General features: G+C 39.8%; 1 protein-coding gene across 2 annotated transcripts; it reads right to left on the reverse strand.

The window, feature by feature from the left end:
• Window positions 1-2285: 2285 nt before the first annotated feature.
• Window positions 2286-57777, reverse strand: LOC129711690 (guanine nucleotide-binding protein G(I)/G(S)/G(T) subunit beta-1). 2 transcript variants are annotated; one of them, XM_055659543.1, is made up of 11 exons: window positions 57479-57777; window positions 20892-20990; window positions 20190-20228; window positions 18653-18759; window positions 12973-13036; window positions 9780-9942; window positions 8946-9012; window positions 7256-7457; window positions 6086-6302; window positions 5649-5763; window positions 2286-3754 (listed from the first exon to the last, which is right to left on the reverse strand). In XM_055659543.1, exons 2-10 carry the CDS (start codon window positions 20946-20948, stop codon window positions 5657-5659), a joined length of 1023 nt encoding a protein of 340 aa, XP_055515518.1. In that variant the 5' UTR covers window positions 20949-20990; window positions 57479-57777; the 3' UTR covers window positions 2286-3754; window positions 5649-5656. The 2 variants fall into 2 exon arrangements, with proteins under 2 accessions (XP_055515518.1, XP_055515517.1); XM_055659542.1 differs by having other exon boundaries at window positions 5653-5763; window positions 57479-57776.
• Window positions 57778-72089: the final 14312 nt, after the last annotated feature.

Genomic DNA, 72089 nt, shown 5'->3' on the forward strand with positions numbered 1-72089 from the left:
CTATCTAGATTAATCTTTCTGCCATCATAAGGTGAGAAGCAAAGATGCTCAATTCCATTACAACTTCTCAGAGCACGAAACTGCCCTTGCCTGCAAGCAGCAAGATGACAGCATGCATGGATATGTTGGAGCCAATAATCAAACCTGGTAAGTGCCACACAATGACAAGATGAATCTGAACAATCCTTGGTGCTCCACCTTACCACCAAGTCTCACAAGGTGAATGGCAATGTTGGCATTGACCAGAAAAGTACTTGGATCAACCAGATTGTGATTACAGAGCAAGTCTGAGATTGGATGTCCACTGGCATCTCTCATTTGATGACTAGCCAAATCCTTTCCATTATCTACATGGCACAATGCAAGGAATATTGTCCATTTTCCTCCATGAGTGTAGAACACAGCAGCCCACTTGACTAGCACTCTATCCCTCCTCCACCAGGACAGTGCCACTGCACTGCACGCAACTACAACGGATTCATAAAAACATCAAGGCAACTTCATAGTACATAGAAAATAGGTGCAGGAGTAGGCCATTCGGCCCTGCACCTGCCATTCAATATGATCATGGCTGATCATCCAACTCAGTATCCCGTACCTGCCTTCTCTCCATGCCCTCTGATCCCCTTAGCCACATCTAACTCCCTCTTAAATATAGCCAATGAACTGGCCTCGACTACCCTCTGTGGCAGAGAGTTCCAGAGATTCACCACTCTGTGTGAAAAAAGTTCTTCTCATCTCAGTTTTAAAGGATTTCCCCCTTATCCTTAAGCTGTGACCCCTTGTCCTGGACTTCCCCAACATCGGGAGCAATCTACCTGCATCTAGCCTGTCCAACCCCTTAAGAATTTTGTAAATTTCTATAAGATCCCCTCTCAATCTCTTAAATTCTAGAGAGTATAAACCAAGTCTATCCAGTCTTTCATAAGACAGTCCTGACATCCCAGGAATCAGTCTGGTGAACCTACTCTGCACTCCCTCTATGGCAATAATGTCCTCCTTCAGATTTGGAGACCACAACTTTACGCAATACTCCAGGTGTGGTCTCACCAAGACCCTGTACAACTGCAATAGATGTAAATTATACCTTCCAACCCCACCACCTTCACAAGGAAAACAGGTGCAGGGGAACACTATCACCAGTATATATCCCTCCAAATCACACCCCGACGTAGAAATATAACAAAGTTTCATCAGTGCTGAATCTAATTCCTGCAATAAACTACCCAACAGCACAGCGGGACCATCTTCACCTTCGACTGCAGAGGAATAAGGTGACACTCATCATTTTCTTGCGGAGAAAATGAAAATAAATGCTAAATGCTCATCCCCCCCCCCCCCCCCCCCCCAAATCAATCTGAATGAAGGGTCCCAACCTGAAACATCCTCTGTCCATTCCCACCACTGACCTGCCTAGTTCCTCCAGCACTTTGCCTTATGTGCAATAAATGTTGATCCTGTCAGTGATGTGCTCATTCCATAAATACAACTTTGATTTTTAAACAAAAGGACAGATTGCACACATGTCATTAGATTCATTCCTATTCCTAGATCTAGTAAATTAATTGTACGGAAGGATGTTTTAGGATATATCAAAAGTGTTTTGGGTCAGATCTTCAGCTTACCCCATGATCATTCTGCAAAAGATCATGGGTCAACTGCTCACAAGATTACCTTTCTTGTAGTGCACTGACTTTAAAATTAACCTGATAATTTACATCTATTGCAGAGAAATGACTTAGAGTAGAGTGCCATATATCAACTGGCAACAGCTGCCCCAAGAGCAGAGAAAATAAAATGACAGCATAAACAAGCAGTTGAGAAAAATGACAGCAGGTTGTCTGACACTGGTAACGATGTTAGTATCCGATTTGTTTTATTAATCCAATTTTTGTGGCTAGAAATCATACATTACATTCATAGCATGCAACATACAAGGTACAGTGTACATGATATTGTGCACTAGTGAGAAAGCTTTGCAAAGGTGAATGAAGACAACACTGGAGAGAAATCTTCCGGAGTTAGTGTTTATGCTGCGATTGCTAAGTATCTAGTTCGTTTTAGTTATTCAGTCAATTCCGTTACTAAGTGGTCAGATACATCATGCCCTCCCATGCGGTACTGAAACTATGCATGAAGCATTGCAGATGCTCCATCTCATAACTGGAAGCAGGGTAGGAATGGCCATTAGTTATTATAAATTTCTTTAAATTTAGTTTTTGGAAATTTCTAATTAATAAGACAATTCTAAGGAAATACATTAAAGGAACCAGCCAAGACATCACTCGTGTCAAACTGCTTTATTACATCTTAAATAACAGTACATTTTAATATAGTATCTATCTTGCATCCAGCTTTCTTGTAGTACACCGACTTTAAAATTAAATACAAAAGGCAAAAGGAAAGTATGAGGAAAGACCTACAGAATTAATGGAGAGTTGCCTATTTAGGCCTACGCACAATTACAGCACATCTGTACAAGTTTGCAGGGATAGAATGGAAAAGCTACTAAATGCTAGTAAAGAGCACTTCTGTTTACAGTAAAGTATGGCTGCAGAAACTTCTGCCATCAATTATTCAGAAAGCCAGAAACCTGTCCCGTACAAAATGATTCTAACATTAAGCTTTCTACAAATTTTTATTTTTATTGGATAAACAGGATGGTTTGTTTGAGAATCATTTGTGAAGATCGTTTAAACGGGTCAAGTTTGTTGTGACGGCGCTACTCGAAAAAGTGCATAGCCTTTTATTCTTCATTATGCACAGAGTAGCCATGATTACAATGGTTACAATTTAACAGGTGTGTCATAAAAGAATATCTATTGACTTAATTCCACTGTTTGCAATTCTACAGCATGCTTCTATAAGAGTAAACCCATGGTAAAAGGAAAAACAAAAAAACTCCCAAAAAAAATTAACGTAGAAATTTCAAGATTATTTTCAACATTGAACTTACATCATTTGATACACACATTGACCAAATTCAAGCACAGGACATCTGCAGCTGCTAAAAGCAGGAATCTCTAGTAAGCACAGGCTGAATGGGCCCTGAGCAACTTTACCAAGAAACCAGCCAGCTTAAAATTTATTGGGGAGTTTTCATTTTTCTATGTTACCCACTAAAGTGTAGAGGGGTGAAAAAAATTACATTTTAAAAACAAGCATTCATTACTATGACTGTGTGTCTTAGTTAGTTTAGTTTCAACATATTTCATTCGCAATATTTGTGCAACGAAAGGTCCATGACAGGACATGACCAAAAAAGAGCTTGATACTAATTTACAGTCATTAACAAACCAGAATGATGCTGCTCAAGGACTCCCTTGTTTTCCAGAAAATTTCATACTTAAATTCCTTAGCTAAAAACAACTTAAAAATTGAGATGCGTGTTAAAACATAGTTTTTAAACCTTTAACTGCAGCAAACCCGCATGGTGCTAAAACTTTAAATTACTGAGAAAATTAGCGATTTATTCATGATTACCAAGTTTTCTTTTAAAGTTGTATTTTGCAGGATAATAGTGTTTTCAAGACAAAACAAAATAATGGTCCCAAAATGAATGCGCAATCTCATATTTATACCACAGAATCTTCCATTTAAAGTTGTCTAACTTTGTGCTCTTCATTATAGCAAAGGTTAAAAGTACATTTTGCCCTTTGAAGTTGGGGGTGTCCAAGTCAGTATCAGTGGATCGGATATGCAACGTAATTGAATGTGGAATGATCTTCCAGTCACCTCGGAGTTCGTCTGCAATCTAGAAAGAAAACAATTAATAATGACTCCTGTACTGTACCTCCTCGTTTATAGTGAAATTGGAAAAATACATACAATTTAACTTTCTATGTCATGGCACTTGTTATTGTTATCTATGATGCTTTATTAAATGATTACATCACCAAGACTCCCATATGATGCCTGAGGGGTAATGTTTTGGAACTATATGGAAATTATGCCTAATCCTCAACTAACGCTAATGCACCAGATAACACAATCGGGCAAGTTCTTCACCTGAATGAATCTTGCTTGCGGCTTGCACTGGAGGAATGTTGATAATGCTTCACAAGTTAAGTTAATTTATCAATATTGCTAATAAACGTGCAAGCAACTGAAAAAGTTGCATTTGAAAACATCTTTGTCGTGGAACCATGTACAGATTTAGTTTGCAGAGACAATGTGGGACAAGGTCCTTATTTTACGAAAACAATGGCAGCTGCCGATTCCCAAAATATCTAGTTGAACAAGAGGGTTGATAAAGCTAGAATGGAGGATGTATTACTCTTGACGTTAAAAGTTGTACACTGAGGATTTGGTTGCCAAGTGGAAAATGCTAACTTTCAATTTACATTGATTTAAATTGTATTAGAAATGTGCACTTTTAAAAAGAAACTTTGACAGGGCATTCGATTTATTCAACATGGCAGCTTCCACCCTTGAAAAGAGAGATTTTTACCTTGCTAACACTGCAATTAAGCTCACACATTCAAATATCCCTTACCTCAAGCCAAGTGCCAATAAAACAAGCACCCAGTTCATCTCTAACATTGTAAATATCTTTTTTTCAGCAACTTGATCAGCTTGCTTTATGAGCATCGGATTTGGAGTATATCTAGCCACTCAATATGGCCCAGCCTAACACTGAACTAAACATTTGAAATGTCAGGCATTTATCCCTGAAACTGCAGGAAAGCTTTCATGTTAATTTGTTCCTTTCTCTCCACATTCCCAGAGTCACCCTGCAAAATGCAGATTTTCAGAGACCTGCAATAATACTGGAAGATTATTTATTATTCCACATTTTAAACATACATATATAAAAAACATACAATATTCTTAAGAGACTGGACAGGGTAGATGCAGGAAATTTTTTCCCGATGTTGGGGGAGTCCAGAACCAGGGGTCACAGTGTAAGAATAAGGGGTAGGCCATTTAGGACTGAGATGAGGAAAAACATTTTCACCCAGAGAGTTGTGAATCTGTAGAATTCTCTGCCACAGAAGGCAGTGGAGGCCAATTCACTGGATGTTTTCAGGAGAGTGTTAAATATAGCTCTTAGGGCAAACGGAATCAAGGGATATGGGGAGAAAGCAGGATTTTGGATGATCAGCCATGATGATATTGAACAGCTCGAAGGGTCGAATGGCCTACTCCTGCACCTATTTTCTATGTTTCTATGTCTATTTGTGCCACCTGGCTTTAACAAGTTTTTCTTCTTGCAAAACTATTATCACAAAATAACCAAGGACATCCAGTACATTTTTCAAGATTGTTACAAAATGAATTCCAAGAAATGGAGGCTAACATAAAAGATTTCACCGACAAATGGGGATACTTTCCCTTGAACACCATAGATGACCAACTGAGCGACCAGTTACTTGTAAAAGAAATGCCGTCAACATATAAATTGTTAAAACAGTGTGTGGACTAGGCATATATTCAACATAACTCTGAACCTAGTGCAGGATAAAACCAAATTTTCAATGTGAGATGCAAAGACACTCATTTGATTTTCGTGCATTAAATTCACAAGCTGGATTGAAAGCAATGATTTGCTTTTATAGTAGATTTTCACTAAAGCAAGCACAGCAAAAGAAACAAGTCTGAAAAATAATGACAAAAATGCTAGTTAAAAGTACAACAGGACTACAAACCTACAGGTTTAGTTCCAGATCTTCAGAAAACTATCCCACGATCCTGTTGCCACTGCCATGCCATCATCAGTCACACCCAGGCAGCTCACACGGTTATCATGGCCCGCCAGAACTCCTGAAACACAAGGCCTAAAGTTGTAACACAACTACAGCATGTACATGATGAACGAGAGGGAACCAACAGTAAATGGAATACGGAAAATTATTCTCTTCAAATGAATAAAGTATTATGAAGTTTAAATTTATCTTTGATACTGAATAAAACCATGTGGTTGCAATCATGTTGAATACTTATTGCTAACATTTAAATACTATTTGGAGAAACGATGTAAATAATCTCTCCAGGGAATAAACGAGTATCACATTCAGAACTACTAGCAAAGAGAATATTTTCATAATCGAAGGATATAATGACAAAATTTGTATGAAACAAATACCTGCACGGTCAGCTTTCAGAGTATCCCAGACATTGCAATTGAAGTCATCATAGCCAGCGAGCAGGAGACGACCACTCTTAGAGAACGCCACAGATGTAATGCCACAAATGATATTGTCATGCGAATACACCATCAACTCCTGATCAGCACGCAGGTCAAACAGCCTGCAGGTGGCATCGTCCGAGCCAGTCGCAAATGCATTTCCATTGGGGAAGAACTGGAATGAGGAAGAGACTTGCATTTATATCATATCACTTACAAGCTTATCCTACATATTTTAAATCAATAAAGTCTTTCTGAACTGTAGTCATGAATGAAATGCAAATTTATAGCAACCTTCTCAAAGCAGTCTAATAACTGAATGATACTGACAATAATAAATCCTCTGCTTCATAGGTTTGTGTATATCCTGCGGTTTAACATTCAAAAGACTGACATTAAGCTGGCAAATGGCCAGACATTGAAAAACTACTCAGTTTTCCATTAGTATCCATCTGATTCTCTTGCATTTTCAGACTCCTATTTTCTCCAAACTGCTCCATTGATGCTATTTAGAGGAAGGACCTTATGATTGCCTTAGAAAAATCAAACTACTTAAATGGAGCAAATTTGGGGATTTAGCCAACGACTGGCCCACAAACTGCTGAATTAAGAAACTTCTCAAGGAATGTGTCTGAAGATAGAGCAAATTTTGAATGTTGGGGCGAAGATTGAGGGGAAAATTTATTCTGCTTTTCAGGCACCACGTGCAATTAAATCTAAAAGCTATATTTAAGCAGCCTGAAAGAGCATGAATCTTCTGGTAATCGCGACACAATTTTAAACTTTGATGGCAATGCAGCACAAGAAAAAACTTCCAAGATCTGTCCCAATTCAGTCTGAACCACACATTTCTTTTGCAGAGTTAGATTTCTATGCAAAACAAATAGTTAATTGCAATTACTGCCTATTTCAGTGAGAAATTTTGCAATCATACCTCATCAAAAAATGTGTTTATTTTAACAAAGAAAACCCAGCCAGGACAGTCTTGTGGCAACTATATTTTAAAAAATCTTATTTTATGCCATTTTTAAATGAAAATTGATATTTTACAAAACTAATTGTCTCATGGTGAAAGGTGAACAGTATCTCAACTACTCATATATGCACTAAAGAAAAAGCTAAACTTACGCAAATGGCATTTATATCAGACTCGTGTCCAGTGAAGGTCTGTCGGCACATGCCTTCTCGAATGTCCCAAAGTTTGCCTGAGGCATCACAAGCACCGGAGACAAAAAGCCTTGTATCAGGGGCAAGAGAAAGGCTCATGACATCACCAGTGTGGCCAGTAAATGTGGTTGTTTGCTGCCCAGTTTCAATATCCCAAAGAGCACTGGTGATAGTTGGGAGGAAAGACTTCAGATTAATTGACAAAAGTATAACATGAGCAATTGATGAGTATATTAACAACCTCACTTTTCATAAATATACACACATATATATACACATATACATATACACACACACACACATATATACACACACATATATATACATATATACATATATGTGTATATATATACACATACACGCATATACACACACACACACACATATACACACACACATATATATATATATATACACACACACATATATATATATACACATATATACACACACACTATATATATATATACACACACACACACAAATTAAAATAATATTTCAACAATGACAATTTCCTATATATTTAATTTGAGAAATCAGAACATCAAGGCGTGCTTAAATCTGCACAAATTTGAGATTCCAGTATTGCTTTTAGATAATCAGATTATGAAGGTTGTCACACTCTAATTTGAATTAGGCAACATGATTAAAAGAACAGTCAATTGGAGTGGAGGTGGTCACGCAGGCTAAGGAAATAAAGGAGATGATAATGATGTCTTGGAACATATCGATATTAGAAAAGGAAGATCTGGTAGTATTAAGGCATATTAAGGTTGACAAATCCCTTGGGTCCGACCCAGTGTACTCTATGACATTGTGAAAAACCAAGAAGAAAATTGCAGCGGTTATGGCAGAGATATTTGACTAATTTGTTGTTGATGAGACCACATTGTTTTGGTTGCCCAGCTATAGGAAGGATGTTGTTAATCTGGAAAGGGTGCAGAAGAGATTCAGGAGGATGTCGTGACTGAAGGGCTTGAGTTACAAGGAGAGATTGAATAGTCTTGGATTCATCCCAGGAGTAGTAGAAGTTTGAGGGGTGCCCTTAGAGGTAAATAAAATCATGAGCAAGTGAATAAGGTAGCTGGTCTCAGTCTTTTTCAGAACAGAGGAGTCTAAAACGAGAGGGTTCAGATTTAAAGCCAGAGGGAAAGAATTAAATGGGACCCAAGGTGCACATTTTTCACAGGGGGCGGTAGACATATGGAACAAGCAGCCAAATAAAGTGGCGGAGGCAGATACAATTACAACATTTAAAAATCAGTTGAACAGAATGGAAAGAAAAGGTTGCGAGATTTGAGCCAATCCCAGGCAAATGGCACTAGCTCAGGAAGACAACTTTATTTGAAAACATGTTTATGTGCAGTGTAGCTATAACTATTTAGTGGGCATTTAGTCCCTTGAGCTAAAGAGTCACTCACTAAAATTGCAGTGGAACTGTTTCTTCAGGAATTGTTTTCTCTCATCTTTTTTGCTTTTTAAGAACACTTTTCAGTGACCTTTGAAAGCAGACAAAATACACATGGCATTGGATATGCTTAAACTTTCAAATGTTGCTGCGCAACTCTGAATAGGAAAGTAAGGCATCCATTTGACAAGGTAAACATAAAAGATGGATCAGCAGGATTATCAATGTAGTTTCAATACTAACCAGGTGGTATCTCCTGAACTGGTTATAATTTGGTTATCATCCAGGAAACGGCAACAGGACAGGTAACCTGTAAGTAGCAACAGTTAAAGTGGTTATTAATATAATGAAAAGGATGTACAAAAATGCAAAAGTTAGTATATATCTTTAATAATCTTGCTCCTGTAGACTTAACTCAAGGTTACAGTAATTTGGCAATATGCATATACATTTTCAATGAACCTCTCAAGCTATCAACTTTTCCAGCTGTCATTTGGAGTGGATGGAGAGAGAAATATTTCAAGAGAATGGGGACAAAACCAGCCAACAAATTTGCTTAAAACCAGCCTTTAAATTTCCTTGCACTCTTTATTACCACCCTTTCTTTCAGTCTTCCTGTAGAATCCTGGTTCCACACTATATTTGTGTCCGCTTTACAATTTAGGTCGGCTAATTCAGCCGTTCTAGTAAGATATTTTACTTTCCCACTATTGCAACACACGATTATTCTATAGAACAGAAAATTGTAAATGACAACAGCAAATAGACAAAGAAAACACGAGGCACATAGACCATGGAAAGATAAGACTTTTGTGTGTAGTCTGGAGCACATCAAATAGGACTGTCTTTTTTTTAAATTCTGATGGACTTGCCTTTCATAGATTTGCTGAATATTGAAGAGTAACAAGATGATGGCATAAAAACCCATTCCAAAAGGAATAAGGTGCTTTGTTTTGGAATAGCTTCAGAACTTTAATTACAGGAAATAACAGAATTACAAACAGAACATTGCCACGCTGGTCCCAACCTGACGTTAGAAACAAACAAAGGCAAAGTAGTTTTAATGGGAATGCTTACCTGTATGGCCAGCCAGCTCACGGCTGACACGGACATTTCCTTCACGGGTTTTCAGGTTGTAGATAGAACAGATGTTATCCAAACCACCACAAGCAACATAGTTACCGGAAGGTGCATATGCACATGTCATGACCCAGGAAGATCGCAGAGGTATGGCATGGACCTATTTCACAAACAGAAGAGTCAGCTTGAACTAAGGCACACTATTAAAGAGACATTGCTTTTTGAAGGCTCAGTCTTAATGGGGTTGCATTAAAGAGAAAGCAAAAAGAGATTTGAGCTTCCAGAACAGTAACTGCTACACTACTCCAACAGAAAATATGAATGTATTTTTCAGGATTTGCACTACATAAGAAAACTGAGATACAAAATAGACCAGAAAAGTTATCAAAAGGCAAAGATGCTGAAAATTTCAAGTTATAAATGAAAAATGGAGACAGAAATTGTAGATCAAGCAGCACCTGCAGCGGGAGAAACACAACATTTTAAATTAGTGACCTCTCTCATCCAGTTTCTATCACCACAAGTGCTACCTGATCTTGTTTTATTTTAAGTCCGATAAGTTAGTTTTGATTAAAAGCTGGGAAGACCAATAACATAACTCATAGGACTAGTTTTATATTGAACTTTAACAAGTTTTTTTTCTAGAATTTTATAGGTTAAACGATAACATTTCCACAAGGACCAAGGACTTATATCAACAACTATTAAAATCAATTGAAGTGCCTCATTGAAGACATTGTGTGAACACCAAGTATGTCAACCAACTTGAGAAGCATGCCTAGTGTACCCATTTTGATTAATGGATAGTTTCTCATTTGGGACACATACTTAAAAAGAAACAGCAGTCAACAAAGCCATCTACATAACACCTTTAAGGAAAACACCCTGGTTTATATTGATACATTTATGGATTAAAACTATTTATCCGTTAGCGTGACCACAAATTTGGAGAAAAATTGGAGAATGGAGAAAAATGAGGGGAAAAGTTGGAATTATGTAGGGAACAAATCCTACAATGTGGAACTACAGGCATGATTGTGTAAACATCAATAAGCAAAAGAAAAAGGCATTAAACAGGATAGGATGGAACTCTCTTGAAGGGCTGGGGTGACGTATGGGAGGAGAGTGAGGGCAGGTTGGAGAATATCTGACAGATGTTGTTAAAGTGGAATTTAGAAAGTTAGAACCAAGTCCACAAGGAAATGTAACCAAGGACAATAAAGTTGAATTACAATGCTGGGGAACTCATGGAAGTACATGCCAATATACACCAACAATGGATCAATGCATGACTCAATGCAGGCTAAAAATCAGGATGAATTTACTTTTAAATAACGCAAAGGACAGAAAAAATAATCAGGTGAGCCCTACAGCAGGCAAATTCAGGGTGACAACAGCATAGCGGGTTGCGCAAGGTCTGAGGAAGGGTTTCTGCCCGAAACGTTGCCTATCTCCTTCGCTCCATAGATGCTGCTGCACCTGCTGAGTTTCTCCAGCATTTTTGTGTACCTTCGATTTTCCAGCATCTGGAGTTCCTTCTTAAACACAGCATAGCGGTAAACGGGAAAGTGACAGAGGACGGAGAAGAAGCCACATTATTAAAGGCGCAGAATGTGGGCACTTTAATGAATAGGTGATCAGCTCGGATGAATGATAAAAGCACCAAGGCCATAATCAATATGAATTAATTGAACTCATGGAAATGTATTCATGTGCAGTTATATTCAGTTGAGAGAAAAGAATGCCTTCAGACTTCCACTTTTTTGTTAGTTGGAAGCCCTGATTGGATAAGGCAAGGTGGAACCAAGGAAGATGGATTACACTCAGTTAACAACCCTGGGGCACTGAAAAGGAAAGGGCAATTGTGTCAAAGTCCATACAGAGAATGAAGAATGGGGAAAAAACAATACTAGAAGAGTTGCAAGAATGATGAGTACAGATTTGGAAAGTGACAATACTCTTAGACTGGTAGTTCAGAGTTTGAAGTGTTATACAGGCATGATATTCACCTCCAGAACAAAGGTAGGAAGCATTGGCTGGTGGTCCAGGAGGCCAGTTAGCACCCCCTCCCACCCCCCTAGTCCTGGATTTTCAATACATTGAAAGTGATTCCCAAGCTTTCTGTTGGTAGTTTACATAACAGAAGCTTAGAATTTTTCTAACACATAACCAGTAAAATAACCCACAAAAGATAAATATTTCACGAAATAAATGACTTAATACGCCAAAAAAAACTTTACAAAACATGTTACCTGTGCCTAGCACAGAAAAACTGATTTTGGCTACAGCCATCTTCTGCTTCAGTAATGGATGCTGGTCGGTGATTGGCCGCCGAGTGACCGGTGCATTATGTGATTGGACACAACGGCCTTGGAGACAGCGGCTGATTGGACAGGAGAACAATTTGTTGATTTACGGGAATTTTAGGGGAAGCTGACCGGTGATTGGACGCACCTCCCTTAGAGACAGCGGTTGATTGGCCGCCAAATAATCGGGCACAAAAAACGGACAAATAGGAAAAAATAAATAAAAACCGGGATTCAGATTTAAATCGTAAGAATATCATGCCTGGTTATAGGTAATTACAGCTTTAAAAAAAAAGGGGGGGGGAAAGACTATATAAAAAATGAACAAAACGTCTCATTATAGAATAAGAGGCGATACGGGGAAGAGGTGATAACCTGGCCTGATCTCATTAATCAGAATCGTAATTAATTTATTAGCCAAGTATGTTTTGCTACATACAAAGAATTTGATTTTGCCATAGACATACCAAAAAAAGCAACAAGACACACAACTACATAAAAATGTAGTGTCAATTTGTTTGCTGATAAAGATCAAATCTAATGTTTAAGAGGGAACTGCAGATGCTGGAGAATCGAAGGTTACACAAAAAAGCTGGAGAAACTCAGCGGGTGCAGCAGCATCTATGGAGCGAAGGAAATAGGCAACGTTTCGGGCCAAAACCCTTCTTCAGACTGATCGGGGGCGGGGATCAAGATCAAATCTAATGTTTTGTTTTTATGACTTACTTATACCAGGGCGATTCTTTTTCCATCCGACAGTCACCCGAGATAACTTTAAATTGTTTAATAATTCAAAGACATTTTGAAAACTTATATATAAAATCAAAAGTGTAGCCTTGGAAACTTTAAAGCAAATTCAATTTGAAATTTCAGATTGAACTAACCTTGTTTGTGGTGTAGCTATCCCAAATGATCAATTTCCCATCCTGGGAGGCACTGACAAGCAGTCTACAGGGGAAAAAAACAACAGCTGATGCCACTTGCAGAATTGTTTAATCATGTTTTAAAATTATTTTTTTACACTTCATGGATATCCTATCATTCAATTAATAAGGCAACTCACATGGATCATATCTGGTGTTACTTTATTTAGGTTAGAACGTTACAACACAAATTGACCCAAATGATTTTTCTTCACCACCAACCGCAAAAAAAATGCTCAAAATGGAATCTGTTGAATAATTCAATTAAAAACATTTTCCTTTAGCATTGCAAATTTATCTTTAGAATTGCAGATTCAGTGAATGAGGATCCATGCGATTCAACACTAAAGGATTTCAATACACTCTTGGAATTACATTTTAAAAGACTTGTTTAAAAAAAATCTTATTATATAATAGGTCAATGGTTTGAACACTAAACACTAAATATTGCTGGAAACGTATGTTTAATAACGATATACTAGGTGCAATTAGGCAGCTTGAATTTGGTGCATTATTGCACATGGCAGCAGTACAATTTACTAATGTCACTGAATAACACTAATCACATTCTTATTCAAATGTTATCACAATAGAGAAAATTAAGAACTTTCTTAGCAGTAAATAATTCCCACATGTGCAGCTGTTCACCAGAGATCTTCTCTTGTGCGTCATTAATTATCAAGAGTTTAAAAATGTGTTGTAAAAGCAAAGGACTAACGCATAACCAAAACTAATTTCATTCTTTGTAGGCTTTAAAAAAAACTCATTGCTCATTTGCATTTTGTATCGGAAAAACTTGTCCAGTTCTGGAAATTTTAAAGGTTATTTGAAATCAATCTCAAATACATATATGACAGATTATCAAATGTTGCACTCCGGAAGAGGCGGCGCTGCCCTGCAGCTGTGGCTCGCCTGCAGTCCGTTTGTCTTTTCTTTTTTTTTGTTTTCTCTTTGTCCTGTTTCAGTTGATTTTAGTTTATTTTGGTTATGTATGTGTGGAGGGGGTGGGAGAAACATGTTTTTAGTCTCTTCCTTCGGGGGGATGCGACCTTTTCTTATCGTATCCCCCGCCTCCGTCTGCGCTGAGACCTTATGGCGGAGCTGGTGGCCTCCAACTGGGACCGCTCTCGTGGCTCCGGAGGCAGAGCCAGGACTTACCAACGCGAGGCTGGCCGACTTCGGGGCTGTGGTGGCGCTGCGGCAGCAGCGACCCGACTTCGGAGCCTCGGCCACGGGCCCAGTGGACGACAATGTCGGGAGCTCGCAGGTCCCAGGTTGGTGATCTGTTTCCTGGAGCTCCCGCAACAACAGCTTCATCCGCTGGACTGGAGGGCGGCAGTTTCGACCGCCCCGGGCCGCGGAGTTTGAACCGGCCCGTTCGCGGAGCTCGGATTCAGCCGCGGGACTTACCATCACCCGGCAGGGTCGCAACATCGGAAGCCTGGATCGCCTCAACGCAGAGGGAGAACAAGGAGTGAAGAGACAAAGACTTTAAGACTTTTGCCTTCCATCACAGTGAGGAACAAAGTATCTTTGGTGAGGAGGGCCTGGTGGACTCACTGTGGTGAATGTTAAATCTGTGTTTATTGTGTGTTTTGTTATCTTATTCTATGATATGACTGCAAGGCACGAAATTTTGTTCAGACTGAAAAGTCTGAATGACAATAAAGGATACTTTACTTCACTTATTACGTAATTTGGCATCCTGCGTTTCACTACTAGTATGACATGACAAAATTTAAGCTTTAACTGCAATGCGTCCAACGTTTTAAAAAATCATTTCAATTATATAAATTTTGTGTTCATTTAACAATACATTGCATGAGCGTGCATTTCTGTAAGAGATTAAACTGTCAAACACTGTGCCTCAATACGTACAGTGCCCTCCATGATGCTTGGGACAAAGGCCCATCATTTATTAATTTGAATTAATTAGTCTGAAGAAGGGGTTCGGCCCGAAACGTTGCCTATTTCCTTCGCTCCATTGATGCTGCCACTCCCGCTGAGTTTCTCCAGCACTTTTGTCTACCTTCGATTTTCCAGCATCTGCAGTTCCTTCTTAAACATTTATTAGTTTGCCTCTGTACTCCACAATTTGAGATTTGTAATAGAAAAAACCACATGGTTAAAGTGCACATTGTTGGATTTTAATAAAGGCCATTTTTTAATACATTTTGGTTTCACCATGTAGAAATTATAGCTGTGTTTATATATAGTCCCCCCATTTCTGGGCACCATAATGTTTGGGACAGAGCAATGTCATGTCAATGAAAGTAGTCATGTTTAGTATTATGTTGCATATTCTTTTCATGCAATGACTGCTTGAAGTCTGCTATTCATGGACATCACCCATTGCTGGGTGTTTTCTCTGGTGATGCTCTGCCAGGCCTGTAATATCCAGCCATATTTAACTTATGCTTGTTTTGGGAGCTAGTACCCTTCAGTTTTCTCTTCAGCATATAAAAGGCACGCTCAATTGGGTTCAGATCGGGTCACTCAAGAATTTGCCCTTTGTTAGCTTTGAAAAACTCCTTTGTTGCTTTAGCAGTATGTTTGGGATCATAGTCTTGCTGTAGAATGAACCACTGGCCAATGAGTTTTGAGGCATTTGTTTGAACTTGAGCAGATAGGAAGTGTCTATGCACTTCAGAATTCATTCTGCTACTACCATCAGCAGTTGTATCATCAATGAAGATAAGTGAGCCAGTACCTTAAGTAGCCATACATGCCCAGGCCATAACACCCCCACCACTGTTCATAGGTGAGGTGGTATGCTTTGGATCTTGGGCAGTTCCTTTTCTCCTCTATACTTTGCTCTTGCCATCACTCTGATACAAGTTAATCTTCGTCTTATCTGCCCACAAGACCCTTTTCCAGAACTGGTTGCTTTTTAAAGTACTTCTGGGCAAATTGTAAACGGGTCATCCTATTTTTCCCCACTAACCAGTGGTTTGCATCTTGCAGTGTAGCCTCTGTATTTCAGTTCATCAAATCTTCTGCGGACAGTGGTCATTGACAAATCCACACCCGATTCCTGAAGAGTATTTCTAATCTATTGGACAGGTGTTTGGGGATTTTTCTTTATTATAGAGAGAATTCTTCTGTAATCAGCTGTGGAGGTCCTCCTTGGCCTGCCAGTCCCTCTGTGATTAGTAAACTCACCAGTGCTCTCTTTCTTCTCAATGATGTTCCAAACAACTGATTTTGGTACGCCTAAGAATTGGCTGATATCTCTTAACAGTTTTATTCTTGGTTCTCAGTCTCATAATGGTTTCTTTGACTTTTATTGGCACAACTTTGGTCCTCATGTTGATAAAAGTTTCCAAAGGCGACGGAAAGACTAGAGGAAAGACTAGGTGCTGAGAGCTCTCTTATACCTGCATTAAGGAGGCAATTAAACACACCTGAGCAATTACAAACGCATGTGAAGCCATGTGTCCCAAACATTCTGGTGCCTTGAAATGGAGGGACTATGTATAAACACAGCTATAATTTCCACATGGTGAAACCAAAATGTTTAAAAATGGCCTTTAATAAAATTTGACAATATGCACTTTAACCACATGTGATTTTGTCTATTACAAATCTTAAATTGTGGAGTACAGAGGCAAATAAATAAACAATGGGTCTTTGTCCCAAACATTATGGAGGGCACTGTACATACAAAACACCTGATTTACAAAAAGCACTGTGCGTGTCATGTGCTATTTTCACGATACAAAGCCATAAACAACTTGAATTGGTAAACAGCAAATCACCCTAGTGCAAGAGGCCTCTGCTGAGCATGCAAGCAATGGAATGTTTATTAAAATGTATTTTTTTTTTTAAACATCCCTTTTTCTGCAACTGAAAATTAGCAGCCATTGATGGATCTCAGCCAAATTACATCTATTCTGCACAATAAGGGCAAGGCTTATTACTTTGTTTGCTATTTTAAATTTTGCAGAAATGCTGGGTCATAATGGTTATTTACAGATGAATAATCCCATTCCCTGTTGAGTTCTCAGGTGCATGTGCATCTTATCACATGGCAGTTACATTTCCCCAATGGACCAATCTACACCTGCCTCAGTTTAATTAGCTGCCAACTTAGTTTGTGCATTTACAATTTAAATCTGGATGTCTTAACCGTTCTTTATGTGAAAGATAAACTTTCAGTTCTGTGGCATCTTTCATGATATCAGGTCATTGAGATATTTATAGCCAGCGATTCACTACTGAAGCGTGGTTACTGATGTAACATATGAAACAGTGCTTCTATCAGCAGGGCTGGCCACAGGACCTGAATGCAAGGTTTGTACATTCCAAAGATCCTATTTCAAAGCAATGTAAAGCAAGGAAAGCTTGCTTTACATTGATATTCATAAAAAAGATAGAAAAACCATGCTCAAAACTAGCCTGGATGGTCGAGGTATTGAGTAAAAAGACTGGTATTGATAAAAAAGACATAAGGAGTTGCTGCAACTCCAGAGCTTCAGAGCACAATCTGCAAGTCTGTGAATCATGATTTGACCAAGTTACAATCAACAAAAAAGCTCTGCCATCTCTCAATCAAGTTTTCCCTGAAGAGAAGGCAGCTGATGGGCAACCAGATAAATGCAAAATTACGAGATGCACAGATAGGGTGGATGGTCAAAAATCTTTTCCGGCCAGGGTAGGCATAGCAAAACCAAGGTTTACGATGGGAGGGAGTTTTGGGCAATTCTCTTTTGTACAGAGTAATTGATATCTGAAAAGCCACCAGAGATGACAGTGGAATAAGGTATAATCACCACATTTAAGGGTCCACATTTGAAGACACTTCCATAAGGAATGAAAGGATATGGTCCAAATGGGATTAGTGAAGATGGACAATGTTTAGCATGGAAGTGGTGGACTAAAAGGCTCATTTATGTGCTGTACGACTACAACGCAATGTGATGAAGAGATTTTATGTATGACCGCGTATATGACTGTATTAAATAATATGTTAAGAATAAAATCCTTCCAATGTCATAATACGACAAACCATATTAAATTCTAACATGCTATCATGTAGCTTCAGAAGTAAACATGTTATTTAAGCTTTGGCTTCATTTATTTCCTATTTCAGCAAATCCAGTTTGACGGCATGGATTACTACAATAGGTATAAATATGAATGCAACCAAACAAGTTTTGCATGAAAAACAATTAGTGCATTGATCTTATCAACTAGGTTTTCCCATCATTGCTATGCTTGCAATGTATACAGAAAATTTGTGGCATAATCATTTTGAAGTAGTTGTTTCATTCTTGAACAAAGGGACTTAAATGGGTTATACAAAACTATATTTTGTCTCTTCTAAATCAATTATTTCAAACCTTGGTGGCGTTGCATTATGAATTATACGATTAACAATTCATGTGTTTTTGCAACCAAAAAAAAAACACGTAATTGTTGATGTTCTGCACTGGATTCCCTTCAGTCATTAGGTAATGAAGAGAGACCTTTTGGGAATATATTACCTGCAACAAAATTCCATTTAAAATATTGCTGTGCCAATGACTAGACTACTTGCAGACTCCTCCCTAATTGGCTTATTTTATGCAACATTGCTGTTCCACATGGTCAATATTCATTTAAATCTTAACATTTAGAAAACAATGAATGAAATACATACCTGGAGTCAGTACCCCAGTGCATTGCATAAATTTTAGCAAGGTGGCCTCGTAGTGTTCGCCTAGTACGCATCTGAATTCGACCCACAGGATCAATGTTGGCTGTGATCTACAAAGGAACAACAATAACAATTACCTTTGATCAGCCATCCCAATACCCACCAATCCATAAACATCCAGTTTATGAAAGTCTTAGCAGCCAAAAAAGTGTGTATTTTCTTTTCTTTTTTTAAATACAAAATTGACTAATTGAAAGAAGGTTTGCAAATAAAATGCCATATTGTTCCACACATAGGTTCTTATTGAAAGAATGACGTAAATTTGCTGAGATGAACTTTGATCTGATCTTTTTAACCACCATAACTCTTCATATTCAAGCTTTTAAGACTGTACTGCATATCAAACTCAAAATATTTTTCCCTAATCCAATTCTCAAATCTGAAAGTTTAAAAAAATGGCATGAAAGTTACTTGACCTAGTGTACTGAACTTTACACCTTTAAGCACCCAAGGATGACAACAAAGCCAAACCAAAATGAATGAAACCCAGCAAGCTGGGAAAAATTGTGAAACAAGTGGCTGATTGATGCTGAGATTGGCAGTTCAATATTTCTAAATCATTGCTCTTTCTGCAAGTTCATTTCAGTGGCTAAGTGGACTGGACAGGCTACGTTGGCTGAACATTTCCTGTCTTTATTTGGCATTTAAAATCATTCCATAAAAACTTATCCTATATTACTCACTCATAACTTCAGAAATTGATTAGTTGTAACATTATGCACCCTGAAACTTTTAATGGAAAAAAGACCCATCACATTACTAAGTGAAAATTCATTCAATTGAAACTAAATATATTTCTCCACATATTCCTGCTATGATTCAAAGTGCACAAGATTAAATTTAAAAGTGGGATGGTAAGAAAATAGCTCATTGACAATACAGAAAAAAGTTAATATCTCGAGAGCATGAATACATTTAAAAAAAATGTTGCTGATATTGTGCGTTTTCCCAGAAAACCAGGCTTTAAAAGAAAAACAAACAAATATTTCACCAACCGCTAAATATCTGGGTAATTCAGCAGTATGACCTATATAACCCGTTTATAGGACAAGCTGCAAACTACGTTATATTTTTGTTTGGAAATAAAACTGCACCATTTCCCTCTTCATAAACTAATAATTCAATTATTTCAAATTCTAGTCTATGCCTTGAGTGCCACTTTACAGATATTTGTTTTAGCACCATTTTTGCTAATATCCCCAAGAAAAAATCTGATTAATGTCCCATATGACATGGCATTTCTTAACAGCAACTGTCAGAGCCTTAGCTTTCATTATATTCAATTTTAAAATATCTTCTTTATTTCATAAAAATAACTTTTTAGTGCAGTATCTTCATTCCGTTACATTTTGTCATCCCTAATTGGTGTCCAGAATTAACAATAGACAAAAATTTGGACAAGGGCTGGAAAGGCATCAGTATAAGTGTGAAATTAAAAAAAACCGTGGAACAAAATTCTGAGCATCTCTAATCTCATTACCTGGGCCAAAGTAGCATCCGCGCATGCTTTTCTGGCATCCTGAAAGGGAATGACAAGACAGTAAATAAAAATACAACATATTCCAATAAAAGTCCAAACAAAAGCTTTTCACTGTACCTTGGTACACGTGATAATAATACACTAAACAGAAATATCAATATCGCATAGCATTAATCCAACATGATTAACATCCGGGATGATCTGTCCTGGTTAGACACAAATGCTGGAGTAACTCAGCGGGTCAGGCAGCATCTCTGGAGAGAAGGAATGGGTGGCGTTTCGGGTCGATACCCTTCTTCAGACTGATGTCAGGGAGGGTGCGGGACAAAGATAGAATGTAGTCGGAGACAGTATTTTCCGATTACATTCTTTGTATTGTAGGTACTGTACGGAGTTTGCATGTTCTCCCCCCCTGTGACCGTGTGCGTTTTTTCTGTTGCTCAAGTTTCCTCCCACATCCCAAAGACGTGTTGGTTTATAGGTTAATTGGTCTCTAAATTGCCTCAGGTATATAGGGAGTGGATGCAAAAATGGGATAACAGAAGTAGAGTGTGAACAGGTGATCGATGATCGGCGTGAACTTGGTGGGCCGACGGGTCAGTTTCCACACTATATCTCTAAACAACAATCACTTTCTCACTGATTTAATTTGTAAAAATTGAAACTTAACATGACAGCTGACATGCCAGAGATAATACTCACTCTGATCTGATTCTTCAGTTGCTCAGCCTCCTGACGTAACTGCTCCAGCTCACTCATTTTCCTGCACTAAGCTTGCCTCCACTGCAACACTCCCAATATCTTAAAAATAAACAGAAGCAAGTTACTATCTGAAGATAATCAATGATTAGAAAAAAACATTTAAATAATTCATATAATCTTGTCCATTCACTCCACGTTTACATTTTCATTTAACAAAAGTAAAACTGCGGAATCAGGTTAAAAACATGAAACTATAATATGTTTGTAGGAAATAACATTTAATTTTAGTCATCAATAATGCAAACAGAATCCAAGGGTAAAATTACAATCAAAATTTTAAGCTTTGCTAAGTGCAGATTTTATTCCATATTTTCCAGGCAGTTAAAATGTATTACCAATTTTGCAGATAACACGATGAACCACATAACCATTCCAGAATCATACATTACTCTCCTTTAAATGCACAGTAGTCAAGGGCAGAAGAGTGCAATCCAGTGCCAGCACTATATGAATCAGGATTCACTCTACCTCACCAGAGTAAACTTAGTTACATACTTACTATTCTTTTTATGAGTTCTAAATAGCAGTTCACCCCAATGGTTCAACAATTTTGTATAGTCTAGAGCATTCACTAAGTGTGAATGGCAGAGTCTTCTCAACAATAATTAACTCAAGGTTAAGGGCTGTCACTTTCACTGTTAAGCCAAATCGGTTTAAACCAAAACCTGCTGATTATACAAACATGGCAATCCATGACCCAAATCCAGTTATTGCCTTAAATTTATATTTACACTATCTTTATGGCAAAACAAATGAAAGTTGGCATTCAGGTGGAACAATGAGAAGGTTCCTAAATATAACTATTACTGAATATCATTTTTGGACAAACTAACCAAACTTCGGAAAATAATCTAATCAATTTAGAAACGTATGCCATTTTGTTAAACACCGAGAAACCAACAACTCTGCTAGAGTCTCTTTATCTAAATATACATACCATAAAGGACACGTGCAATTCCAAATGGACCAATAGTACACATTTTTTCATTACACGGTACCTATTTTTCAAAATTTTCTCGAATAATCAAACTTCAAAGGTAACCACCCATCTTTAAACTGAAGATAAAACTAAATTTTAGATAAAACAATTTTAGATCTCAAAAATAGGCAAATGTGCTTAAAACAAATGCAATTTACAATATGATGGTTGACCAAGCTATCACCGTCCTACTCACCTAGATGCCAGCGGTATTTGAAGTGAACAACTGAATAGTACTTCACTGAAATTAAGCCTTTGTTACAAACTAGCTTCCATCCTGAACAACTCATTGGCTCATTCCAAACCAAGCTTGTGTTTAGGGCAATGACATCAAATCCTTTAATCTTTTTATAAAACAACATGCCTGGGTTAAAGCTATCCGACCAAAATCTAATCCATAGGGTTGTCAGTACCATTTACTCCACATTGTGGTAAATGACCTCCATCTCATTATAATCGCACTGATTTGCTCAGTTGCAATGGTGCTTTTACTTCCTCAATGATACATCTACACTGCTCTTGCAGAGATTGATGAACAAATTTGGGCCGTGTCTCGTTACTAATGCTATCAACTCCCATTAACCGGACCAATTATACGGTACATTTTGAATCAGATGTTAGGCATGTTTTCCCAATGGTTTAAGACCTGCTTTAAATATTTTGAGCACAAGTATATTTATTTTCAGGATGAGAATCTCAGGAACAGGGTAAAAAATAACAATCCTTTCATAATTTGCACGACAAGCTGCCAAAACATGTTATTAGGAGTATTAATTATCCAATATCAAAATGTCTTGTCAAGTTTAAAACCAACCTGAATAGACATCAATTTTAGCAAAGACTTACTCATCGGCAAAATGTACAGAAACCTGCTGGTATCCAAATGCTTGCCACTTGCCTATATATTGCTTCCAATGTGTCTATTTATCCACACAGTAAAATTAAAAAGGAGTGCAAGGGCATTTATTGCAAATGGATAAAAAGAAAGAATCGCACTAACTATTGGTATTTCCTAGTTTTCCTGCATACAATAGTGAGGCTCTGTGGACATGTATTTTAATTTCCATTTCCTCATATCCATTTTCAATAAATGCTGTCACACCATTTTAATTAATTTTCAAAAATATATCAATCATTGTACAATAACAATTGTACTTTAACACGATCAACTCACTGGGTATAGTTTAAATAATGATATAGCGTGAACGTGTTAATAGTGTATTGCAGTTGCAATGAACAAATGCACAAATGAATTGCCAGTTTAAAATGGCTGCTCTTAAATATTCATGTTAAGTCTCCAAATTGATGTCAGACTATGTTTCCTGATATTACTTACGTTAAGTTTAACAGAAATCAAGGAAAGAGTGATAGCATGAAATAGTATGAATGGGTGATCAATGGTCAGCATGGACTCATTTCCATGCTGCACCTTTAAACTAAAGGACCCATTTCCATGCTGTACCTCTAAACTAAACTAACTGAATAAAGTAGTGGAACTAAAAATAGCAGACGAATCTGGAACCTCGAAAATTTGCTGGATGCAGTTAGGCCACACTGGAGTAAAATTGGTTTTGGTAACTCCAATTGGATGCAAAGCATTTAGGAGCCAATGAATGCCTCAAAATACAGGCACTTTAACAAAGAAATTATGCCAATCTACACAAAAGGCTCCCACGAGGTACAATGTAATACGCAATTAAAAAAATATATATGGCTAATTGATTAAACTCACTACCACTTAAATATACTCACTTAATATACTGTCCCCACTCGCATCTCGAAAAATGAATGCGAAAATGAGTCATTCTGGGCTACTAACATTGCATTCAATGAAATCCAATCAAATTAGTAAACTTGTATTGTACACAATAGCTCATTTAGTAATAGATACGATGACATATACTGAGAAATGGAGAACTGGAATTAGAAACACCTAAACAATTTAAGGTTCTCTGTTCTTAGGATTACTAGTTTATAAACCAAGTAGTTTTTGGTTTCATTTCTAGGATAGGCAAATGATACATATAAAGCTAACAATTTATATTATTCTTTGGAATGCTATTTCACTATCTAATCTGTATGCAATTCAATCCACTGATGAAAAATGTTTATGAATACCACAAAACATATCAGTACTTAAAATGCCACCATGGATATGAATATTTTAGTGAAACATTTTTAATCCATCAATCTTTAACTTCAAGTTTGCTTTTTCTCAGAATTAACCTTTGTTTGTTTATTTTATTACTATGATCCTAGGAGAGTCGTGAAAATCATTGAAATTTACACTGATAATAGCAGGGCTACCTATCAGCAAAGCACTGTGTGCAACAAGCAACAATCCCAATACAAATTTGGACAAAAACACATTGGTCATTCCAAGTGCAATCCAGATGTACATCAGAAACTGCTGCAATCTGATTTCAACTCGGCGCTGTCCTGCGGCTCTTCAATTTACACCATTACTTGCTCATCAACTCTACTTTGATTCTTCTGCCACTTATTTACAGCAAGGATTTTATTTTAAGCGGCAGACTGTTAACCCATCAGCACATTTAAGGAATGTAGGTGAAATTAGAGCACCCAGTGGAAACCGACAAGATCATTGGGAAAACTCTATAGATAACTTCCTACATCATTTAATCTCAATAGCTGCTGCATCACCAATCTACAAGAAATCTTAAGCAATTGAACTATAACTCAATTTTCCACTATTAACAATTTTGATCTGTTCAAATTAATGCTGCTCAAAATACTTTTTTGGAACCCCGCAACACTTATCAGAAACTTATAATGTAATACCTGTTCCTTTTGTCCAATGCTGCTATATTAATGATCAGATAACTCTCTCTCTCGGTAGCTGTGGCTAACTTGGTAATTTTTTTTGTAAGTAGTCCAACTTGCAAGTGTGGTTAACGATGTGCGAAGGACGAGGAAAAATTCTGGAAATAGTGATAATAGATTCTCAGCACAGAAACAGATCCTCTAGTGAATCTAGTCCATATCTGTGCAGCTTATCACATACAAATTCCATTTACCAGTCCTGTCTTCTTCGGTGCCTTGGTGATTCAAGTGCTTGTTCAGATGTTACTTATATTGTTGAGTATCCGCCTCCAACATTAGTATTCCAGAAAGGAAATCTGGGTGATACCAATTCTGCAGACATCCTCTAAATCTCCTTATCCTCACCATAACCCCATGCCATCTTGTCTTAACACGGCTGGCATGGAGGTTTCTTTCCATCTCCGGAGCCTCCTTTCTTACCTTCTCTATCATTGCCGATTAATTTTTCATAACCCTGTCTCTCTCTGAAGATGCCATGCTACCAGCTAAGATTTGCACTGTCATCTTTTTTATGTTTGTGCTATATACACACACATTTAAATCCAGAGGATTGTACACGTTCACATCCCACCATGACTTACAAATCAGTTAAATAACAAGACTTGGAAAACCCAGTGTTTTGTATTGCAGACCTATAGTTATGATTAAACTCCAAGTGATCACTGAAGGGATCTTATAATTCACTCAATACAAAGGAAAATCAACAATAGGAATTTCCAGGGATGCCCAACTCATCAGACAAATATATATAAAACCGTGCAATCAAGTCTAATATGTGCCTTGTATTTGCATAGAATCTTTTGTGTCAACACTTCATATGAGGTTAGCTAATTAAAGATCTTCAAATGATGTGCTTGGCAGCTAATCTATATATAGCAAACAATTTGAATCATATTGGCTAAGGTACCCTATTCCTCAAATGGCACCCGCCGAGATATTATGTGCTCCCGAGTAACAGACTGATTATTTCAAGTCTCGTGGAACTTGAAAATGGATGTAAATAAAGGTCTTCAATTTATTTAGCGTCCTGACGTTAATGAACTACTAATAATACTGTACAAGCCAGGAACTAACAATGCTTCAAGTTATTTACAGGTAGCATGACCTTTCAATGTTCGTTTTAAACTTCAGAACCCTGGTACTCTAGAATACCCAAAAGTTCTCGTTATTCAATTCGCACACAGAAGATACAACTGCGGTACACCAGAGAAATTTTAGTTAAAGTAAAATAAAATGTGAAGTTTTACTCTTGGCTAATAGCAGGAATGCCACAATCTGAGAATATTCCAAATTTTAACATCTTTTTTTCTATACAATATTTTTATTTTACAAAGACGGCTCAGGCATTTTATAACTCTAGCATAGATGTTGACACAAATGTCAAATAAATTTAGATTACAAACTGCATCAAATTTATACAACTTAACATATGAAATTTACCAATGAAATAAGCATAAGACAGCATGGTGAGACAGCATAGATCAGGAATTAACTTTATCATCCATATGAAAAAGTGTGTTTTTATAATGACTGTTAAATAAACTTTAAAAATAGGCACAATAAACCATTAGTAGTAGATAAATGGACATGTCGAGCAATGACTAGTATAACGGAGAAGATTGAGGAAAAATTCTTCTGCTCACGACTTGCAGCGTGTAGTTTATTCTTTCTAATTTGACAGCTCATTTTTTAGATGTAGCAAAATGGAAATTTCAAGTAATATTTTTGGAATATTAGTGACGTAATGCATATCAGGACCAGGGAGCAGTCCTGATATGCATGTACCTCACTGAGACCTTCAAACTATCTTTAATCGGACTTTGCTGGACTTTATCTTGCATTAAACATTCTACCCTTTATCCTGCATTTGTACACTGTGGACATCTTGAATGTAATCATATATAGCCTTTTCACTGAATGGATAGCATGCAACAAAAAAAAAGCTTTCCACTATACCTCGGTACATGTGACAATAATAATAAACTAAATATTGGCCTTTACATCCCAGTCCCACATACCTATCCATGCCCCAAGTTCATCCGCCTTATCCATCAGATCTCTTGCATTGAAATAAATAATTTAATCCAACACTCTTTCCTTGTTCCATGCAGGCAACTGTCTGTCTTATCTACTGAAGCTACCCTTAACTTCTCTATCAATTTTCAGCCTGATCTGCCTCACTATTGCTTTGGATCCCACTCCCCTGCCAATCTAGAGTAAACCCTCCCCAGGAAAAAATCTGTCTGCCAAGATATACACTTAAATGTTAAAACATTTTACTTCTTATACAGGAGCAGATTAGAAAACATTGGAAGCGCTAACACGTTCCAAGTGAACAAATTGTGCTATTTGCTCAAAAAGTTGTACCAGAGATAGTATAAATTTTGAAAAACTAGGGGCATCTAGATTTACCCATTACTCTATCAGGTATTTCAACTCAGCAAATAGCTCAGCTTCCAGTCACATTGCTACCTCAGTTTTGACTTGAAACAAATTTCAAAATACTGTTTCATCAGGTGAAAAGAAAATGGAAACCTAACAGTGACTGTATGTGCTTTGAAATATCAAATGTAGTGCCTTAAATATACTGTCCCCACAATAGGTTGAACCAATTGCATTTGTCTCCCATATAAAGCATTAATGCAATTTTTTCATGAATTAAAGGAAGATGGCTCTATTCTATCAACTATAGCTGAAGCTATTATCCAACACAATTGCAGGATCCCCTCAGGTAATTAGAAAATAATAAGCAGCATGTTGCCAATTACCTTCCTCCACACACACTGTATTCCACCCTCCCCAGCAGCATTCAATTACTTCTGTCAGCAAGCACCAGCTGGTACTGCAGAGTTGATTAATCCCAGTCTCAAACATTCAGCCAGGGTTTGTAACAACTCTAATCTGTTACTGCTACCTAGGATTGCTTCTGGTGAAATCATATGAGCCTGAGAACCAATATCTTTGCTGGTAGATTTTTGGTTGCTGTAATAAGCAAAACACATTTACTGAGCTTAGTTACACAACAGGTCTACCATCTAAAGCTGTTCAACTGCAGAGAAAGTTGCGAATCATTTGATAGCTCATGTGTAACACTGATTTTTATGGCAGTACTACTCATGGCAAAATGCACAGCATACACCGATTCCCAGAAATCCCTGCAAAAAGTTAAATTATGTGCAAATTTAATAATGGGTACAATTTGCACATGGCTATTGTCTGAATAAATATTAATTTTATTTTTTCTTAAATATTACAGAGACATTCTGAACATTGCAAGAACAATCTTGAATATCAAGATGCCACACAGACAGGCCAACTGCAATTTGGCCAGGGTAACTGAAAAATTAATCTAACCATACAAGTCTACCATTCAACAAAAACAGAACTGGAAGAGTCTTCAAGAATAGCGTTTCCCACAATGTTACTGTATTGAACTTGAGGCTCAAATAAGCTTATGTAACTTAGGCAAATATCACCAATTGAATCCAGCACACGATTCTACAATTTTCAGCAGATATACTGCAAGCAGCCATGCATCATACATGATTAGGCACATCTTGATAGCTATACTCAAAATGATGAATGATTTTGATAGGGCTAAATAAACTTCCAATGGGGGATGTGACTGGAAAAAAGATTCCATTATGACCTGAACCACTGGCAGCATGTGTATTATTCCATAGAAAATTGTGGGGATCTTGAATGCCCTACTTGAAAGATTCAAACAATTCAGCAGAACATTGGGCAACAGGCAAGAATATTTCAGGGATTACAGGGAAATATAATGACTGGTACTTATTCTACAACAGTCCAAGCAGAAGCTGAATAGCTTCCCTTGTGATTATGATTCTATGATCATAATCTTATGATTCTATGATCAATCATTGATCTATTTTAAATTGAACATTTGCAGAGATGCCAAGTTTTGTCAGAACATTTCAGTATTCTAGTACCTGAAAATCAGTATTTTGCTGAGGAAATCAGTATTTTTACGCTGTACCATTTTGCTGGAAAAAATGTTATTTTTTATGTGCGGTCATACCCATATAAGAGTATAAGAATGCATAACATTGCTACTAATTGACATGTCTTCTATGCACCTTACTTGACAGTGCATTCATTGCCATCTCTTTGTATACTGCTGTTTGAATGGCTGCTTCCTGCTTTTAGCGCCAGATGTAGAAGCCATTTTGCATTTTTAATCCCTATTCTTTCTAATCTTGTTGCGCCTCATCCCTCGACTCGCAACAGCTTCGCATCCACCACGCCACGTGGTACGTAATGCGCGCGAGCGCCTGTGAAGCCCCGACCAAAGATCAAAGCCATAGTACGCCATGGGTAATTATTCGCGCCATCTTAAGGTGCTCGTGATTACCGTCATGGCGTCCACATTTACAGCTCACTGACTGAATGATACAGACGCCCTGACGGAAAATCACACCATTACGATCAATTATTTTAGGATAAGTCTTTCCAGAGAACATGCTACTTTTTGCTTTGCCCATTATCAAAATGTTTATTCATGGGCGGAAATTGCTTTTAAAACATGGGGGGAGACACAAATTTCCTGGCGGCCCTGTGACAAGTGTGCACGACAACAAACAAATTTATCTCCTCCCACTCCCCCCTCCCTCTCTCCCCCTTGAGCCCACCCCACCGTTCTGTAAAATCAACACCAATCCCAATGTAACTGCAATCCCACTGGTAACCATTCACTACTAGGCTTATACAGAATTCTGCCACTGCCTGAAAAATAATCAAAGGCTCAACTTCCACTGAGAAAGAGAATTCCAAAGACTCATTGTTATACGAGAATTTTCCCGAACTGTCTGTGACCCATAGCGCTATGTGTAAAGCCCATAGCGCTCCAGCCGGTAGCGTTACATTTAGAACCCATAGCACTGCAGCCGAAAGCTTTTTGTTTAAATTCCCACGCGTTAAACTGACAGCGCTCGGTTTAAACCTGGAGCGGGACAGGCAGTGACTCTGTAGAGAAGGAATGGGTGACGTTTCTTGTTGAAACCCTTCTTCAGACTGAACTGAACTCTCGTTGGTGAGAGTACTTGTGATTGTCTGAAGGAGAGGGAGTAAAAGGGAGGGAGGGAGAGCAGAGACACATGAGAGCAGGTTGAAAAAATAAAGATAACGAAAGCTGTTGGAGGCAACAAAAGCTGCCTTGCATAACACCGTACAAATGTCACCCATTCCTTCTCTCCAGTCGCTGCCTGTCCCGCTGAATTACTCCAGCTTTTTGTGTCTATCTTTAATTTCAGAGTTAAATAAAAAACAGAGTGCTGGAGGAACTCAACCCGGTTGGGCGGCATCTGTGGAGGGAATGGATTAGGAGTTGTTTCGGGCCAGGTTCTTCTTCTATAGGAAGGAACTGCAGATGCAGTTGTCTTTGCAAAACGCCAAATGATTCCAGGAATGCCGAGGTGAGAGAGCAAGAGAGAGAGAGATGGGGAGTGGGAAAGAGAGAGCGAAAGACAGAGATACAGCGAGAGAGGGTGGGGAGGGAGAGAGAGAGAGGGGAGAGAGGGTGAGAAAGAATGAGAGATAAAGAGATTCCATCCTCTTAACCCCAAGCTTCGTGGTAGATCAACGCTTACAAAAATAACCATCCAGATCTTGAAATTTAAAATACTTATAAATTTAATTTGCTATAATATTTAGAGGTACAGTATGACTTTTTATATCCTTGCATTTTTAAGCAGTAAGATCTTAAGTCAATTTCACCGGGTTATTACTTTTCCATTGAAGTTGAGTCAATCTCGGTTGTTCCCACCTGCCCGCTGCACCTCGGTTGACTCGTTGTTATGATTATCTATGGCTGAATTTTTTTTTAAATCCGTATTAAACCACGCAAAATCGTACATCAGTATTCTTATCGCATTATCGTACAAAATACGGAAAATCTGTACTACTTGGCAGCTCTGCATTTGGGAATGTTGTATTTCTGGGGCAAAAATATTTGGATGGAAGTGCTTTTCACTACGGTCACTTCTAGTGCCCATAGAACAATAGCATCACATTGCTCAAGCTTCACTACAAAGATCTAAGCATTAAACAGGCTCATATTTAAGTACAGCCTGAGATACCATTGCAACAGTTTGATTGGTGTCAAATGTTAAAATAACTCTCTCAGTACTAAGAAATAGATCCAATTTTACACAACCCCTTAAGGACACACAATATTATTGTAACACTATAGGAAGAGACCAGGAACCTTGCCTAATGGTGTCAGAACAACCACCTAGCCCGAATAGCAGCAAGTCAAAAGAGTTAGTTGTTGACCTAAGGAAATGGGGGCAATCATAATAAATCTAACCTGGTGCCTTGTACAGTGATGAAGAGATCAAGAAAGTGCAGTGTAGTTAGTTTCTTAGGTGGCTGAGAAAATCTGGGACTCACAAGGAACCTTGAGCTTCTACAGCTGCGCTATAGAAAGTATTCTGACCAGATGCACCTCAGTCTGGTATGGCAACTGCTGTGCCCTTGACCGCCTGAACCTAGAGTGGTGAACACAGCCGAGTCCATCACAGGGTTAACACTACCTTCCATCCAGTCCATCTTCATGGTGCATTGAGTCAGGAAGGCTGCAAGTATTTTCAAGTAGGTCTGCCACCATTCTGAGAGAATGTACAGGAGCTTGAAAGATAGGACAGTCAGACTTAAGAGTAGCTTCTTTCCCACTGCCATCAGACTCCTGAACATCTTTTATAGCACCTCATTAATGGTCCTGCCACATACTCTTAACTCTACCTCATTCAGTTATTCCATTATTGCAGTTATCTTTCTTGCATTACTTCAGATTGCACCATAATTTGAATTGCATTTATATTCTGCTGTTTTGCATCTGTTGTATCAGTCATTATCATGTATACTTATGCTCTGAATTTCATGCGACAAGGCATTTCATTGCATTCTGATGAACACAACAATAATCAGAATCTGCACACCTTTCCAAGCAACTAAACAACCAAAAAACAATCTACAGTGCACAAATTCCCATATCACACATTGCATGATCTTTTGGTCTATAAAATATCCAACAAAGTATTGGATGAGTGAAATTTCCTTGCAAAAACCAGGAAAAGTCAAATGCATCTTCAGAATCTGTAGCAAATCTCTCTTTACACGACTTAATTCCGTCTCTGGCAACTATCTGAAATTGAACAAGCATGCTAGCAACTATGGTGCCTTAATGTCAAAATCTTCAGCTTTGTGCCATCACCAACTCATCCCATTTCCACTTTCATAAAGTTAGTACACTCAATTCCACATCCTTCAATCTGCCCTCCACACATTACAACTATTCAAAATTCCAATGCTCAAGATCTAACTGCAAACATATTCAGATTTGCCTGTAATATTATGCTGGCTGAACTATAATGGTTCCTGGTTAAATACAAAGTCATTCTTTCTACCATCCATTTTTATTTTGATGATGTTCATGTGATTCTTGTGAAACATCTTGGAAAGATCTGCTGCAGTAACTATATTACAAAATACAAGTATTGGTTAACAACTAAATTTCACATTACAAATGCACGGGAGTCCCCACAAAATCTAAACTTCAGTATTTCTCAAAATTTACTAAAAGCTGACTTCTACCACAATTTCCTTTAGGTTCAACACAATCTTGGGGTAGGTGATAAATGAGACCTGCCAGTACTGCTACACTCCAGCATCAAATAAAATTTAAAATAATATCAAATAATTGAATTAAATAATTTTAGTTATATTTAACAGACATGGTAATGCATGTAGATTATGGAGAATGACAGGTAATAAAAGCCCAAATACAATAAAAAAAATTAAGAAATGTTATCAGGGGTTAGAAAACTCACATATTCCTGCACCATCCGCAGGGAAATAAAGTTAAATATCATAGTTTACTGATTATAGTAATCCCTCATTATAATGGACCAGGGGGGTGGGGATAGTGTTTGTTTCATCTGATTGTCTGCTATAGTTAGGTAGGCAAATAAGACCAGTTTAGATGGGCATCTTGTGCAGCATGGGCATGGATGAGATGGTCTGAGTGACCTCTTTCAATTGATTCTCTGACCCAGCAAACACACAGAATTAATTTTGCTTATAGAATGTTGTATGTGACTTTCAAAATGTGCATATTACTGAACAATCACATCCATGCAGGAAGTGATGGTAGGAACATTTAGAGTAAAGTAGCATGGCTGAAACAGATTAAAAAAACATGTTTGAAAGAAACTGCTAATTTTGCCAAAGTTATTAATTCAGAGATTTCCCTCCAGATGCTATGACACAGACATTTTGTGACCAGCTTTATTTCCCATGCAATCTTGAAAGCAAAACGAGTGTGATCATTGCAAGCAGCAGGATTAAGGTTAGTGCTTTTTATTGTCTTTAACAAGATGTTAGGATGAAGTTCCATTGTCTAGGATATATAGTATTACCCGTTACAATCTCAGAAGATGACCATTCAAGATAGAAGGTCATCTGAGAAGATGACCATTCAGGATAGAAGGGAAGAAATTTATTCGCTCAGAAAATTATGAATCTTTGGAATTCTCTTCCCGAGTGGGTTGCAAAGGTGCAAATTCTATATTCAAGAATGACGCCAATGGATCTTAAGGTATTAAGATAATCAAGGGATATGGGATTAGTTCAAGCAAAGCAGCTACGATCTTACTGAATGGCACAGCAGGCAAGGGATTGGGCTACTCCTGCATCTATTAAATTGCCTAGTGAGCAAAGCTTTTCTCTCTCCAGACAAATTCACCCTTTGGCTCAAAATTCAGAACAGATATGACTGTTAGATAGAGTGCAAAGATGACAAACAGTAATTAAAAATCCTTGAAGAATTTAAAACGGGGAAAAAATTATTATTTGGGTAAATTTGACATTTATTTTCTCGCTTTCAGCAGTCATTAAACTATTTCAAAATCACATTATTCAAAAATACAAGTATATGGTTGTCCATTAGAGCTCTTGCAGTAATCTCAAAACAGATTACATTTTTTTAATCGTCAGAGATATTAACCCCAATGTCATGCCATCCTTCGCTAAAAATAAAGCCATTGTCATTTGGAAAGTGCTATTTGGAAACTATCAAATTATATCTCAACACTGGGAGATCAATCAGAAAAGACAAATATATTTGGTATAAAAAAAACATCTTGTAAGGGTTACTGAATCAAAAATTCACAGGCAAATGTTTTCTTTTGTAATACAATTAAAAGGGCATTAATAACTGCAATAGGAAATGGGGTCTGAAGAAGGGGCTCGACCCAAAACGTCACCTATTCCTTCTCTCCAGTTACTCCAGTTTTTTTGTGTCAATCTACAGAAAATAGGAACTGCATAAAGTAAATCTCAAAATGTACAATCATGGAATTAGTAGAAACAGTTGCATGTTTGCCAAAAAAAAAATCTAATTTTGTAGACTAAAATATGCAATGCAATATAAAACTTCAGTGATGAAACAGTGCAAATTACTCCTCAAAGATAACTTCCCAGCCCTGAACTATTATGAGGATTTGTGCTTTAATATACCACCCTAATACCTTGTGATATCCTTGGGCACTTTGTAATGTAGGAGCTACTTTGGACAATTCATTTCTGTAGACAATTTTGCAGCCAAATTGGATACATAAACCCCCCCCCCAGAAATTTTGAATAAGAACAGGAATTAGAAATAATGAACCAATATCAAACAGGATCAGTTAGTTTTATTTTGGTAACATTGGTCAAGGGAGAAATGCTTGCCTGAATAATAAAAAATATTTTCTGCATTACTATTAATACCCCTACTTACATTTATATACATTTAAAATGATAACCCAGTGACACCCATCAAATGAAAACATGGACCCCTATCAAAGAACTAAACAAAAAGCGCCTTCACGTATCTATGATTCTCAAAGTGGTCTACGGTAATTAAGTTGCAATTAGTTTTTAAAAAGTCAGTGGCTGAAGGAACTTCTAAACCAGTAAGATGTGTAGGTACAGAGAATAAAAGCAATGGGGTGCCAATAGCAGGTAGGTTTAGCATCCCAGAGAATGTAAAACATAGCAAGGGATCTTGCCAATGGTAATCAGGAAAACAAGAGTTCATCATACCAAAAAAGCAGCAAGCCACACAACTACATAAAAATCAACATAAACATCCACCATAGCACACTGTGATGGAAGGCAATAAAGTCTTATCTTCTTCCCTCCTTTTCTCCCGCGGACGGAGCAGTCGAACCATCCGCAGTCGGGGCGATCGAAGCTCCCGCATTGGGACGGTCGAAGCTCCTGCGGCTTGGAGCTCCCGAAGTCGGTCCCTAACCAAGGGACCGCGAGATCCACGATGTTATGTCCGCAGGCTCCTGCGGTTGGAGCTCCCGAAGTCGATCCCCAGCAAGAGGCCGCCAGCTCCACGATGTTAAGCCGCAGTACGAACAGAGATACGATACGGAAAAAGTCACATCTCCGTCAAGGAAAGAGATAAAAAAAAGTTTCCCCCACCACCCCACATAATACAAGATTAAAGATGCACTAAAACATACATTTAACAACAAACTAAAAACAAAAGAAGAAAAGGACGAGACAGTCTGTTAACGATGCTGCCATCGTGCAGCACCACACGGTTAAAGATAATATGTTAGCATATAAGATTAGTTAACTAAATAGTAGAGATAAATTGGTAATTTGAGGCGTGAACCTGCTATTCATGAGATCTCAGATACTGGTGTTTAAAAATAAATTATCCTTACTTCAGTTAATGGCGAGTGGAAGATGGCAACTCAGTACCCGAGCAGCAAAACCGCAGCCCGATGATGAACCAAGATTTCTGATCCAATAGGCTGAGATAGATCTTATTACTGAGGAGAGTATGATTAAAAGTTAAAGATAGTAAACTCTTCAGTATTGATTAGGATGCTCCAATAATAGCAGTGTGATTCAATCTATGACATAGGAAATTAATGGAGTTAATGACAAGAGTTTGAGAGGCTAAATTATAATCTTCCAAACAGTTACTGTAGAAATTTTAGCTCATACAACACAAAATACACAGACTGATAGGGCAGGAGCACTGCAAAGGTCCACAGAGATAAAAAACGTGCATCAGAATGCACATGAAGATGAGTTGGATCTTTATATAAAGAGGATATGGATGAAGGAGGATGCAGTGGGTTGAAGAGACATTTGAGGGAAGCCAGGAGAAACAAAGGACAAGCAGCTAAACTATTATCAGAAAAAGCTTCTGATAAAGTGTACATAGAAAAACATGAAAAAGGAAAAGTTGGTCACTCAGCCCCTTGTGCTTGCACCATTTTAAATTGTGGATCCGAATGTGGTCTGTATTCCTATATACTCGTATTAATCTTTAGAGGTGCTTTAAATGTCAGAAAATTCTTGATAGCCAGCTATTTTGAGCTTTGCAAGCTTTGCTTTCCACACAACTTTATTTGTCCATTAAACTAAAAAAAAATTCTATACATTTCAAAAATTCCTGCACTGTAATTAAATAAACAGATGAAATAATGAGTGTACTTGACTAATAAAAGTTTACCATGAACACAAACACCATGCTCCTTTTCAGCTGCAACATACTACAAGTGATTCTGCGGTTCCAAAGGCATGCTTCAGCAAAAAACACTTCCCATTTTCCCCTAAAAAACTAAGCCATTTTGCTTCATCAGTCAGCACGAAAAAACTATTTTCCCATGCAACTGTAGAAGGTGCAACATTTGCCCCAACACCACCATCATCTAGAGACCTAAACAGTCCTTTTACAGTGCATTCAGAAAGTATTCAGACCCCTTCCCTTTTTCCACATTTTGTTACGTTACAGCCTTATTCTAAAATTGATTAATTTTTTTTATCATCAATCTACACAATACCCCATAATAAAAAAGTGAAAACAGGTGTTTAGAATTTTTTGCAAAGTAATAAAAAAGAAATAACTGAAATATCATATTTACAGAAGTATTCAGACCCGTTACTCAGTAATTCGTTGAGGCACCTCTGGCAGCGATTACAGCCTCAAGTCTACTTGGGTATGACGCCACAAGCTTGTCACACCTGTATTTGGGTAATTTCTCCCATTCTTCTCTGCAGATCCTCTCAAGCTCTGTCAGGTTGGATGGGGAGCATCGATGCACTGCTATTTTCAGGTTCCTCAAGAGATGTTCTATCGGTTTCAAGTCTGGGCTCTGGCTGGGCCACTCAAGGACATTCACAGACTTGTCACAAAGCCACTCCTGCGTCATCCTGGCTGTGTGCTTAGGGTCGTTGTCCTGTTGAAAGGTGAACCTCCGCCCCAGTCTGAGGTCCAGAATGCTCTTGAACAGGTTTTCATCAAGGATCTCTCTGTACTTTGCTCTGTTCACCTTTCCCTCGATCCTGACTAGTCTCCCAGTTTCTGCCGCTGAAAAAACATCCCAACAGCATGACGCTTCCACCACCATGCTGCACCATAAGTCTGGTATTGGCCAGGTGATGAGCGGTACCTGGTTTCCTCCCGACGTGATGCTTGGCATTCAGGCCAAAGTGTTCAATCGGTTTCATCAGACCAGAGAATCTTGTTTCTCATGGTCTGAGAGTCCTTTAGGTGCCTTTTGGCAAACTCCATGTGCCATGTGCCTTTTACTGAGGAGTGGCTTCCGTCTGTCACTCTACCATAAAGGCCTGATTAGTGGAGTGCTGCAGATATAATTGTCCTTCTGGAAGGTTCTCCCATCTTCACAGAGGAACTCTGGAGCTCTGTCAGAATGACCACTGGGTTCTTGGTCATCACCCTGACTAAGACCTTTCTCCCTCAATTGCTCAGTTTGGCTGGGTGGCCAGCTCTTTGAAGCGTCCTTGTGGTTCAAAGGTCCTTCCATTTAAGAATTACGGAGGCCACTGTTCTCTTCGAAATTGTTTTATACCTTTCCCCAGATCTGTGTCTTAACATAATCCTATGTTGGAGGTCTACAGACAATTCCTTCGTCTTCATGGCTTGGTTTTTGCACTGACATGCACTGTCAACTGTGCGACCTTATATAGACAGGTGTGTGTCTTTCCAAATCATGTCCAATCACTTTAATTTACCACTGGTGAACTCCAATCAGGTTGTAGAAACAACTCAAGGATAATCAATGGCAACAGGATGAACCTAAGCTAAATTTTAAGTGTCATAGCAAAGGGTCTGAATACTTATGTAAATGTGATATTTCAGTTATTTCTTATTAATTACTTTGCAAAAATTTCTGAACACCCGTTTTCACTTCTTCATTCTGGGGTATTGTGTGTAGATTGATGATAAAAAAAAAGTATTTAATCAATTTTAAAATAAAGCTGTAACATAACAAAATGTGGAAAAAGTGAAGGGGTCTGAATAATTTCTGAATGCACTGTAGCTGAGGCAGTGATTCACATGGATCTAACCTTCATGCCCTCCAACCTCGTCTCCTGTACTCAGTTCCTTCAAATTGGATCCCTCTACATTGGCAAAATCAAAGGCCCAGACTAGGAGTCTGTTTTGCAGAGCAAAGGCAGTGTGCAGTGACCATCTTGTTGTATATCATTTCAACTCACCTTCGCATATTAGCCTGCCTTCAGTCTTCTTCACTACCACAGAAAAGCTAAATGCAAACTAGAACAGCACATCAATGGTACTAACGTAACATTTTCCAGGTTTAGGTACACATATCTAGTGTTCATTGCCCATTCCTATCAGTCGATTGCCCATTATCTAGCTTTGTTATCTTTCTCCAAGCTGGTTCCATTTGATCATCACACGCATACCCGTCCATATCTGTTCATACTCCTACCCTCCCCATCTGTCCATCATTCCTCACTTAACTGGTTCCAAATCATCTTCCCATCTCCGACTCCACCTTCCCGCCCCCACCTGCAAAAAACTATTCCATCTGCCCATTTTTTCCTCTTGCCTGTTTCCACCTGTCAGTCAGTCTCAAAACGACTCCCCCCCCCCATTGACATCTGTCATTATTCCCTACCTTACCTGGTTACACCCATTATCTACCAGCTCACCCTCTTAACACTGTCTCACCCCACTCTTAATACTGATTGTACTGAAATTCCTACAGCAATTTATTTTTTTGCTGCAGATTCCAGCATCTGCAGTTTCTTGTTTTCCAATAAGACTGCATATTTTGAAAGCTTCTGTTTTTATTAGCACTGGAAGGAATTTCAAACTCAAGGATTTGAGGCAAGATTTAATTTCAACCATCCATAACATTAAATTGAGATCTTGAATGCCTTCAGGTGGATGCAAAAAGAGCAAATTTGTAATTTATGAACTGATCAATATTTACCCACTAACTCGACTAGAACAGATAATTAGGCAAGACATTATCGTGCTACCATACGAATGTGTGATCTACATTAACTAACCGCCACAACATTGAACCATATTCCAAAAGCCTTTTCCTGCTTGCACTTCTTCCTCTCTACAATCAATGTGAAGGGTCCCGACGCAAAACATCACCTATCTATTTTCTCCAGAGATGACCCGCTGAGCTACTCCAGCATTGTGTCTATCTTTCGAAATGTACAAGCTGCAGTCTGCTTTGTGATGTCCTGAAGGGGGAGTAAACGATGCTATATAAATATGTCTCTCTTTCGATATGCAGGTTCCTATGTATCCTTTATTTCTAAACTTGGCAATTTAGTCTTTGAAATAAGAAAATTATTGTAATTTTTGCATCAACATTCAGTTAGGAGCAAACAATGGCTGAATAACGGCAATTTATTTTGTAGCTTGAACTGACATTTCAGTGTGCATGAATTCATGGTGTCATCTCATAGAAACAAAGGTCCTTTACAACAGCAACAGTGAGGGTGTATACTGTTGGTTACACAACATCTGTATGGAGTTGCCACCTGCAAAAATCTGCATTTAAAATGTTAAGATTATTTTCCAACTAATTGTTTAAGATTTTAACGTATCTGATTGAAAATATTTTTTTTGAAAAGGGATCACTGTGCTGTCAAATGAACCATTTTCAGATGAGATATGAAAGCAAGGTCCTGTATACTCTATCAAGAGAAATAAATGGGAATAGGCCACTCAGGCCTGCTCATCCACTGCAAAGAGATCATGGTTGATCCTCCACACTATCCCTGAATGCATTGATTCATCTAGTATCCAGAAATCAATCTCCATTTTGAGTCTAACCAACAATAGCTTACCGCAACTTATAGTGATCAACTTATAGCTTAACAAATGGAATGATTCGCCAACTTCTGAAGAATTTCTCAACATTTCAGTCTTCATTCTTCCAAAACCAGAGCGACCATATCTGTACACATGCTCCAAATGTGGCCATACCAGTCACCTGTACAGCTGGACACAATATCCCTATAACTCAATACCCTAGCCGAAGGCAATCATGTTTAACCCTATCACCACTTTCAAACTATGTAACTGCACCACCAGGTCTCTTTTCTATATAACTGCTAGAGCGCTACCATTTACAGTGCAAGTCCTACCCTAGATTGACTTCCTAAAATGCAACACCTCGCATTTGTCTGAATTAAACTCCATCTGCCATTCCTCAGCCCACTGGTCAAGTTGATGAAAAAATCAATTGCAATTGTCTTTATGGAATGCATAATAGAGGGGAAAATAAGTTACGTCCAGTAAGGGAACATTGTTGAAATGGCAAAAATCCAGAGATAATCCACGGAGGATGGTGTGTTAAAAGCTAATCACAAGTGAATTCCTGACATTTACTTCAACACTGACTGCACTTAAAATCATTTTCACTGGTTGCAAAGATACTATATAAAAACAAGATACATTCTCAACTGACCTAGATTATGGGGATGTGACAAATGTTTCAGTACCATTTTTTAAAAATTGCATCACGGCCACAGCTAACATTTATAGTACATCACCAATAGCCAGCCCCTGTAGAGAATTACTTGCTAAGTAATGTCAGGTGGCATTTAGGAGTCAACCACATTGCTGCAGCTCTATATAGGCTAGAACAGAAAGATAGATATCTTCTCCTTCACAATACTGGTGAAGCAGATGGAGCTTTACAACCATCCCAGTAATTTTGTCGTTGTTACTTAGGGCTGGTTATGTTCTAAAAGTTGCAGGTTAACTGAATTTAAATTTCACATGTTACGGTAGAATCTGAATATGATTCCATGGATTACTTTTAATTTAACAACTATGACTATTAAATTAAACAATTAGACAGCTGCATGAAATTGAACAGGAAGTCAAAAAAAAAATTCCAACTTCGAAGAGGCTCAAATTATATTTTTGGACATTGATTATACAATGCCACATTTAAATGGGATGCTTAAGTTCAGTTCGATTTTATTAGTATGGGCATTTGGACAAGAAAATATAGTTGGAATGAAGTAGATATGTAGTTGAGAATGAAAGAGCCATGTTTTACATCAACCAATCTGCATGTTAGATAGATCCACTGGGGCATGGTAATTGCAGGTTAAAAGATATAAGCACGTGTACACCTTGATTCTAATCTTATAAACATTATTGACCAAGAAAGATGCGTTACAGACAAAGATGTAACAGCAGGATACTTTATGGTTAATTATGAGATTACTTGATGTTTGGTATTGTATACACAACAGCAGTGGTAGTATTTAAGTAACAGATCTTTGTTTTTTTTGCTCCAGATTCCTTCATCTGCAGTCTCTTCAGATCTCAAGAAGTGCTTACTTTGAAAAGGGGAAGACAAGGATGGATAAAAGCCACAAGATAAAGCCAAACTAAAAATGCCAGTGAAACTAATCAATAAAAGTTCAGCATGTCCATTTACCCTTGAAACAGTTCCATGGACAGAGATGGCATAAAACTTGCATTCCCATGCTACATGAAATGTCAAATGACTCAAGAACCAGTTTCATTAAATTTGAGGCACTACCCAATATGCAGTGTGGATACATGACTCTTTCATCCTCAAATACATAGCCACTTATCGCCAAATACATTTCTTGCCCATTCTAATAAACTCTGGAAACTGAACTTAAGCAACATATTTTAATGAGCCTCTTCATACAGTGAGCTATTAGTCACCCAACCGGATAAATAATTTCTAAAGCCTCAATGATAACGGCCATCAAGACCAAAGAGAATTATTTTAATTTATTAGGTAGCTCGTCCAGAATGTGGAAGATCCAGACTTATTGGCCACTAGCTGTCAAGAATCTATTAGTAAACACAAAAAGCTGGAGTAACTCAGCAGGACAGGCAGCATCTCTGGAGAGAAGGAATGGGTGATGCTTCGGGTCGAGACCCGTCTTCATGTATAACACAGCAAAGAGTAGCCGGATGCCAGAGGATTGGGAAACTTTCATAGGACAACAGAAGGAAACATAACTGGCAATAAGGGCTGAAAAGATGAAGTACGAAGGGAAGCTGGCCAGGAATATAACGAATGACAGTAAAAGCTTCTTTAGATATGTTAAGGGAAAAAAAGTAGCAAAGTCAAATGTGGGTCCCTGGAAGGCAGACACGGGTGAAATTATTATGGGCAACAAGGAAATGGCAGAATAGTTGAATAGGTACTTTGGATCTGTCTTCACTAAGGAAGACACAAACAATCTCCCAGATGTACTGGAGGACAGAGGATCTCAGGGGGTAGAGGAACTGAAAGACACTTTCATTAGGCGAGAAATAGTATTGGGTAGGCTAATGGGACTGAAGGATGATAAATCCCCTGGACCTGATGGCCTGCATCCCAGGGTACTCAGGGAGGTGGCTCTAGAAATAGTGGACGCATTGGTGATCATTTTCCAATGTTCAATAGATTCAGGATCAGTTCCTGTGGATTGGAGTACAGCTAATGTTATCCCACTTTTCAAGAAAGGAGTGGCAGGCCGGAAGCAAAGAGTAAGAGTGAACGGGTCCTTTTCAGAATGGCAGGTAGTGGCGAGTGGAGTGCCGCAAGGCTCGGTGTTGGGGCTGCAACTGTTTACCATATATATTAACGATTTAGAAGAGGGAATTAGGAGCAACACTAGCAAGTTTGCGGATGACACAAAGCTGCGTGGCAGTGTGAACAGTGAAGAGGATGTTAGGAGGTTGCAGGGTGACCTGGACAGGTTGAGTGAGTGGGCAGATGCGTGGCAGATGCAGTATAATATAGATAAATGTGAGGTTATCCACTTTGGCGCCAAAAACAAGGGGGCAGATTATTATCTCAATGGGGTTAGGTTAGGGGGAGGTGCAGCGAGACCTGGGCGTCCTTGTACACCGGTCACTGAAAGCAGGCAGTGAAGAAAGCTAATGGAATGTTGGCTTTAATAACAAGAGGATTTCAGTATAGCAGTAAAGAGATTCTTCTGCAGTTGTATGGGGCTCTGGCGAGACCACATCTGGAGTGTTGTGTACAGTTTTGGTCTCCTAATTTGAAGAAGGACATCCTTGTGATTGAGGCAGTGCAGCGTAGGTTCATGAGATTGATCCCTGGGATGGTGGGACTGTCATATGAGGAAAGATTGAAAAGACTAGGCTGTTATCTTATAGAAATATATAAAATTATAAAAGGACTGGACAAGCTAGATGCAGGGAAAATGTTCCCAATGTTGGGCGAGTCCAGAACCAGGGGCCAGTCTTAAAATAAAGGGGAGGTCATTTAAGACTGAGGTGGGGAAAAACGTTTTCACCCAGAGAGTTGTGAATTTATGGAATTCCTTGCCACAGAGGGCAGTGGAGGCCAAGTCACTGGATGGATTTAAGAGAGAGTTAGATAGAGCTCTAGGGGCTTGTGGAGTCAAGGGATATGGGGAGAAGGCAGGCACAGGTTATTGATAGGGGATGATCAGCAATGATCACAATGAATGGCGGTGCTGGCTCGAAGGGCCTCCTCCTGCACCTATTTTCTATGTTTCAGACATTGGATTCTATGCAAGATTAGGATGGCCTCAGGATTCTTGATTCTGATGATTTAAATGAGCATTATAGGATTGTGAAGCAAAGGAGAATTTGATAAACTCATTGTTTAATTGTTTTGGCTTTACTTAAAATAAGTTTGAACTGATTTTTAATCTTTGACATTCAAAGGCATTTAAAATGTATTTTGCCTTTTACAGCCTATAATACAATGTGCAGTGTTTTCTCCGTGTGCCATTGGAGGGACTGATTTGATACTCAAATTCTCTATGGATGGATTGTGCAATACAGCACCAAGAAAAGCTGAAAAAAGCTTCTATCTTTCAAGGACATTTACAATAGCATGCAGATCTCTTTCTGGAGGTTACAGTGACTTAGCTCCTCCTAAACTTTTAAAGTGAAATATCAATAGTTTAATTGAAACACAAGAACAAAGAAAGGAATGTTCAGCCCCCTGTTCCTCAAGCCTGATGCTATTCAATATCATGGTTGATCTGCCTCTTGCCGTTTCCCCATAATGTCCCCAAATGATCTACTTCTGGAATACAAAATCCTAGAGATTTGCCACCTTTTAAAAAAAAAGTTTCCACATACAAGTCCACCGCCGATTTTCTGTAAACTGGTGGCTGGCACCTCCTTTAAGCCGGTCGTATTTATACTCATCTGCCTGGGTTCTGGAACTCCGGCCTGGTCGGAGCCAGCAGAACTTTCCCATAGCTGATTGGCGGGTCAAATTCCCCCTGCCGCTGGGGCTCTGGAACTCTGGCCCAGCCGATCATTTCCCATAACTGACTTCCGAAGCTGACTTTGCGAGCAGCAATCTTGGTGGCTTTGGTGGACCATCGGACTCCCGAGGCCTTGACCTCTGCCGATTCAGCAAAACAGATAATCCAGAAAAGCTCTGGAACCAAGGGTGCCAGAAAATCATTGGTGGACCTGTACCTTTGGTGGACCTGTAGTTGTAAATGTTCACACCCTTATCTTGTAACTACATACCCTAGTTCGATATTCTCCCCACCAGTTCAAATTGAGTCATAAAGTTATAGCCACATAATAGGACCATCTCCGGTGCTAGTATAATCCTCTCTTAAATAAGAACAAACTGTGTATAATACACAAAGATGGGAGCTCAATCCTATTGATGTAACAACATTTCCTCATTGCTAAACTCCAGCCTCCTTACCATTAAGCCAATTGCTACATTTTGGGAGCACCAATTAGTGAAGGACAATGGATGGTAGGGTGCGAGGGAGCAAAGATCTTATAGCGAGCAAGACGGTCCACTCCTGCGAAATACAATGGACTGAGGTGTAGTACGCACGAAGCGTAACTTCTGTCATTTCAGTAACCCCGACCCGACTTCAGTTATGCCTCTCGCAACGTTGCCGTGGAACAGTTTATGTGTTTTTAAATGTGTTTTTTTAATTTACTTTTTAAACGGCACATACCTTGTACAGGGAGGAATTGCAGGTGCTGGTTTAAACCGAAGACGGACACCAAAGGTAGCAGTAAATCAGCGGATCAGGCAGCATCTCTGGAGAGGACTAGGTGATATTTCGGGTCGACTTTTTCGATAGCTGCCATGACCCGTTTGATGTCATCCTTCGCCCGGCTCCTGGTCTCGGCCCGCACCGATCTGCCGGACATGCTGTTTGTTTGGGAGCAAGAGCGAGTGAACGAAGGCAACGATCATAGAGCAGCATAGGTGGACATTTCGGGTCGAGACCCTTCTTCTCTCTTGCTCCTCTTTCCCCTGACTCAGTCTGAGGAAGAGTCTCGACCCGAAATGTCACCTACAAAGACCTTTGGTCACCTATTCCGCTCTATGATCATTGCTTTCGTCCGTTTGTCTTCGCGTTCTTGGTGCCGGCGCTCCGCCAAACAAACACACACACACACACAGCATGTCCGGCAGATCGGTGTGGGCCGAGACCAGGAGCAGCAAAGTTCGCTATAAGATCTTCGAGGAGCAGGGCGAAATATGACATCAAGCGGGTCATAGAAGCTATCGATAAAGTACGGGAATGGTAAGAGGGAAATTAAAAAAACAAAACAGGAAATAGATGTTTAACAAAAAAAGGAGGGGGGGGGGGGGGAAGTGAAGGGGGAAACTTTAATTCTTAGTCCCCTACCTGGTCGGAGAGGCGAGGAAGCGGTCAAATGCCTTACCAGGTCGCCGTCGCTATAAGCAGTAAGCTCCGCAAGCGCTGTCCAAAGGCTGCGGGCGTCATAACGTGTCGCGGGCGGCGAACCGTTTGTAGCTCCGACCCATCAGGATGTTGCATTTCAGTTGAGGAGAAACGAGTTTCAGTTATGCGAACTGGGTCTGTTTAACTCTACCCCTGGCTGCGAGGCGCTCTAAACTGTCCACCGCCAGCCCCACGTGGAAACACGATATCATTTGTTTTTTCCAACTACAGACAACGCCCGCAGCCCCAGCTCCGCGATGTTGGGAGTCAGCGGCGTCGCAACGCTGGGATACCAGCGGGGAGCGGGCAATGCCTTACCGGGTCGCCGTGCGAGCGCTGTGGCTGCCGACTCCCAACATTCGCCGAGCTGGGGCTGCGGGTGTCCGGCCGCGGGCGGCGCTGGATTTGGAGCCAGGGGTAGGAGCTACAACCGGCGCCGCCCGCGGCCGGACGGAGCCCCCAGCTCCGCGATGTTGGGAGTCGCCGACCAGGTAGGGGACTAAGAATTAAAGTTTCCCCCTTCACCCCCCACCACATAAAATCCCTCCAAACCAACTGACTAACATTTTTACAATGATTACCTACCTAATCTACGCTAAAAATCTTCCATTTGGAAATCCGAAAATGTCCGAAATCCGACAAGTGTCTGGTCCCAAGGCTTTCGGATAAAAGGTTGTGCACCTGTACTTCCAACTTGTGATTCATGTACAATACCTAGATCCCTCCAACCGATTTGTAATCTCACAACATTTCAACAAACTGATGTTTAAGAATTGTAGGTTAGTATACAGATAGCCTGTTGTTATAACAGACCATCGGGGGTGGGAGAAGAATGGTGTTCCCTATAATCAAGTAAGTGGAGTAAATATATAGACAGCCAATAATCATACACTAAACAAGTCAGGCGAACAGAGACCGAGCCAAGATTCACTCCAACCACTTAGCGGTCACTCGTGAAACAGCAAACATTGTCCATGTTCCCAATAAAAAACAAATTTAATTTGCTACAATAGAGATCTGTTATAAAGAGGTATGTAATAACTTGGGTAGTCTGTATCTATTTTATGTTGAAGCTCATTAAGTCAATTTATGAGGCAAAGTTAAAACTCTCAATTGGTTATTTAAATTACTGATAGCTGTTTAATACATCGAATCCAAGTAAACACAAGACTGCAAATTTTTCATAATTGTGGGATTTTAGTACAATTAAAATAATTCTAATTTCAAATTTACTAATAAAACAATACTGTAAAACAGATTATTTATTTGTCAGATTTTTATTAAATTTGTACTAGGGCAAAATCAGTCACTATCAATTTTGGAAAATGGATTACTTCTGCTTTCTAACATTGTTACACCACCAATTATTTCCATTTTCTTTGTCTCAAAGCACAACAGCAATTCAGCTGCACCAGTGAGAATGCCAGCCTCACATTGAAACATTACTTTTTTTAAATGGTGTATTATATGGAGGGTACATTTTATAAGTAGGAGCTGCTCACAGTGACCCATGCCCTTTAGCACTAAATTCAGACTGCCAAGCTTAATTTACTTAAATATAGGTGAATCCCATGTTATAGCCATTCAGGTTCTGGAAAATCTCCACGCCAGAATTTTCAAATCACTAAAAATCTGAGATATGGAATAAAGTTCTTGTGTAATTTGTGAATAGGTCAATGCAAGTTATATTTTTTAACTCCCTTGATGCATATGGAGATGCGGAATTGCGTTATGGAAAAATCACAAAATGGACAGCTTTCTAGGAATGCAACCACCTCCACCAACACTGTAACATGGGGTCAACTTTACTCTGGCTTTTTGCATTGAACTTTGTGAAAACACTTGTTCAATGTGCAGTTTGATGGAAAGTTTAACTTTACATTTATTTTGAGCAAGACTTTTCTGTCTCAATAGAAACCGTACAAAATGGATTGACACTCATTAATAGTAAAATGTAACATACAATGTTATTTTTTTTCACCTCATTAAAATGCCTGTCCTTAACTCTAATAAAGAGGAAAGCAAAGAAACTAGATAACATTTCAACTTGAATACAAAACTACAAGTATAGAATTTGTTCAAAGACTAAATTAGGCATTGATAACCTCAATTATTCGTTACACATATGAAAGAATCCTTGAGTCGGGTAACCATCTCAGAGCCCATCTTAAAATAATTAATACTACATTTTTACGTCTGAAGATAAATATGGAAGAGTAACATAGTATCATTAGAAATATACCCACTCTTTCTTTGTTAATACACACTTACAAAATGCTTTCAATCATCAGTTTATTTCTAGTCTGGCACAATCCTCAATTCCTTTTATGATGTTATTATCTGAATCCCTTTATATCACATTGGTCCTCTCACAATCAGCTTATGCTTGTACTGCTCAATCTTATTAAGGAGTTGCAGGGGGTGTAGTTCAACCAACCCACTTCTCATTCTATTTCTGGATCTTGTGCCCTCAACATGAAACCAAGCATCACAGAGCACAACTATGCATTAATTCTTGAGAAATCCGATCCATAATAACTTAAAGAGAACATCCAAGCACAGTGGAAGCTACAAAGAGCAATAATATTTATCAAATAATCTTTAAGATTTACGCACCAGGTAAAGTACATTAAAAAGAGTACAACGTGTTGTTATTGCCCTGACATCCAGTGTAGAGATTAATAATTACAATGCTAATTCCAGTCAGGCTCTTTGACATGTCTATTATTTCTTCCCCATCCAGAGACATGTAGACTTTTGATCGTCATTTTTCCGAAAAGGCTGTGCAGTTCAAAATTTTGTCTTTTGCTTTCCATTCAGACTAAAAATTATGATTTGGCAGTTTAGTAATAAGCAGGATCAAAGTCTTAAAACATTTTATAAATGCAAATCTTCAGGAAGTCTTGACCGCATTTCATGATAAAATACTTTTCTAACATGTGTGAAACATGTGTTAATGCTGCAGCTGTCACTCGCACACAGGAAAAGTAAATGAAAAGTTGTTTTCTTAATTTGGACAATCATGAAAACAAATTGCTCTAATGTAAGGCAACAACATTCAAGACTTGTGCCCATCAGCAAAATTCTAAAATGTTAGCATAAAATAAATAAGAATAAATGTCTTCAGATTAAATTCATTTTTTCAGGCCATGACCTAGATTTTGCTCAACATTGAGTTTCCCGTTATAAATATTCTCTTCACCCGTTGCCACCAAATTTTCTGCCCCATAAAATTGCTGATAATGCGTAAGTAGAAAATATGGCAACAGAGTCTTGGTGAATACAAAGATTTGCACTGAGATTAAAAAAAAGACAGTCAGGTAAACTAGTCAAATCAAGTACCATTGAGCAGGTGAATTAAAAAGAAAAGATGGATTGAATTGAAATAAAGTTAAAAGCGATAAAAATTAAAATCTCAATTACTACTTATAGAAATGGGCCTGCAGCTTCAACTGTTCCCTTTTGCCCCAGAGGTTGAGTACCACTGCAATAACAAACCTTATCAGCAAAGGTAATTATCTTGTAGCCAGAGCCATACTTTCTGCAGCAAGCTAATTGGCAATTAATGTGCAAATGCAGCAATTTCAAACCACATTGGTGGCAGAGAATTAGCTGACAATAAGGTGATGCAAATTGTACAGCAAATTCTGGTGAATAGAAATTCATAGCGCAATTTCTTCTATACCAGTTGATGGGCCTTTTTGATGTTAACGCCACTACTATTTTGGGAGCATTGAGAACATGAAAGTTTAAAGCTCTTTTTCAAAAATATGATACAGGAGATAGATATTTGGCCAATAAATGCCCATGGTTATGATCATTAGGTTAATTCCACTTTGGTCCATACTACTATGTGCTACATCATAGAGAGCTCATTCAGATATCTTCAAAATGTGATGAAGAGTTTATCAATTTTTTAAATTGCAAATTCAAGGTCCCCGCCACTCTTTAGTGGAGGAGGTTCATTGCTCAAGTCCTATATTTGTCCTCACCCATCGAGGTCTAATTGTATACTTCTTCTCCGAACAAAGCAATCCCAGCTTACATAATATCTCAAACAATACATTCCAGTCTTGACAATATTTTTTCCAGATCACCATCCCCAGTACTGAGTTTGAGACTGAAGTTGCAATAGCAACCCAGATATTCATCTGATGCATTCGACAATAGCAAATCTGAAATTACCTTTACTAGCACCCACAAAGAACTGTTAGTTAAATATTGCTATAATCTCAAATACTTAATTTTACTCCTGAAACCAAAGTTCTCGAAGCAAAACCCATGGAAGTCACGGGGACAACGTACAAACGCCGTACAGACAAGCACCCGTAGTCGGGATCGGACCTAGGTCTCCGGCGCTGCATTCGCTATGGCAGCAACTCTACCACTGCGCCACCATGACTAGGAAGATTCAACCTCTGGCCGTCAAAATATTCTGAACTGGTTAAGTAGTTTATTCTATTTTTAATGTAAAATTCTGTTAATCCTTCAGTTAATAATTAAGAACTACATGAATATTTTCTGTTTTCAAATAGTAATATCCAATAGTAAAAAATAAAATAAAATCCAAAAATGGTTTAAAAAAAAATACAAGTTCAGCAAATAAAATGTAACAGTAGTTTTGTTAAACATTACCAGAATTTCTCTTTCAGATTTCTGGTTTGTTACACGAGCTAAATCAAATTTGATCAGATATCTTATCTGCAGTGGAAGAAAAATACATTTCATTCTGAAGATAGTTTTTCCCCCTGCAGATTCAAGGAAGCCACACCCATCACATCTAAGCAGACGGTACACAATTCACACCAAGGGCTTCAAAACAATTTACACAAAGCGTTTCTTTCAAATGATAGATTAGAAATCTTTTTGAATGGCAATAAATAATTTTGATCAGTACTTTCTGCATGAACCCAAATACTAATGTAATAGCTTGCAACATTTTTAAAGTCCATAGAGAGTTACTGACACACCGATACTTTAAGTTACAATTCCTCTGGAAATTAAATATAAAATACCTACTCTTTTACATAAGCACTATAACAATCTCAAGATTAAATGCACACATTGCTCTGCATTCAACACAAATTCAAGGTTGCTAAAATGCCTGTTCAAACTTATTAAATTTAGTTTGACCTTTACTCTATAGAAATTCAGAACAATCAAATGACATATTATCTTTAAGGTTTCCAGTTGTCATGGCTACACCTTAATATCAGAACCAATATTTGCAGTTATGCCCTTTAACTTGCATTTTCCTCATTGATTCAAAATGTAAAGCTGAAAACATTTTTTTTAAACTATATTTCCCTCCATACAATGTCTTAGTTTGCCACATCCTTTGCAAAAATGGATACTTGAAGCACAGCATGCATGATATGTAATTATCTCTGGCTGAAGAAGGGTTCTCGACCTGAATCTTGCATGGAATCCAATGTCTGAAGAAGGGTCTCAACCTAAAACATCACCCATTCCTTCTCTCCAGAGATGCTGCCTGTCCTGCTGAGTTACTCCAGTCGTTTGTGTCGTCTTCTGTTTAAACCAGCATCTGCATCCTTCTTGCACATATCTCTGGCTGATATTCTAGTTACTATTGATTGAGCCAGACCAGTTCACCATGATCAGCTCTAACTTGAAACAAAATATTAAGAACTTATAATTACTTGTCAAATATTCCAGAAATCAAGATGCTCACTGATTATATATCTTAGCACCAACATGGGCCCAAATCAACATAGCACCTGACAGTAAGGAAAAGGCTCAGTAGTCATGGTTCACCATTTCATACCTTGAAATCTAATGCACAACCTTTGTGCATAATTAGATCGGATTCAATAGCAGTGAGAACACATGGCACTGACTTCCAATATACAAAAATGCACAGCGTTGTAGCAAACAATATTGTGACTTAACCATGTAGTATGGTGCATTTTCGATAATGGACAGAGCAAACTACAAATTATAGCAGTGGACTTAATTATAGGGAAGAGAGGAGCAGTATTAAACATATCTCAGCAGCAAATATGATTCAGTAAATGCGATCATTTTGAAAGCAGACGGTTTATTCACCAATTCGAGGAAAGATCATTCCCAACCATACCCTCTGGTCTGACCTATGCTGGCCACCAGTCCCCATGTTCCTCCAGACTCAATGTTCTCGGGGGAACTAAAGATCTCAATAAATATTTTTCATCCTTGTGTGTACATTCCACAGATAAAAATACGACTAATAGAGTGGACTTTAAAAAAATTCAAAAAGGGCAAGAGATGCTGCTCCTAATTAATAACCTAATTCATTAATTTCATATCTACAGGCAAAAAAAATCAAATTAGCCAAGTATCATTAAGAATTGGATACACGGTTATATAACCAATAAATTGCAAAAAATGTCCAAAAAGAACTGCACTTTGAATGAATGTTCCGGAAATGCAAATTAACTTGCGCTAAATCAAAATGGTTGCTTCTCCTTTCCTAATCTTCAATGTTATGTTTGCCAAAAAAGTGCTGTAACACAAATGTTAGCACTTCCCAAAGAATGACCGACTAGATAGAGGAAGGACAAAAAAAAAATTACCTCAGAGGCTCAATGCTTAAACGTCAAAATGTAGTTTGTTCCTTTTATGTTGATTTTCTTTTATTTCTCATTAGCCACATTGTTTGAAACATTTTCATGACAAACCACAGTTAAAGTTATTATGAAAACAATTAAATATATATCAAGGACAAACTAAATTCTAAGTTGCAACAAATACAAAACAGACATTAATGCTCTTGGCTAACTGGCATTTAATGCGCGTCAGAAAAGGACAAGAAATCATAGGACCTTAAATTAAAGTACTTAATTCTGGAATATTTAAAACTTGAAGCAGCTTGAGGGAGTCCAACATCTGTATTTATTTCAGCCTCCATCAACTTATGTTTATAATAAAAACCCATTAATGCATTAATGCCACAATAAATGGCCTCAAATAACTTCAAATAATGGCACGCAGATAGAAAGCCTGGAACCGCCATCCATTTCCTGCAGTGCTGACAATAGCTCATTTGCTCCCGGTGGAAACACTACACTAACAAGTGAGCTAACCACCTCCCTGATTCAGGCGGAAAAACATCTCCCCTGGCACAGACGCCCATAGAAAAACAAGGACATCTGTAATATAACAAATTGTTCCATAATAATCAGCTTCTTAAAATTAATGCACTTTTAATGGAACTGGAGACTGAAAGCATCACAGCATTGCAAGTAATGCCATTTTGGAAAACAGGATAAGCTTGAAATGATATACTGCAAATGAATTGATATAATCAGGATTAAACGATATCCTGCCTAATCTAGAAGGTACTTTTTATTGAGCAGATTTAGATGGCAGCATATGTACATTCAGTACTAACAGCCTAGAAGGATAATAGAAGCCCTAATTTCTGTGTTATGGTCTGTAACTGAGATGCAACTGCTGTAAAAACAGCAGACTTTGTTTTAAGGTCATTTTACTTCCCACATACTCGATACAAATATAACACTCCTCCTGCCAACTCACATTGGAACATGTGGTTCACATGGGTTGATGGCCAAAGAATAATCCCATTTTGTCACTGTGGAAAGTCACATGTTCACCTTGCTAAAGAAAGGAAAAAACCTTTACTGGTATTTTGTCTCGATGTTTGGAATTTTAACTATGAAGTTACCTTAAACATGCAAAAAATCTCAAACCTGCACATCCAAATCAATAACTCCAGCCTACATTTCACATTGTAAAAAAACATAGAAGTGACTTTTAACACCCTCCCCACCCAAGAATCATGCAGGTTCAGAATTCATGTTGAGGCTGTAAGATCAAGTGAATGGCAAGGCCAGCAATCATTAACCGTTGTTAGCTACATTCAATTGATACAATGAAGTTAATTTCCACACGGAGGAGTTAGGAGAGACCAGAGAAGGAAATAGGCCAGACCAGATTCCCTTCCATACAACAGTTTGTATTCATATATATATTGCAACTAATAAAAGCACTGCAGATACCACATTGAAGTATTATCTTTTAAAAGACCAAACTACACAAGTAGCTACTCATCAGATGACAAATTGTTAAGCAAAGTCATGGTTTCGGAGCCTCTTGCAAGGGTGCGGTGGAAGAGGGAATTTGTGACAATTCTAAACCCCCAGGCCACAGTAGCTGAATGTAAAGTGGACAACGGTGTTATAATTAAAATCAATGATGTACAAATGTACAAGATTGCTGACTTGAAGAATGTTACTGAAATGGAGGAACTAATGAAGCAGTTTAAAAATATGGATGAGAAATTTAAGAAGACAAACATATTTCAGGAAGCAGAGGTGAAGAAATTCTGTATATGCTAGATTATGGACACAAGAGTTTCAGATAGCCTTAAGCCCAAGGAGAGAGGAAGAGGGGCGGCTGACCAAGTCTGTCGAAGCAGACTTATTTCAGGGTAGTTTTATGTCTGCTTCTGTGTATTCTTAAAAATTCCAATTCTCATTTCGACTCACTATATCGAGAACTGAACTTATATTCCATTGATTAGCAATCCATCATTAACAAATCAGTAGGAATGTGTAGGAAGGAACTGCAGATGCTAGTTTAAACCAAAGATAGATACAAATTGCTGGAGTAACTCAGCAGGACAGGCAGCATCTCTGGAGAGAAGGAATGGGTGACGTTAAGAAATTAGTGCCCAATATACAGCACTGTTTAGTTTTGGGGTCCAGTACTCAAAAAGATTAGATACGAATGGAGAAATGCATCAACTTACAATAGTCAAGGATTAAATGGTTAAAATCAAATCAGGAATAAACAGGAAACACCTTTTCACAGTAGTGGAAATCTGGAATTTTCTCTCATAAAGCAGCAGCTCCCAAATTGATTGAAATTAGACAGAATAATAATGTTATTCAATGCCTTCATAAAGAGATATGGATCAAAGATAGGAAGATAAAGCTAAAGGCAAAACTGGCTTCAATCAGCTGAATGGTGGAACAGATCCATGGAGCTAGATTGTCGCCGCTTCCAGGTTACACTATGGTGTCTCAACATTTTGGGATAAATGTAACCTGGAACACCCTAGCAATGTAATTTAAAGAGGAAAACAGCCCACCACATTGGCATCCAAATATAAAAATGATTTTTTTATTTGCCAATAGCAAGAGTGAATAAACTCAAAACAGTAATATAAAAACAGATTTGAGGTTTCAACATACTCCCAAGTTCAGAAACCAGCTGAACACTCCTGGGCATCACAGACGTTTCATGTTTTTGCCAAACTCCAAGTCATCTGTTATTTAATAAAAAATAAGTAACCCTGTGATAAGAAAAAAAATCAACTGAAATCAATGACCACACTGAATAAAGAACAAGCTGGATCAGAAGAAATTATCACTGACAAGTGCGCGATACCACATTTGAGGATAAAATTGTATTAGTGGAATTAGTAATTTAGGGAAGCCAAATATTCGCAAAAGGAGATAAATAAAGACCCAAAAGATGTTTTAAAAAATGCATATACAACTATTCTGTTAAATCAAGACAAAAACCCTACTGAATACATTATAGTCACAAAAATCTAAATAAAATAAGACAAAGAATCATTTTAGATATAGAACATATTATTAACACCATGAATGCAGAAGTGGATATTATTCACAAAACAAAGCAGTTAAAAGGAGTGATTAGAAATGTCAATAGATCGGAAATGTTGAGGTTGTGGGTAAATGAGATGATCTTAGATCGGTCTGGATGAGTTGGGCTGAAGGGTATTTCCATCCTTCAGGAGATCAATAACAAGGGTGGCATAAAATTAAGGCTATTGATAGAAAGATAAATAAATTTGTTTCACCATAGAATGAGATTCAGGAAGCTGCTGCCTGGAAAATATGGAACCTGAAACTCTCAGCACAAAACTCTCATCAACCTATAAAGATACAAACCAAGCGCTCAGAAGTGGAATTTGCCCCAAAAGATCCCTTTATGGCTTGCAGACAGACTGCAATGCTGCCTTCCTATGCTATAATTTTATTGAATAATTGCAAATGGTTTTGAGCACTCTTTACCAATACTTTTGAAATCAGCAAATGGTAGACTACTGTGTGTATATAATACATAATTTAAATATGTCAAAACGTGTTGTGAACATCTACAAAGAAAATTTCCAGAAAACTATATACGCACCACAGATTCTTGGCGAAGATGGAGGAAAGAATAGTTTCCATTCCATTTTTGGAAAATTAAGACTCTGCATTAAAACTACTTGTGCTACGTCCTGGTATATCAAAGTTTGAGTATTTTAATTCCATGTACTACAAATTCCAATTATCAGCTGGGAGCAACATTCCATGGCTTTGATTTATCCTCCAAACTATATCCAAATGTTATAATTAATTTGGATTAACAGGATTTTTTGAGTGAGAATCATAATTACAGATGACAATTTAATACTGAACACATTTTGCAGCAAAAAATATGTCAAGTCGATGGCTTGAAACCAAGTCTACAGGTCAGTCTTTTGTATCCCCTTCTGATACTGAAGATGATATAAAATATCTCAACATTAACATAATTATCTGGTCTCATAAATGGTATAAACTGGACACAAATATATTTAATGAAGTGTTAACACCATCTTTTCTCATAATCCCAGTCGTTGTACTTATAAGTTATGGGAAAAGGAAATAAATCACTTGGAATATCCAAGTGACCACCTAAAAAAATGCTTTACAAAAGCAGATCACATAGGTAGTAGTTAGGGGTGGATCACATAGGTAGTAGTTAGAGGTGGCAAGTGATACATCCAAGGGAATGAGGAAGGAAAATAAACAAGTCAATTGTGTTTCAAATGTTAGATTTATTTTCTAAAATTATCCCTGTATATGTATAACCACCTTTTAGTGTATGCATCAAGCAGAGATCAAGAACAATTATCCAGCAATATACCTTGTGTTCGCTTTTTGGACTTTAATTATGTGAAGCATACGTGAAATTTCTAGTACATTGTAATGCAATTTCAGACACAGAAAGGACTGGTTTAAATGCAGCAGGACCCCACCTGTCTATTTCCTATTACCCAATTCAAGCCGTCAACTCGGCATTTCATGAAACGTCTTTGGTCGTCAGTGTATGTTACACGGATGTAAAGAAAATCCTTTCCTAATCTTAGACCCCACCTAGTTTTAACAAGGCAAACACAGGGCAAGGCACGACTCCTTCTTACATGAAGATGGAGATATTCCCATACAACAGTCCCCGAGTCCCGATCGCGATGGCTCAGTCGGGAGACAGAGACTGGCCAAGCCCGTGGGCGACGCCACGGTCACAGCCCCCCCGTTGTGATGGGGCTTCAACAGCAGCTACCCAGCCAGGCAGCGTCCGGCTCGACCGACCACTGGACGTCGGACCGGTCCCGGAGCCCCAAATCGGGAATAAAGGAAAGGAGGGAAGCTGGGCGGCGGCGGCAAGCGCCATGTTTGCCGTGTGGGCCCAGGGCGGGGGATCCATTCATGAGGGAGGGAGGAGGGAGGGCGGCATCCCATCCACACACAGCCGATCCCTACCCCCACATCCCCAGTTGTACCCCACACCGAGACAGACCCCCCAATGGCGACGGCCTCCCCCACACGCGGCCTGCCCCTGCCTCTCCGCCCTCACTCACCCGGCGGGCTGCCGCTCACATTGACCGCTCTCGGCCCGGGGCTCGGCGCCAACCGTCGCGCTTCGGGGCCGACTGCGCTGTGGCTTTCGTTCCTCCTCGGCGTCGGCTGTGAGCACTGCGGTGCAGGTAGGGGTGAAGTGAAGGCTGCGCGGTACGTGCGGCTGGTTCTGTCTGTCTGCCCGGCTCGATGTGGCGGCGACTTGAGGCGGACTAGACTAGGCGCGGCGGGCGGCGGCCATTACACGGAGACAGTGGCTCCGGCGGGATGGGCGCGGTGCGGCACTCGCCCCTGCTCGCAGCTCGGGAAACCCCACGCTCTCGCGCCTCGAGCCCCCGCGCGCACGTACACTCGTGCACGCGCGCGCACCGCGTTCGGCTCAGGACCAGTGCACGCGCGCGCGCGTCCGCCGGCCCTGACGCACTCGCACAGCGGAGGGTGTTGGCGGGTCACGTGTGCCCGGGTGGCGGCAACAGCGGCCCCTAGTGCTCTGGAGGTATTTGCTCAGAGCAAGTGCTCGTGCCCCATCTAGACTCCCACCCATTTCTCCCCTACTTTCACCCACCCCCCACATTCTTCCCTCCACACCCCCCCCCCCCATGCTCCAACCATCAACCACCCCCCTTGCCCGTGTCCACACTTTGTCCTGCCTCTCTCTCCCAGATTTCTCTCCCCCTGTCCCTCCCCCATAATCAATCTAATGAAGGGCTTTCTATCTGAAACATCACCTATCCATGTTCTCCAGAGATGCTGCATGTCACTTGTGCTGTCACTTTCAGAGAGCTTTAGACATTTGGACCCCAAGATTGTTCTGTACATCAATGCTGTTATGTGTCTCGTCATTAACTATATATTTCCCCCTGATATTTGACTTTCCAAAATGCAACACTGTGCACTTACTTGGATTAAACTCCAGGTCAGGGTACATTCCTAGCAGCAGCCTCTGCCGGCTGATCAACCTCGCAGCCCTTCCGGCATACCACTGGGCCCACTAACCCTGCATTTCCCAACCTTGCAGACACCCACCACTCTGGATGAAAACGTTTCCCCTAATCACATCTCCGTACCTCTAACAAATAGTTTAAAACTATGTTTACTGAGATCTTTTGCCTCTCTCAAAAGGAAACAAGGTCTTTTTGTTTACCTAGGTCCCTCAATTTTGTAAAATTATAGTCATAGAGTTGTACAGCACAGAAACAGATCCTTTGACCCAACTTGTCCATGCTGACCAAAATGCCCTATCTACACTAGTCCCACCTGCCTGCGTCTGGGCCATATCCCTATAAACCTTTCCTATCTATGTACCTGTCCAAGTGTTTTAAATGTTCTTGTAGTACCAGCCTGAGCGACTTCTTCTTACAGCTCCTTCCATATACCCATCACCCTCTGTGAAATGGTTGCCCCTTGGGTACCTTGTCCCACTCGCCTTCAACCTATGCCCTCTGTTTCTTGGTTCCTCACATCAGGGGAAATGTCTATGTGCATTCACCAACCCTATCTATTCCCTTCATGACTTTATACACTTAAATAACATCACTTCTCAGCACCCTGCACTCCAAGGAATAAAGTTCTAACCTGCTCAGCCTTTCCCTATAGTTCAGGCCCTCATGTCCTGGTAACTTGCTCGTAAATATTCCCTGCACACTTTTCAGACAATTATATATTCTTTCTACTTCTCGTTCATCACAACCCTATGCTATTTTTTAAAAAGATACAAAACACTGGCGTAACTCAACGCTTCAGGCAGCCTGTGTGAAGGGAATGGATATGTGACATTTCAGGTAGGGACCATTCTTCAGACTGATTGTAGCCAGGGGAGGGGATTTAGGTGCAAGGTGATATGGAGAAGGGAAAGACAGGATAGAGGAAGAAATGGGTGCACATCCAGGTTGGGCACAGGGAAAGAATGGGGGGAGGGATACAGAGGGTTTTGGAATGGGCAGGCGGGGGGGGGGGGGGGGGGGGGGGGGGGGGGGGGGTTTTTTTGTCTAAAAATGTGATCTTTCAGTTGTCCTACCATTGGGTTGCAAGCTACCCAGCTGAATATGAGGTGCTGTACCTCCAGTTTGTGTGTGGCCTCACTCTTGCAATGGAGGAGGCCTGAGACAAAAAGGTTGGTATGGGAATGAGAAGTGGAGTTGAAATGATTAGCACCCAGAAGATCCAGCAGACCAGTGGACCAAGAGCAAATGTTCAGAGAAATGGTTGCCTAATCTACACTTTGTCTCGCCAATGTAAAACGGGCCACATTGGGAGCACCAAATGCAATGGATGTGGTTAGAGGAGGTGTATGTGATTGTTCTTCAATCCCCTTGATATTCCCTCTGCGATTTTCCAGATCTATAAAAAGCTACAAGAGATGTGAATCTCTGCACCAGCCCCATTATAATCACATATCTCCTACATTGTGACTGCATCTGAACAAAGAACGAACCTGTGGTCTTACTAATGTTGTATACAGTTCCAGCAGAAATTCCCTGATCTTCTGTAAATCAGCTGGTTATGGCAGGCATTCTGTATGCATTTCCGACTCCTTTACTGACCTAGTGTCCTTAAGGAACTGTGCACGTACATTTTTGCTCTTTTCATATCAATTTCAAGTTTACCCAAAGGCAAATTTATCGATTAACTAATTTATTGAAGTGTAATCATTATTAAAAATCTGAAGATGGGTCCTGACTCGAAACGTTGGCTGTCCATCCCCCACAGATGCTGAGTTACGCCAGCGGTTTGTTTTTTGCTGAAATTGCAAATCAGGAATTAATCAGTCCAAAGAAGGGTCCTAATACGAAACATCACCTGTCCACATTCTCCAGTGATGCTGGCTGACCCACTGAGTTACTCCAGCACTCTGTGTCATTTTCTCACATTAAGGTCCCACAATAGAAAAGAATAATCAACACACTATCATTTTTTTGTGAAGTTAGCTGAGCAATTCATTTCCCCAGGACATTGGAAGAACCCCCTCATTGCTTTTTCAGTTGCCTAGCTAATTTTGCATCCACCTAAGTAAAACGAGGAGACGCTAGTTCAATAACACATCCAAAAGGTAGCACCATCACCAATGCAGCACACCCTCGATTCTGCAATGGGGAATCCGACAGAGTTTATGTGCTAAAAGCTTTGGTCTGGAACATGAACCGTCTGGTTGAGTAGTGAGAGTGTGATAAACTCAGCTACAGCCAACACTGAATCAACGCATGACATCTGCAAAGCTGAGGAAGACTGTGTGAGGCTTTGTTTATTGCAAATATTATAGTTATGCCAACTGCCATTATTATATATAATGTACATAAACTCCAGAAACATATACATCCTCCTGCAGAGATAACAGTGCAATCAATGTTTAACCTTTCAGATAAATACCAAGTAGTACACAGCACTAAAGCTATAGTTTCTGAATAAACCTCCTGTAATGAATCCAAACCAACGTTGATATATAACTAATATATGACTTTTATTCTCTTCATGAATTTACTTACCAGCGTCAGTCTGATTTCTCAGATATTCCCTGAGAACGTATCTATAGTTGACGTTATTGAGATTAATAGGTTGAAAGCTGCCTTTCAAGTGCGAGCAGTTGAGAATGTGTCTTCAGTTGTTTTGCGTTTAGTGTCGATGCATCGCGTGATCTACACATTGGACTTGTCCAGGGACAAGGCTGGGGTCTCTGGAGATCCCACTCCCAGATGCACGTTGCAGTTTTTAGTGTTCTCGCTTTCACAAGGAGCCAGAGGCTGCAGGTTTTGCAACCTCATTAACGTTGACATGAAATGCGTCCAGGGACCTCCCAAGCAGTCAACAATGCACAAGCAACAACACCTTGCATTTACTTATCACCTTGAACATTGCAAACATTTCCATAGTGAGAGCACAATCAAACTATGGCACCGAGCCATATAAGGAGATAGGCCAATAGATAATCAAAAACCATGAGCAAAGATATGTGTGTTACGGTTAAAGTCATAGTCATGCAGCACTGAAACAGGCCCTTCAGCCCTTTGAGTCTGTGCTAACCATCAACTACAATTCACATTAATCCCACACTAACACTTTTTAATTCACCCCTCATTTCCATCAACTCCCCCTAGATTCTACCCCTCACTTACACGCTGAGGGTATTTTACAGAGGTAAATTAACCTGCTAACTCACACATCTTTGGCATGTGGGAAGAAACCAGAACAGTGGGCACAAATGCACTGAGTCAGAGGGAGAACATGACACCATCAGAGATTGGGTTTGCTGGAGTTGCTGAGTACCAGCTCTATTAACTGCAGCCCTGGGGCGTTCAGTGGGAGGGAGGGGAAATTAGCATTTAGCCCCAAGATCACTAAAGTAAGGAACTGCAGATGCTGGAATCAAGAGCAAGACACAAAGTGCTCGGGGAACTCAACGGGTCAGACAGCAGTGTTTAAGAAGGAACTGCAGATGCTGGACAAGCGAAGGTACACAGAAAATGCTGGAGAAACTCAGCGGGTGCAGCAGCATCTATGGAGCGAAGGAAATAGGCTACGTTTCGGGCCGAAACCCTTCTTCAGACAGCATCTTTGGAGGGAATGGACAGGTGGCGTTTCAGGTCGGGACCCTTCTTTGAAGTGAGGGCAGAAAGCTGGATAAGATGTGGGGACAAAGCCTGGGAAGTGATAGGTGGATATAGGTGAGGAATGGTTTGATTTACAGATGGGTAGTGCCCAAGGCTAGAGATGAAAAAGAGACAAAAAGGAGGGACGAGGAATGAGTTGTAAAGCCAGAGGGAGAGATATAGGTGGAAGGGGATGAGGAGTTGTGAAGAAGACTAGGAGGGCACAGGAAAGGGGGATATTACTTGAAGTTGGAGAATTCAATGTTCATACCGTTGAATTGTAAGCCACCCAATATGAGGAATATGAGGTGCTGTTCCTCCAGTTGTGTGTGGCCCCATGTCTACATGTGATGGTGGTTGTGGGATTCGATTTGTAGATGTGCAAGAGGCCAGGCAAGAAGTGTCAAGATCTTCTGAGAGTGCTGGTCAGGAGGAGGTGGTGTGGTAGAATATGAGTAGAAGATTACAAATATCAGCAGTGCTGTGCGTGAGTCAAGCAGGTCAGACTGCACAGATGCATGGAACAGTGCCAGTCAGTATCGGCAGAAGTATTCTAGATGAGTCCAAGTTCACACAAGATACAATCAGGAAAGCTGACAAATTGAGAGGTAACAAAGACATGGACAAGGATTTTAGAAATGATAAGTAACTTCTTGATCTTATGTTTTCCTTTAGAATTTCAAGTATTGTACCTTCCTGAATAAAGGTGGAGCTGAAATAGTGTTGAAATCTTTTGGGAGAATGGAAAAAATCTTAAGCGTTCTTACTGATGGCAGTTTCATATCTGAAATTTAGTTCAGCAATTACAATCTCGGCCGTAAAATAAGTGACTGGAATTAATATAGACTTTTGTATCTTTACATCATCCTCCAAACCTACCTTGATAACCAAGCGTTCAACATCCATTCACATGTATCCCCTTAATGGACACATCATCCCACAATCTTCACACACAACACAAACAAAATAGATAAAAGGACACATATTTAAGGAGCTTGGATTTAAAGATCTCAAGGAGTTGTGAGAGTCCAGTCCCACATTTCATAGCATCACCAGGTCGGAGTATCACAAGACATGAACACAGACCCTTTGGTCCATCTTGTCCATGCTGACCATCAAATGCCATCCGTACCAATACTATCTGCCAGCACTTGGACCGTACCCTTCCACAGGTTGACAATTCAACTGCTCATCTAAAAGTTGTGAGAATCTCTGCCTCTGCCACCCCCTCAGGCAGTGTGTTGCATATTCTGAACACGTTTAAGAATAGCACAGTGGTGCAGCTGGTAGAGCTGTGGCCTCACAGCGCCAGAGACCCGGGTTGGATTCTGACCTCGGGCGGTATCTGTGCGGAGTTTGCCTGTTCTCCTTGTGACCGCGTGGGTTTCATCCGGGTGCTCCTGTTTCCTCCAACATCCCAAAGACGTGTGGGTTTGTAGGTTAATTGGCCTCCGTAAAATTGACCTTGATGTGTAGAGAGTGCATGAGAAAGTGGACTAACATAGAACTAGTGTGAATAGGCGTTTAATGGTCAGTATGGACTCAGTGGGACGAAGGGCCTCTTTCCATGAAAAAATTAAACTAAAACTAAAACTTATCGGTGAAAGAAATTCTCCCCAAATCGAAATCTCTTACCCCTTACTGCACTGTAGGCCTTCCAAATTTTAGACATGTGCTTTGCTGTGGAGAAAAGGTTCCTCCTATCCACCCTGTCTCTGGCCCTACAGGAGCACTGTATATCAGAGGGTACAGTAACCTGAGGGTCTGTCTGCTCTCTGATTCAATCACATGATTGCAGTGACGATCAGGAGAGTACTCCCTGCTGTTCAGAGACAATGTTTATCCCTCAAATGCTGTCAACTGCGACAGACTATCTGCTCCCTATTACACGGTGGCTTATGAAAACTTACCATGTGAAAATCAGCTTCCATTGATCTCAACATTACCGTGATGGCTACAATTCAAGAGTCAAGTTGTTGGCAGTAAAATGCCTTGGGATGTCCAGAAAGGACTGTGAGTGGTGCTATAGAAATGCCAACCTATCTACTTTGGAAAGTTGCAAAATGCTGGAGTAACTCAGCGGGTCAGCCAGCATCCCTGGAGAACATGGATAGGTGACATTTTGGTTTGGGACCAATCTGAAGAAGGGTCACAAACTGAACTGTCATCTACCCATGATCACTAGGGATGCTGCCTGACGTGTGTGTTGCAAGGAACTGCAGATGCTGGTTCAAATCGAAGATAGACACAAAATGCTGGAGTAACTCAGCGGGACAGGCAGCATCTCTGGAGAGAAGGAATGGGTGACGTTCCGGGTCGAGACTCCACTTCAGACTGAAGTCTGTGTCTGAAGAAGGGTCTCGACCCAAAACGTCACCCATTCCTTCTCTCCAGAGATGCTGCCTATCCCGTTGAGTTACACCAACATTTTGTGTTTTCCATTGGTAAACTAGCATCTGCCAACCAATCCTTTGATCAACCCAGGTATGTTCTTGGCATCTAAAGGCTGGAAATGTGGACAGCAAACAATCTCCCATTCAACCTGCACCCAATGGGCAGCTGTGTCAAGACCTCCATGGATGGCCTGTTCAGCAGATAGTCAATGCCACAGTGAACAGACTCTCCATCACTTGAGACAACAGAGCCCATCAGAGAGGACAGACCAGGGAGATCATCCACGCTCGTCAGGTTCCTTTGATGTGCAGCAGGAACTGAGCTGGGATACTGACAATCCACAGTTCCAGTTAATAATTTATCTTGCAGTTCCTGTAATATTTATGGTGAACTTTGGCAAGCAATCTACAACCCTTTTGAAATATATTCCCCTAATTAACACAGCAGCACAGAATGTGCTTTCTTCTTCAGGCTCATCAGATAGACGGTGCCTGTTGTCAGTATCCCCACGGTCCTGCGGGTTGGAATCAGACCCTGAGCAGGTCCACAGCAGGCATCATCTCGCTGGCCCTACACTGGGTAACAACGATACCTTTGTCAGACTCTTATTTATTGACTACATCTCTGCCTTCATCACCATAATCCCACCCAAACTCCTGGATCTAGGAATCAGCACCCTCCTCTGCAACTGAGTCCTTGGCCTCCTGACCCACAATAGTCACCCATAAAGGGTGCTGACAAATTTACAGAGTATCCTCGCCAGGTCCTCCTTTGTTCTCTTCCCTCTGCAACGGCGTCCTCACTTCCACATGTCCGTCCTTGTCTTTTGGTCGGAGCCCTCATCGACCGCTACACCGACCTCTCCACTGTCACTGCCGGTTCCTCTCCAGACGCCTCTGTGGTGCCGACCCCGGCCCCAGTCACGGGCTCTGCCGACCCAGGCTCTGTCGGCCGCGGGCTCCGTCGACTCACGGCGCACGGGCTCTGCCGACTACGCCGGTTGCTGCTTCCGACCCGCGAGCCTCCGGCCTTGGCTACTCAGCGGCCTGCCATCAGGCATGACAAAACCGAGTACAGGAAGGAGATAGCTGACTAACATGATGCCAAGACAACAACCTCTCCCCCAATACCAGCAAAATGATGGAGCTGGTCATCGACTTTAGGAAATGGGGTGGAATACACACCACAGTGGTACCAAAGTGGAGATGGTTGAAAGCTTCAAATTCCTACGTGTAAATATTGCAAACAGTTTGTCCTGGTTCAACCATGCTGATGCTGATGCCAAGAAAACAGACCAACTCCTCTACTTCATCAGAAGGATATTCAACATGTCTCCAACTTCTACAGATGCACTGCAGAATGCATCCTATCCATATGCATCACAGCTTGGTGTGACAACTGCTCTACTCAAGACGGAAAGAAATTGCAGAGAGTTGTGAATACAGCTCCATCCAACACACAAACCAGCCTCCACACAATTCAAACCATACTTCATGCTGCCTCGAGAAAGCTGCCAACACAATCAAACACCACTCACACCCTGGTCATTACTTTTCCTCTCCTCTCCCATCAGGCAGAAAATACAAAAGATTGAAAGTACGAACTATCAGTAATCTTTTCTGCAGTTATCAGAATCTTGGTAGGACTTCTCATAAACTAAGAATGTATTCTCAATTTCCAATTTACCTCACTGTAGCCCATTCAGTTTCTTTTATCTGCACTCTCTCTGGAACTGGAACACTATACACTGCCCTCTGTTTATTTTCTCTTTTTGCACTACCTGATGTACTCATGTATGGTGTGATTTACTTGCCATATGCAAGAAGAAGAAGATTTACTTGGATAGCACGCTGAACAAAACTTTTCGTTATATCAAAGACAATGAGACAATATATCATGAGACAATAATAAACCAATACACATACAAATTCATGATCTCAAATGTTTCTTCATTACATTCAGCACACAGTAAAAGCAGGGCAAGTGAAGGGAGATGTAACAACACTGAGTGGCTTTAGCAAGATGAGAATAATCGTGCTAAAGTTCATCCCTCTTCATTTGAAGTTGCAATGTCCAGAAAGCATGGGCTGTAAATATTAGAAGTACTTGATTCTGTAATGACTGAAAGGTGAAGGCAGTAAAGTTAGCCAACATTAGAGTTCGATTAAATCAGGAGTTTTTAAGTAGTCTCATACAATTGTAAGGCATTTAAATAATTGAATTAGCTATCAAAAGCCCATTTGGAAAAGTTTAAATGCTTGAAGTAGGCAATGAATTATTCAGCCGATTTTTGCTTTAACATTCAAAATCAATAGTATGAAAGATGGTGAAGAGGAAAGGAGTATAAGATGACTCTCTCAGCTTTTGGATATTGTTTATCGAATGTTCACAAAGTCTGAATTCCATACCTAACTCCTAATTCCTCATTGAGAAATGTGGCCAAAATAGAAAGTTGGGAATACACATAGTTATCCAGCAGGGATATGATGGACTGAATGGCCTTCTTCTGCAGCTTATACTTTCTTTAATCTACAATAACATGCCTTGAACAGCACTTAGTCTGGCTGAATAATTTATAACTAAAAAAGTTTGGCCTTCCGTTAACCTGGTTTTTAATGGTTTTCATCCAGGCACATTGAAGGCGTCATGCAGGAGCATTTTACAGGTTAACTTCTGGGTTACATTGAGGCATAAGCATCAAAACTATTACAGTTAATGGGATTCAAAAATAAGGGAGATCTATTTCATAAAAAGTATGTATGGATGGCGAATTTACCTAAAATAAATGGTGTAAAATAAATTTTACAATGTTGGTTTGATGACCAAAGAGCTTCCAGATGGTGCCATTTAAACAGGAGCAAAGAAGTAAATATTTTGTTTAATGAACAAGAATTCAATAATCCAAAATGTTTCCTAGCTATTTACACTAGCTGCCACTATTTACTTCACTGAAGCCAGTGGTGTTGGACAAGTGTAGTAAAAATCTCCCCCAGGATTTGGCCTGCAGGAAATCTTGGCAGAAGGCCTTTGAAACCCTAATTCCTGTGAAAATTGGTGATCACTTCCCTCTGGTTTTCCTTCTAAAATTTGAGGCCTGTAGTCAGAATACACCTTTGTGAAAATTCACCTTGCAAATGTTGTCACAGATTTTATTAACTACACTTTTGTTGAGTGGATGGGAAGCTCATAAATTACAGCAAATTGAAGATGACATTGTATTTTGAATGTGTAGGAAGGAACTGCAGATGCTGGTTTAAACGGAAGATAGACACAAAATGCTGGAAGACTCAGTGGGATAGGTAGCATCTCTGGAGAGAAGGAATAGGTGACGTTTTTGGTAAAGACCCTTCTTTATTATGAATCATCTGTCACTACAATAAGTAACTGAAATTTGCTACCTATATGGTTCTGCCATTTCTTTTCACCGTGGTCCATCTGGGTGAAATATTAACTTATTTAGTTGTCTATTGTCAGCATCACCTTGTCTTATGCCAATAATGCACAGGTCACTGCAAGTTGGGACTCCATATGTTTTCGTGAATAACGTGGCAAGGCATAATATTCTCCTGTAAACACAAGGAACTGCAGATGCTTGTTTACAAAAAAACCCCACAAAGTGCTGGAGTAATTCAGCGATTCAGGCAGCATTTCTGGAGAACAGGGATAGATGATGTATTGGGTTGGGAGCCTTTTTCAGATTGAATTCTGAAGAAGGGTCCTGGCCCAAAATGTTGCCTACCCATGTTCTCCATGAAGCTCTCCTGCTGCAGAGCCAGGCACTTCCACACCACCCTTCTATCTGTCTGACTGGAATTGGTACATTGGTCCTTACATTTGCTCTGACTTTGGCTGAGATTGCCAAGACATTTCACCTTCAAGCCCAATATCCAATAAGTTTGAAGAAGGGTCCCGACCCGAAATGTCGTCTGTCCATTCCCTCTGGTGTCCCACCAGCAGTTCTTCCGGCAGTTTGTGTTTTGCTCAAGATTGCAGCTTCCCTCGTGTCCCCATGGGATCTTTAGCATTCACGGGGAGAATGGCGGGATTTTGGGTTAACAACCCACGGAAGTAAGAAACACTGTTCGAGTGTGCAGAAAAGAAAACATTTTGTTCCTCCGTCACCGTGAAAAAATGCATCATTCTTCTGATCATTAATTAAAAACATTCTGTTCTGCGACATGATTCATTGGAAAATCTATTTGTAAAAGTGTACGCAGAAGCTTAATATAACATAATATTGGTTTCGAGGGTTATTGATTGAGCTGCAATAAATATGATAATTCGTTACAACAAGGCATTGGAAAAACATTCAGCTGAGTCTGGTGACACGAGGCGAAGTGTTTTTTTGCACTAATCCACTCTATTGTTTTTGCTTGCAGTGTTGTGGAGAGTGGAATTTACCAGGAGACAGAATCACTTGGACTCTTGTAAAAGATCATGGTTGGGCAGGCTCCACTGAGACCACATGGGCACTAAGGCAGAAGATTCCCTTCTGCTTTACGGTAAACAAGGTAGGAACAACTCTCACGTGCTCAAGTTCAAGGCAAAACACTGAGGAGCGATGTCAAAATACAGCAAGGTGTTATTTGGAAACAATTCAGCAATCCAGGCAGAGGTAGAATAATATGAAGACGTAAGAAATGGAGAAGGCACTCCCTTGTTGAGGACCAAAGATTTTCTGGATAAAAAATAAACTGCTGGAGGTTTTTATTGCATCCCCTGTCTTTCCATCCCTCCCCCACCCAAGTTGTCGTACTAGTTTTACTGTCATCCTTTGGGGTTCCACTGTCTGTAGTAACTCATTATCACCTATCCGTCAGCCAACAATGGATCATTGTGGGCTCCACATTTCCTTGATTATCGTTGCTTTCTGCATATCTTCCATTCATTTGTCCTAAGTACCATTCCCCTTTCCCTTGACTCTCAGTCCGAAGAACGGTCTTGACCCGCAACGTCTCCTATTCCTTTTCTCCAGAGATGCTGCCCGACCCACTGAGTTACTCCAGCTCTCTGTGTCTGCCTGCTGGAGGAACTCAGCAGGTTGAGCTGCACCGTGGAGGCACAGTAACGTGCGATATATTGCGTCCGAGACTCTGTATCAGGACCAAGAGCGTGAAGGGAAGTTGACCATTGTGTGGAAATGAGAGGGAGGAGGGGGACAGAGGAGGAACCAGATTTGGGGGGAGGGGGTGTGGAATGATGGGCAGATACAGCCGTGGGGAAGGGTAAAGATAGAGGCTGGTCGATGAAAGGTGGAATTCGATAAGGGAGAGATGATGGGCAGGTGGAACCAGGTGGGGGAGAGTAAAGTTTCAGTAGGGGAATGGGCTGTGTGGGGGGCTGGGTGGGTGGAGGTGTGTAGAGAATGATAAGGAACACCGACTGTTGGGAGAGGGAATGGAATGTGGAGGGTGGGGAAGGTGTTGGGTAACCTAAACTTCAAAAAGTCATCGTTCATATCATTGTCCACTCCCCATTCCACATACTTTCATGGCCATTGAATTCAGTGTTGCTGACATTTCATTGTTCATCTGTTGGTAGTTTTGATGTTGCTTGTCTTTTCCTGGTGCCCCAGCCCACTCACATCCTTGGCGGCCTGCAGTGAAATCTGATCTGTTTCATCCAACACATCTGGTGACCTGCCGGGCAAATTTCCATAGAGATTAAATGGACAAGGATGTCACAAGGGATTGGAGGCCAGTGTTCATCGGCCTGTCACTGGAATGTTTGGGCCAATCACTTAGAAAACCTTCTGAATTTGTTCAAAGTGGTGACCAGAGGAAACTTCCAGATTGTTTAACAATGTTAGCAACTCATCCCTCCATCCGAAGACAGGCAGCTGCAAGTTTGTATATTGCAAAAAACTCAACCAAAACCTGCAGGAAAGTAACTGACTCAAAGAGTTTAGTTAAGTTTAGTTTAGTTTGGAGATACAGCGTGGAAACAAGCTCTTCGGTCCACCAATGCCACGCTGACTAATAACCACCAGTACACTAGTTCTGTCCTACACACTAGGAACAATTTACAGAAGTAAATTAACCTACAAACCTGTAAGTCTTTGGAATAGACATGTTCGCAGGGAGAACGTACAAACCCCTTAGAGACAGCACCCGTAGTCAGGATTGAAACCAAGTCTCTGGGATGGTTGGGCAGTAACTCTACCTCTGCACTACTGTGCCATCCTTATACAGTTTGGAAACAGTCCCTTTGGCCCAGCCTGTCCATGCCGATCAATCCACCTTCCTGATCTAGCTCCATTTGCCTACGTATCCCTCTATACCTTAAAACCTTTTATCCCGCTAAACTTTTGAGAATCTTTTCTGTACCCTCTCTCGATTAATTCCATCCTTTCTATAGTGACCAGAACTGCACACAATATTCCAGATACTATCTCATCATTGTAATTACCCTAGTTTATATTGAATAATTGTGTTTGGTACTTCCAGCTGGAGGAAGCTGAAAACCGATAGAGGTAATTTTCTAAGGTCGACAAAAATGCTGGAGAAACTCAGCGGGTGCAGCAGCATCTATGGAGCGAAGGAATCGGTGACGTTTCTGGTCGGGACCCTTCTTCAGACTTAAGGTAGACAAAAATGCTGGAGAAACTCAGCGGGTGAGGCAGCATCTATGAAGCGAAATAATAGGTGACGCTCACCCTATTCATCAGCCTTTAGACTTGAGAGATACAGCGTGGAAACAGTCCAAATCGGTGCCGACCAGCCATCACCCTGTACACTAGCACCATCTTACATACTAGGGGAAATTTACAATTTACTGAAGCCAATTAACCTACAAACCTGTATGTCAGTGGAGTGTTGGAGGAAACCAGAGCACCCGGAGAAAGCCTATGTGGTCACAGGGAGAATGTGCAAACTCTGTACAGACAGCACCCATAGTCAGGATCGAAGCCAGGTCTCTGGCTCTGTAAGACAGCAACTCTACCGCTGCGCCACCGTGCCACTTTTTCAATGCGGCGTTGGACATGTCCTGGATGGAAAGATGCAAGTGCGTTGATGGTTATAAATGCTCAAATTGGCCAGCATTTTCAGGCAATTAGGAGCAGGGATGTGAGTTGTGAATCTCAGGGACCTGGGGGTGAGTTTACGCAGTTCTGATATGAAAATGCCAACTCATTCTCAGGCATGTGCGGTTTTGTGAAGCTGTAGGTTTGTACATCCGTGAGCCATTAAGCCTACTGCAAAAACATGAATGGTATGTACGGGCAGGAGCACCCTGAAATCACGTGTTGCTTGTTCCTGGAATGGTAATCTGATCTCCCAGCCCAAAGAGGAGAGAAGTTAAATTATTGATTATTTTTGCTGCCTGTTGTCAATTATGGCCAGAGACAGTTACCGTCAAAGGCAAGGATGCTGGGATACTACAGCTGAATGTCGAAGGTCACACCAGTGCTAAGATATCCATCATTGAGCAGCTAGCATCATTGAGCAGCTAGCCGACAAAGCGACTGCCATACTCCTGCAGGAGACACATTGCGAAACAGTGGAGAAACTCGTATTTCCTGAATTGATAGAATTTTTTTTTTAAGAATTTATTTGCCACACAACCAGGGTCGGTGGAATTTGGGTTGTCAGCAGCGATACAATAATAAAGAACACACAACCACAATAAAAATGTA

This window comes from Leucoraja erinacea, chromosome 30, assembly GCF_028641065.1.
Source record: "Leucoraja erinacea ecotype New England chromosome 30, Leri_hhj_1, whole genome shotgun sequence".
NCBI lineage: Eukaryota > Metazoa > Chordata > Chondrichthyes > Rajiformes > Rajidae > Leucoraja > Leucoraja erinaceus.

What these genes read in the sequence shown, in the direction of transcription:
- LOC129711690 (XM_055659543.1), bottom strand. Translation starts at nt 20,948, where the DNA reads ATGAGTGAGCTGGAGCAGTTACGTCAGGAGGCTGAGCAACTGAAGAAT. An exon ending in CGGATGCTACTTTGGCCCAG is followed by an intron (nt 18,760 to 20,189) that starts GTAATGAGATTA and finishes GTTCCTTTGTAG; the next exon opens with ATCACAGCCAACATTGATCC. An exon ending in CACTGGGGTACTGACTCCAG is followed by an intron (nt 13,037 to 18,652) that starts GTATGTATTTCA and finishes TTTCCCCTGTAG; the next exon opens with ACTGCTTGTCAGTGCCTCCC.